The following is a 72,089-nucleotide window of genomic DNA, read 5'->3' on the forward strand; positions in this document are numbered from 1 at the left end:
GGGGGGAAATCTACCATATAGGTTTCTCAAAAATGGAGAAAGCACGATGGGACCTTCGGAATTTGGACGAACAAATCCGCGAGGGTTTTTTGCGAAAGGAGGAAATATAGAGTCCCTAAAGCTTCGAAAAGGGGAAGAAATGGTGCGTCTCATTGCTGAGACTGAAATAGCTTTTGAAGTAAATGATCTTTCGCAAATGGTTCAGGTTTGACCCTTATCCTTAGTGGGGAGAAATCTACCATATAGGTTTCTCAAAAATGGAGAAAGCATGATGGGACCTTCGGAATTTGGCCGAACAAATCCGAGAGGGGTTTTTTGCGAAAGGAGGAAATATAGAGTCCCTAAAGCTTCAAAAAGGGGAAGAAATGGTGCGTCTCATTGCTGAGACTGAAATAGCTTTTGAAGTAAATGATCTTTCGCAAATGGTTCAGGTTTGACCCTTATCCTGAGTGGGTCATCCATACGGAATTCGTTAATGAGAAAAACCGTGATGGGACAGGAAAAGATACTTCTTTCAGAGGCAACTCTTTTTGGGAAATACAAACAACGCTAGGTTGCATCAAAATGAATATTGAATATTTATTTAATTCTTGGAATAGCTAGAAAATTTTGCCAATAAGATAAAATCATAGTAGATTCAAACGCTTCTAAATGTGAACGTATGTGCAAAGATATTCACTCTTTTACCTAGAGTATTTCCCCCAAATGAGGTTAACTCCTCAGTTATAAGAGTCAAATTCAAAATTTTAGCACTGATGATTTTCTTCAAGGAAGCTATCAATTTCCCTGATATGAGAACAAAAGAAATATTCTTAATTTCATAAAAGCAGGAAATGAAGAGATATTGATAAAAGAATTTTGCATGAGAAAAGATGACTTCTGGCAACTTCGGCAGTTTGATATCTGGGTGTTTTCCCACGATGATCTTTTTGCACTCTTTTGAGTCATTGGGCTTTCTCGGTTTTTCACATCATCCTTCATTTGGATGTCCTGACTTTTCTCTCTTTTTCAGAGAAGGGTACATCACAAACTCCTTCATCTTGGAGATGTTCTGATTCTTCTTTTATCTCAGGGATTCTATATGATATTGGCTCAAAAAGGTCTTTAGATGTAGCTGAAATCAAATATCTTTTAGGGTTTTTCGGTAGGTTTATCACATCTGCCTTCATCTCGACAGTGATCCGAACTTTCCCTGGAAGGATCCGTCACAAACTCCGTCATCTTGGAGATGTTTCAAATCTTCTTTGGCCCCGGGGATCTACTCGCTTAATTCGCCTTCATCTTGACGACAATTGAGAGATCTCTTTTGCGGATATTTGACTGAAGCTTTAAATGAATAAATGAGGAGATATGGATTGAGTGTATTCTTTTTATGGCTCAAGATATTTCCACTGCCTGATTGCCAGAAAGTCATTTAAAACATGTGTCATAGCTAAGATCAATATCAATTCGCTTCTGGCTTTTCAACATCATTGAAGATTTCTTTCATTGATCATATCGAGGACATTTCTTACATCCTTTTGGTTGATCAACAGGAAAAGATTTGAATTTTACCTCTTTTTCACAAAAAGTTTTATCTTTTGGAAAGAAATAGTAGAGATAATCTGAGGAAATTCTTTTTGTGTAGTCAGACTTTTAGAATCAACTAATGCTTTTAGCAAATTGGCAAAGTTTTCACGAATTTCTTGTGAAATAATCACTCAATATAGATTTTGATGAGACATTTAGCTGTAATTTAAAGAAATGGTGCAAGAAATCAGACTTTAGAAAACTTGACTGATGAAATATATTAGGTTTTGGAAATCCGGACCAGTTTATGAGAAACTGGATTTTTGATAATCCCGACCAGTGAAAACGTTGGATTTCAAATCCCGACCAGTGAAAAATACTGGATTTCAAATCCCGACCAGTTATGAAAACTGGATTTCAAATCCCGACCAGTTATGAAAACTGGATTTCAAATCCCGACTAGTTATGACAACTGGATTTCAAATCCCAACCAGTTATAAAAATTGGATTTCAAATCCCGACCAGTGAAAAATATTGGATTTCAAATCTCGACCAGTTAAGAAAACTGGATTTCAAATCCCGACCAGTGAAAACGTTGGATTTCAAATCCCGACCAGTGAAAAATACTGAATTTCAAATCACGACCAGTTATGAAAACTGGATTTCAAATCCCGACCAGTTATGACAACTGGATTTCAAATCCCGACCAGTTATAAAAACTGGATTTCAAATCCCAACCAGTGAAAAATACTGGATTTCAAATCCCGACCAGTTAAGAAAACTGGATTTCAAATCCCGACCAGTGAAAAATACTGGATTTCAAATCCCGACCAGTTATGAAAACTGGATTTCAAATCCCGACCAGTTATGACAACTGGATTTCAAATCCCGACCAGTTATAAAAACTGGATTTCAAATCCTGACCAGTGAAAAATACTGGATTTCAAATCCCGACCAGTTATGAAAACTGGATTTCAAAACCCGACCAGTTATGACAACTGGATTTCAAATCCCGACCAGTTATAAAAACTGGATTTCAAATCCCGACCAGTGAAAAATACTGGATTTCAAATCCCGACCAGTTAAGAAAACTGGATTTCAAATCCCGACCAGTGAAAAATACTGGATTTCAAAAAATGAAGTATTTAATCTGATGATTTGAAAGTGATTGAATTTGGGAGATTATAACCCGAGGGTTGAGAAAATGATAAGATTTTGAAGATATTACAACCAGAGGTTGGGAAATTGAAGAACTTGAAGGTTTTGGAAATGATAGAATTGAGGAATCACGCCCTAAGGGTTTGATCACACGACCAGTGGGAACTGGATCTTTTGGAATACAGGACCAACGAGATACTGGATCCTTTGGAAATACATGACCAGCGAGATGCTGGATCTTTTGGAAATACATGACCAACGAGTGTTGGATCTTTAGGAAATACATGAAATTTTGGGAGATTTAAGTCAGAACTTGAATTTAGAAGGAGAAAGGTCTTTGGTCAGAAGACTGATTTTAGAAGATTACCGGTGTGAGGACCAGATTTTCCAAATGAGCTCAATATATGATTGAAAAGTTCGAGAAATAACCAGTGCGAGAACTGGGTTTTGAAGATGAGCTAGATTTTCAAAATGAGTTTTTAGAAGATAATTCAGGATTTATCCTCTTTATCCTAAAAAGAATACCTTATTGAAAGGAAGCATCAGGTTTATCCCTTAACCTGAAAGGGTATTTTGAAGATAAAAATAGAGGAAATTTTAATAAGATTGGAAAATTTGTTAAAACTTGACATAAACGAGCATTGGCTTGATGTAAATCTGATCAAAGCAAAATGAATCACATGAAAATAAAGATCACAAGATCAATTAAGAATTAACAGAATTTTGAGGAAAAGAACTTTCGTCTAATCCTGCCTGCATATGATTAGAAAGATTCTTATGAATTAAAAATGCCCCAGTATCATGGAGAAGAATGTAAGAATTGAGAGAAGATCATTGTTTTTATTGAAATGGCTCTTTGAATAGTACAAAAGGTTTTTGAATGAAAATTCTAAGTATAAAATTTCTTCAAATGCAGAGCATTGACGGGATCTGGCATCTCCACTCCATCTGCGTTGATTAGACGATACGAATTGCGAGGCAAAGCTTCCTTAACCACATAAGGGCCTTCCCAATTGGGTGACCACTTGCCTCGTGATCGATGCTTGAGATGAGCTGTCGATCTGAGCACCAAATCGTTAACTCGAATTTTTCTCTCAATGACGGACTTGGCATAGTGTCGAGCTATCCTCTGTCGATAAGCTTGAGCATGCTCTGCTGCCTTGAGCCTTTTTTCATCTAGCAGATCTAGCTGCACCAATCTCTGCTGCTGATATTAATCAAGTGGCAATTCTATAAGTGAAGCAAATTTGAGAGCGGGCTTTTGGACATGGAGAGGCAATACTACTTCAGTTCCGTAAACCAGTTCTGAAGGAGTGGCATTAGTCGGAGTCCGAATGGTGGTCTGATATGCCCAAAGTGCGTCATGGATTTTCTCATGCCAATCTCGACCTGTTTTCACAGTCCTTTACAAAATACGAATCAAGATCTTATTGGTAGCCTCTGTTTGGCCGTTCCCTTGAGGATAATAGAGAGCTAAGAAATGATGGGAAATTCTGAATTTAGAACAGAAGGTTTTCATCCTCTCATTTTTGAAATGGGTTCCATTGTCTGAGACAATATCATGTGGTATGCCGAAGCGGCAAAGGATGTTCTTATGAATGAAAGAAACCACATGGCGGCCTTCTACTGTGCGTAGAGTAACAACTTCAACCCATTTCGTGAAGTACTCTGTTGCAGCCAGAAAGTATTTGTGGCCGTTGGAAGCAGAAGGGGTAATCGGGTCGACGACGTCAAAAGCCCACATAGAAAATGGCCAAGGAGAAACAACTGATTGTAGATATGCGGCCGGAGCATGAATATAAGGTGCGTGCAATTGGCACTTGACGCACTTCTTCACAAATCTATGACAGTCCTGCTGCATGGTATTCCAATAGTACCCTGCTCGAACGATCTGTTTGACGAGAGTTTGATAGCCGACATGGCCACCACAAATCCCTTCATGTGCTTCTTGGATAACTTCCATAGCTTCTTCTTTGTCTAAGCATCTGGCATATTCAGAACTGAACCCACGGTGGTAGAGGACATTGGCCAGAATGAAATAACGGGTAGACATACGTTGAATCGCGCGTTGCTCCCTTTTTGGCATTTCTGGTGGAATTTCACCAGTTTCAATGAATTTTTTGATATTTTGATACCAAGGCTTCTCCTTCTGATTAACCTGGTTTATTTGCATGATTGAAGCGAAAGCAGGTTGCTCAAGTCTGCCCACTTCGAAAGAGCGACATGATTCACCACCTTTGAAGGATAGAATGGACCCCAGACTGGCTAAACCGTCAGCTATCTGATTATGCTCTCTTCTGATGTGATTGAGCTGAAATTCTTCGAAGCTTTCCACAAGGGCTAAGACGATCTTCTGGTACAGAATCAATTTGGAATCTTTCACTTGCCATTCAGTGTTAACTTGACTGACAACAAGTAGGGAATCACCAAAGGCATGCACTCTCTTGACATTGAAACTTTGCAAGATTTTGAGGCCTTGTATTAAAGCTTCATACTCGGCCATATTATGGGTGCATTGGAAACCAAGCTTGAGAGAATAAGGGATCATTTCTTTTTCTAGGGTAATTAACAAGACTCCAATCCCGATGAAAAACATGTTTTTAGAGCCATCGAAGAACATGTTCCAAACTGGGGGCTGTTGGATATTACAGATATGCTCGTCAGGAAAATCATCTATGTTTTAATTTCTTCAGTCAGAGGGAAATCTGCCAATTGATCTGCGATCGCTTTGCCCTTAATCGACTTTTGAGAGACATACTCTAAGTCATATTGCATCAGCAGGACTTGCCATTTTGCAATTCGTCCAGTGAGAAATGGTTGTTCAAGAATGTATCTGAGCGGATTAAGCTTTGAAAGAAACTTAATTTCAGAAGCCGACAAGTAATGTCTCAATTTTTGGAACATCCAGACCAGAGCTAGACAAGTTTTCTCCATCTGAGAATACTTCTTTTCATAATCAATGAATGTTTTGCTCACATAGTAGATGGCATGCTCTATCAGGCTGCCTTCTTCATACTGAGCGAGGAATCCACCACAGACATTCTGATTGACTGAAATATATAGTAGAAGACGCTTTCCCAGCTTTGGCGGCTTCAAGACTGGCGGATTAAGGAGATATTGCTTGATGCGCTCAAACGAGAGTTGGCATTCTGATCCCCATTCGAATTTAACTCCTTTTCTCAACAAGTGGTTAAAAGGCTCGCATCTCATAGCCAAATTAGAGATGAATCTGCGAATAGACTGAATACGCCCTTGCAGGCTTCGCAGTTCTCTGAGATTAGTTGGAGGCGGCATGTCAATAATGGCTTTTGCCTTGGCCGGATCCACTTCGATCCCTTTTTTGCTGATGATGAAGCCGAGCAGTTTGCCGGACTCTACTCCAAAAACACATTTCTGAGGGTTAAGTCTTAACTTGTAAAGAATGAGTCTTTCAAAAACTTGACTAAGAGCATCGAGGTGATCCTCTTCTTCTTTAGACTTAACCAAAATGTCATCCACATATGCATCCATATTCTTGTGCATTTGATCGTGGAAGATAACGACCATTGCCCTTTGATAAGTTGCCCCGACATTTTTGAGCCCAAATGGCATGACTGTATAGCAGAAGGTTCCCCATGGGGTAGTAAATGAGGTCTTCGATTGATCACGAACGACCAACTTGATCTGGTTATAACCTGAATATCCATCCATGAAAGAAAACATGGCATGACCTGCTGTGCTATCGATCAACAGGTCAATATTAGGAAGTGGATAATCATCTTTCGGGGTGGCCTTATTGAGATCTCTGAAATCAATGCAGATCCGAACTTTTCCGTTCTTTTTAGGGACTGCTACGATATTTGCCAACCAATCTGGATAATCAATGGCCCGGATGAAGCCTGCTTTCAATAGATCTTCAAGTCCTTCCTTGACTTGCTGCTTAATTCGAGGGTCTAACTTCCTCAGTTTCTGCTTGATTGGTCTGGCTTCTGGTTTCAACTTGAGTCGATGCTCAACCAGCTTGATATCCAATCCTGGCATATCTTCGTAGGTCCAGGCAAATACTTCCTGATGCTTTTTGAGGAATTGGATGAGTCTAGTTTTTTCAATTTCGCTTAGACTCGACCCGATTTTGAGAATCTTCGGATCATCTTCCGACCCAATGTTAATATCCTCAGTTGGATCTTGAACCAAAGATGATGGTTCATCCTGCTTCTGAATGTGAGCAAATTCTGGCAAATCCTGAATAGTGGAATCAAATTCAGCTGGCTCTTCAGCCTGTTCCGCTGTCTGACTGACCTCTGCTCTGTCTTTCATCTCAGAAAACCTTGCCAGTTTTAGATACTTGGGATTGATAACAAATCTTGTCATTGATTCAAGAGTTAAGGGTCCTGTAAATGCCAAAAAGAGGTTGTTTTTGAGAGAAAGTACGAGCCAAATCAAATTTTTGTATAAGTAAAGAACAATGTCATAGACAAAATATAAGAAGAAATGATAGATGCTCAAAATGTGAAGAGAAAGTTGATCTTTCATTGATTGGAAATGAAGTATTTACAAGACATTGACAAAGGACGGGATCGTGCTGTCCCTACAAGATTTAATCAAAGAAACAAGAGCAGAAAAAAAAAGCAGGAAAACTAAGGCATCATCTCTTCATTGGCTTCCTTTGACGAAAACTGTCTTTTTGCTGGAATCCTGGCCGATGAACCCCAACCCTGAACTGTCTGCATGCCGAACTGGAATGATGGGCTCTATCATGCCGTCTTCATCTTTTCCCATGCCTCAGAATGGCTGGTATCCATGTTTTATCAACAGATTGAATCCCTTTCTTGCTTTAGAAAACTGAGGAAATAAGGGATGATCTTTGAAGGAGGTGTAATTGATGCGTCCTCCTAGCTTGAAGAAACAAGGTCCCTGCCATTGGACCGTGGCTGCAACGTTTTCCTCTTCCATGACATCTTTTAATTTTAGCATCTCCAGGCTATCACTGAGATTAATTTCATCCGCTTCTCGGATGCTTGGAATATCAGCTGTAAATGTTGGACGGGGAATCATAGGCTGTGGCAGCCTTTCTTCAGGGTCTTCGCCCAAAACAGTAGTAATCATTCCGCCCTTAGACCACTTTATGCATTGATGGAGAGTTGATGGAACTGCATTGGCGTTGTGGATCCATGTTCGTCCTAACAACAAATTGTAAGTTGGCGGCACGTTGACGACATGGAATAACACCGTATGCACTGAGTAGTTAATAAAAATTTCCAGGAAGATCTTGCCCTTGGCAGTCTGCCCGTGATTGTCAAAGCCGTAGATGGTGATGGGATCAGGCACGTATTCTTCTTCCTTCAACCCCAAGGCTTTCGCTGTCATTTCTGGGCAAATATTCAAGTTGCTGCCCCCATCAACAAGAACATGTGGGACAGTCATGCCCCTGGTCCTGACCACAATGTACAGCGCATTGTTATGAAATGAATGAGGTTTAGGCAAATCCTCACCAGAGAAGGTGATAGGCGCATTAGTTATTGCTTGATTTACTATTTGCGCCATATCCTCGGGCGTGGTGCCCGGTTTCACCTTGATCTTTCTTAATAGATCATCCAACTTTTCCTGATGCTTGGGAGAATCATGAGTTAATTCAAAGATGGAAATGTTGGAGAGTGCCGTAATGGGCTTCTGGAAATCATCAGCCTGTTCCTCAGCTGCTTTAGAGGTTTCTGCCTTTTCTGCGCAGGCTTCTTTCTTAAGAAAGCTCTTGAGGAAGATTTGAATTCTTTTATTCTTGACTGGCACACTAGCTTGGTCAAGAAGTGAGAGGATATCTATTTTCTGATACACAGGCTGATCCTGATGTAGAACCATTACCTGATGCTGGAGTTTTAGCTCTTCACTAGAGCATGGGTGGATATGACTCTCTGGAAGGAAAGGGTGTTCGGAGATGGTCGATGCTGAATGCTTCGGGAATGGAGCAGATAAAATCTCCATCTTGCCCTCCTCTTCATCTTCTACGAGGATACTTTTGTCGATACAGTCTTGGACCAAATGCTTCAAGACGAAGCAGTGTTCTGTATCATGTCCCATGGCTCTATGGAACTTGCAGTATTGCTCTCTGTACTTACCCATGAACACTAGAGGATCCGCAATTTTGGGCAACTTTACCATCCCATGGGATAGCAGGTATTTCAGCACTTTCTCCAGAGGCTGGTCTAAAGGAGTGAATTTTCTGTCTTTACTCCAATTGATGTGTTTTGGTTTTTCTTGAAAGTCCCCTTTTTGTTGAGGACCGGTTGGGAGAGATTTGTCATTGCTTTTGAAGAATTTACCCTTTCTTCCCCTGTTCTGCTCAGGTTTCGACCCGCTGCCACTGTCATTCCTGCTGCTGCTGCCCGGACGGTCTTCGGGAATATCAGCCGAGTAGGTAAAATGGGCCTTCTTCTTTGGGTCCGAGATGTTCTTTGCCGAAGAGACACCTTCGTACATCCCATTTTCTACCCCCATTTTGAGCCATTCGGCTCGCTCCGTTAGCTCGATGAAGGACTTGGAGGGATATGGGAAGAGGAGGCTTTTCAGGGGTTGACATAAATTGTTGAGGATGACCTGGAGGGCATGCTCCTCAGAAATGGGATTCCTCATCTTATTGCAAATACTTCTCCACTTATGGATAAAATCCCTGGCCTTTTCATTGGGCTCTTGCTTCAAGTTGCATAGGTGGTTCAGGGTAGGCAGAGCCTCTGTGTTGAACAGGAAACGTTCAACAAACATATTAACAACTTTATCAAAATCCCTCAATTCGATGGGATTGACATGTTCAGCGTACCACTTGGCCGCTATCCTGTCTAAGCTACGGGGAAAACAGAGAAAAAGGGCGCGGTTATCCTCACTGAACCGGGCGCATTCTGCGAAGAACATTGCCAAATGGGCTTTCGGGTCGTCGGTTCCATCAAACTTAATGAACTTCCGGGGGAGGTTCTCCAGATCCTTGTCCCCTTCTAAACCGAGATAGAAGTCTTGTCTGGTGTACGACCTCTTTCCTTTGTCACGGATTTGCAGGTCCTTGACTATCTTGGTTAAAGCTTGAATTGAGTCCTCTGCGGGGGCCCCATACTTGGGCTTGTTTACTGATACTGGCTCTTCCACTGGCCTCTTGGACTGCCGCTGGTGCTTTGGAATGTAGATCAACTGTTCTTCTTCTTCAGAGACTTCTCCAGCTGACCCAGAATCCTCAGAAGTACTGTCACGCTGCTTTTTCTGCTTGCTGATCTTGACTGGCTTCTTCATGGGCTTTTTCTTCGCTTTGATCTTAGAAGCTGCCTTCTTGGGAGCAGCTTTGGCCTGCTCAACCATCATCTTAGTCATCATTTTTTGAAAGATCCGATACATGGCCGGATCAACGTCGCTTTCATCTCCGGAGTTATTTTTCTTAGACAATCTAGGAGAATTCATCTCCTCTGACTCGCTGTCACTGTGCTGTTGAGCAGCCCTCTTATCAGCCCTTGTCTGAACCATTTTCAGATGCCTAAGCTTTCCTGCAGAATATGGGAATGGTTAGAGTATGGAGAAGCCTTTTCTGAAAACCACAATTTCTTTGAGAGAAAGCAAGAAATGAGGGGATTGGGTAGACAATTTCAAGAGATTATCCCATTACCCGGGATTGGGTCATCACATGATTTGTGATAATTGTGTTATCATTTTGATGATAACAGAGAAATATGCCTTGTTACCTAGGCGAGGTCGTCAACCATGATAAAATATATTAAAGAAATGCAGAAGGAATATCCCTTTTACCCAGGATTTAGATCATCACCCAAAATTTGTGACTTTTATTTGTGCTATAAACAAAAATACAGAAAACAACATTTTTGGCCAAAAAATAAATTTTTATTGATATTCTTAACATTCAAAGACAAAGAGAGGGTGGACAGACAGTTTGCCACCACTCTTGATATTCAGATGATACATTTGGTCCAGGAAATATAGACAGAGAAATAAAGGAGTTCTAGGTATATTTTGCGACATGATATGCCCCAGAGCACTGATCCGATTGCAGGTTGAATTCTGACACGTTGCCTGTCGGGAAACGGGTGTTGGCACGGACCTGCTGCTGTGAAAACTGCCTCAGACATCGTTCCGGCTGATAATCAACACAAAAGAAAGGGCCCATCAACTTGTAGCGCTTGTCACAAGCATAAGTGTATCGAGGAATAGTCTCTCTTCTGTCAAAGAAATCCCAGGTGATCTCCTCCTGATGCAGCTTCTCGATCAGAGCTCGGCATTGGATGACTGTCTTCGGCTGCTTACTGTTGAACCTGAAAGAACTGGCCTTCGAAGGAACGTGTCGTAGGAACCACGACTGCAAGGCGTAAGTGCATCCTTCTACCAGAATGGTCTCCCCAAGAGCAAATCGAGCCAAGCCTCTATAAAGGAAGGCTAATGCGGCCATGGAAACTGAAAGCTGACGGGTCTGCTTATTTCCCCATCTTCGAAAGAGCTGAGCAACTCTGATATCTATAAAATTCTGACCATCTTGGAAGAAGGCTAATCCAACTGTGCACAGGATCATGGCATGCTGAATCCTGTCTTTCGCTGCTCCAGATAGAGTGTCAACCTCTTTGTAGGCTCCGTACTTTTGATATAGTTCAAATAGGTCGATGAACTGATTTCCACCGGTCTCAGTGAGGGGCCAAGATCTGCTCCCTGTTGCTCTTGCCAAGGCTTCTCGAACATCCACCCCCTTGATGTTGATCAAAAATTGCTGCTCAACAGGATCATCTGGCTGACCAGCTGGTTCGGGCAATCCCATGATATCGTTGAACTCATCCATCAGTAGAGTCATCTCTCCCCAAGGAAACCAGAATGTGCAGGTACGTGGATTCCACCGTTCTGCCATAGCCTGAATCAGGGCTCCGTTGATGGTTCGCTTGCCTGCTGCTGATGCCATCTCCAACCCACAGTCATCCAAGTGGTCTGGGAACATACGTGAGAAGGTGGCGAACCAATAATAATACCACCGAGGGAAGAAAGGACGAGACTGGATGACCCGCAGATCCGGAGGTCCATCCTGAATCTGATAGAAGACATGATCTTGGGGAAAGACAACCTCGAGGAAATTTGATGCCATTGAGAGGATACTGGGGTAAAAGAAGAAATGAGGAGAATCAGATAGAATGCAGGACTTATGGATAGACCTTTTTAAAGGATCAAACCTGGAAATTTTGAAAGATTTGAGGAGATTTTAAAAGAATTTATAGGGTTTTGAAGAAAATTTGATCTAAGAGAAAAAAGAAAATGTAGGTAGAGAGAAATATACACCTGGGGTTTTTGGAAATAAGGGTAAGTTTTGAATAATACCCCCAGGGTTTTTGAAAAGGGGTTTGATACATATATGAGAAAATAAGAGAATTATCATACAACTAAAGCTGCACAAACAAGGATGCGCACACAACACTCCCTAAAGGCTGACTCTAAATGCAATATTTGAAATGGCTTGTAGGACCTTAATCCTAACTCTAGGGTTCAGATCATCTGATTCCAATCAAGATATGCCGATATACCCAAGTCGAAGCTTGAAGTACGTGGCATAGAAATATTTCTCCGGTTCTAAGGTAATGGCTTCCCAACATCCTTGAGCACCTACCGATATACCTCGGACTATGGCCCTTAGGTACGTGGTAGGGGGGCGCGAAACCAAATAAGTGGTCCAGTTGTGAGGCTCTCTCCCGAACTATGGTTCAGTGAGACAACCCAGCAATGTGAAGACCGGGACAACATAGGTACGGAGGTTTTCAAAATATGTGCAACATGCAAGAAAATCAGATGGCTCTAATGCAAGTCCTAAAGAGATAGATTAAAATGAAGAGAAGCATACACTTGCATACATTGTTTTGCATTCAATCCCTAAAATTGAGGAGAGTTGTATTTCAGACCTAAGTCTAATGTGTGCATGGAATAATTTCCTCAATATGGTCTTACCAAACCATACTTAAAATCCTATATGCAATGATGTCAGCTTTAGGACAGAGTCTAGGCTCCTAAGGTTTGCATGGAAATGTAGCTGACATTTATAGAATAAAGACTTAGATAATATCAAAGCAAAAGAAAAAGGCATAATTCGACCGGACGGAGACGAGTCCCATCACGGTCGCCAAACCTGTGATCATCGCAAAATTTTTCCTCTCGTAATATTCTCTCTCTTCCTTTTCTTTTCCTTTCCAACCTCTTATTTTCCTCCTTTTTGAAGGGAGAAAAGATAAAAGAACGGAAAGTAAGAGAGAAGAGAAAAGAAAAAAGAGAAGAGAAGAGGAACTCTTTTGCGGGTCTCACTTGACCTTAATTTTAAAAATATTTGAAAATAACTCGCCTCCGTTTTTGAAATATTTGCGGGAAAACTGGGAGACGGGATCCGCTCGTCGGTACGAGGTTCGACCGTTCCTGGCGCCTTTACCAGGGTAATCGAACCAAGGGTCAAATTAATGCATTTTGCTTTGCTAAGAAATTATCTAAGTATTCATCCTAAGTCTAAAAAAATGCACAATGAATCATGCTTGTGCAAATGCAAAGATGTATGCTCTTTTTTGAAAATATTTTGAAGAATTTCCAAATGAATAAGATAAAGTGAAGAAATGTTTCTAACTTAGAACTTAAGATTTGAAGTTCTAAGTTTTTAGAATAATCAGAGCTTAGGAAAATGAATTTTGGATCTTTGAGAGAAATGATCTTGAAACTGAAAGAAAGAAAATTTCAGAGTCATAAATGGATTTTGAATTTGGAAGTTTGAACTTGGATGAATATTTGAAATTGAATTGAATTCTAACTTTGAAGTTTTGAAGTTAGAAGGAAATGTGGGGGATCTAAAGGAATTGAGGAATGGGATTTGGAACAGTTGGAATTTCAAGATGAAATCCGAATCCAAATTCTGGATTCTGAATAGAGTTTTGAGTTGATTTTTGGATTTAGGATCTGAAATAGGAACTTTGGTTTGAATGAAAATGGGACTGGCTTTGAGAATTGGAATTTAAAGTGGAATTTGGACTTGGAATTTTGAATGGAATTGGATTCAAGATTTGGAATCTGAGATGGTTTTTGGATCTGAAATCTGAGATCCGAGACAGGGTTGGACTCTGGATCCTAAGATGAAATTGGATCTGAAGTTTGAGATCAAAAGTAGAGTTGGATTCTGGATCCTAAGAATTGGAATTTGGATCTGAATCTGAGATCCAATGGTAGAATGGGATTTGAATCCTAAATGGATTTTGGATCTGAAGTCTAAGATCCAAAGTAGCATTGGGTTCTAGATCCTAAAGGGAATTTGGATCTGTAATTCGAGATCCAGAGTGGAATTGGAATTTTGGACCCTAAGATGGATTTGGATCTGAAGTCTGAGATTCAAAGTAGAGTTGGATTCTGGACCCTAAGAGTTTGGAATTTGGATCTCAATGGAGTTGGATTCTGGATCCTAAGAATTGGAACTTGGATCTGAATCTGAGATCCAATGGTAGAATGGGATCTGGATTCCTAAATGGAATTTGGATCTGTGACTGGAGATCCAAAAAATGGAATAAGAATTTGGATCCTAAATGGAATTTGGATCTGTAATTGGAGATCCAAAGTGGAATGGAGTTTTATACTTGGAAATCTGGATCCAAGTTGAGACTAGGATTTGATTTTGGATTTGGGTTTTGAGAAGTCCAAATAAGACTTTTAAAGATGATCTGGGTTTTTAAAGATCCAGATTTGAACTTGAGAAGATTTGGGTTTTTCAAAGTTAATCTCAACTTTGATTTAAAACTTTGAAAAAAAACTGGATTTTGAATCAGAAGATGAATTTAGAAACTTCAAAGTTTAATTTGAACTTTGAAATTGAATTTTGAATTGAGTTTGGAAATTTGAAGTTTGAATATGAAATGATTTTGAAATTTCAAAGTCAAATTGGACTTTGAAATTGAGATAGGTTTGGAATTTGAAAAAGATGTTCAAAATCACTTGGGTTTTTGAAAGAATTTTGAAAAATATGATGCAATTCTACCCTATATGATGAATGAATTTGAATAAGTTTGAAATTGGACTTTGAAAAGCTATTTCATTCTTTAAATGAATTAAAATAAGATTGAAAATATAATACATCCTTGACTATGGTCATTGAATGTATTATATGATAATCTATATTTAAATTCAAAAGAAGAATAAAATACATTTTTAGTGCTTTTATAGAATTTAAAATGAAATTAACCCTCAATATACCCTGACTATGGCCATTGGTATATATTTTGAGTTAATTTTAAGTTAAATTCTGATAAAAGAAGAAAATATTTTAAGAAAATATGATGACTTTTGAAAATGGATCCAGTGTGGATCCAGTGTTATTTTGTAAAAGATAGACATACTAAGTTTTGTCCACACCCTGACTATGGCCATTGATGTGGATCATCAACTTAATATCTATTATCTTTTACGAAATGGTGCACGTGCCATTCATGTTTTGCCATTGTGAGAAATTTTGAGAAATAAAAAAAATGTATGAAAACAAATAATTCATGATATTCTACCATGCTCATTCATTCTACCTAAAACGGGAAATGTAAATTTTCATTCAAATCTAGCTATTACAATATGCAAAATCAAATTTACAATCCCAAATAATGATATCTTCTATATGTTCCTGCGAAACAACTTGGTTAGCATGAAAAGAGAAAGAAAATCACATGTATCATGTGGATATCTACAAAATGTTCATATGAGTGATGAAAAGACAGAAGGAATGATATATATGATTATACACATATATATATACATATATACATGTATATATTATATATATATAGGTATATATGTATGTATCCATATATATGAATATACATGACATGAGAAAGGAGGTGAGTTAATGGTTGGCAAATAGTGAAGTTGGGTGATAGTGGTAGTAAGCTACAGCCAATGAGGCAGTGGTTGTGGGAAAACAGCAATACAGGTGGACATGATATTATTCTAAGGGAGCCTATGATGACAGGATATAACAGGAGCAGCCATGCCAAACATTACTGCAAATAATGGCAGTTCTGTATAACAGAAGGTTTCAACAAAGCTAAACATTGCTCACTATGCAAAGATGGCAGCTACAGCAACGGTTGTCACTGCTATGGAGACCACAGCCAGCACTATCATGGCCTGTGGAGGTGTGGGGTAATGTTGGAGTAGGTAAATGTGAAGGCTGGTATGTTGTGCTAGAATATGCTGGAGAATAGGGATATAAGGAGTGTCGACCTGCTGTAATGAATGCCAAAGCTATGTAAGTGAGGGATGAGAGTAAATGTGTTGTATAGGACCTAGTATATAACAGTGGATTATAGGTATGTTGCTGCGCAGTGATGTCACTGTGGCAGCAGCAGTGTGAAAGGGTTTTGTGCTGATGAATATTGCGACACATATATATGTGTTGCAATTGCAGGGTTATGGATGTTGGGTGCAAAGGTGTTGTAGCAGTGTTCAATATTAACACAAATGGTCACTGAGAAGGCATCGTTGATAATAGCCAGCTGATGGAGGCGGTTATGCAAAACTGGCTGTGGAAAGTGTATAATGGCTGAAGGTACAGCAAATGGATATAGTGGGTGGAATGAATGCATTAGTGCAACAAAGGTATGAAGAAAGTAGAGGCTACAACTGCATGCATAAAGTGGATGCTATGGATATATACAGATAGAGCTGCTAAGTGTAGGCTGAAGGGAAAGTGTTACCGGGCTGTGTAGGGAATCACAGCAGGTGGAAGATGGTAGTATATATGAGGGAGTGAGAAGTGAAGAGGTGTGACGATGGTATGTAACAAGTGAAAAGGTATCAAGAAATCAGTATGCCTGGACTCTTACATACTTAAGTCATACGAATGAATCGACTTCAGCTATTTCACAGTTTGAATAATCACCATCAGACCCTCAAATTGCTGATTGCGAACAATGTGTGTATATGCCTTTCAAAGGTCTGGTACACAAATCATCGATGTTGGTCTCACTAACCACATTGGTTATGATAGGCTTGAACCCAGCAGCAACATCTCTTGCTCATAGGCTGGGAAAATCAATTTTGGGCACCAAAGAGGACAAACCCAGATTAAGCCTGAATTTCACATATGTTTAGATCAGAATTTCCAGTCTTGATATACAACTTTAAAGGCCCAACACGCAGGTTTGCCTATATGACCCAAATTATACCATAACTCTCAATTAAAATTGGATCTCCTGTATGGAGAAGGAAGGAACGATTAGAAAAACTCAGTTAGGTTATAAAATAGCAAACATCTCCCAAACAAAACATTGCTCCTACATAAGATCCAGATGAACATACAAATGATTATCATGTTGATGATACCAATGATGTAGATTATCATGTTGTTGCAATAGAGAAGAAAAGATTACCACTAATCTCCTATTTGCTGAATAAAAAAAAAAGAAACTCAGATTATTACAATATTATGATGCTATCTGAATATGATATATGGATATGCTCAGAGCATATAGATTCAAGATTTTATAACAGAGAACAATGGAAGCCATAAGGTGGGTTGGTGGTTGTATGCGAATGTACGTCCATAATTAATTTTGAAAAACCTGCACAGAAATAAAAACTGGTGCTGGAACTCACCTGGACCGACCCTAGAGCAGGTAACTTCTTATTTTGATTAATCACTGCACCATCCTCACATCGGCCATTATTATGGGGGACGATCTCCATGATCTTTTGGTAAAAGAAAATATTGTTTTCCTGCCTATCAGAATCCATGAAAACACTACCAAAATGTTATACCTGTGTCACATTCACTGAACTATCCCAGTTTGTCTGTACAGGGTTTTTCGATACAGGACATCTTCCTCCCATGCTGTAGCAAAGTTGATCAATGGGGTCAAACAAGATAAAGGAGGGTATACGCTAATTGAAAATACGCAGGGTCTTTTGTTTTAAAAAAAAATGTATATTATCCAGATTCGCCCATCAAGTTTGAGAGCAGTAGCTCAAGCAGATCCCAACGAACCTGTGACAAACCATAACTGCGACAGAACAAACAAGAGGAACGGATCCCGTTGGTTTTTGATCTCAACGATATTTAGTAATCGTCGAGATTGGCCATAATCCTCAGTGAATTCTCAGGATTTCCATAATTGCCTATGGATACGTCCTGTGTGTTTTAAACTTCCCCTTTTCAGATTTTTCCAACCTTCAAAAATTAAGAGCAAACAAGCTTGCAGGTGCTCTGAAACTTGGATTTCATCTTTAAGATTCTTGATCATTCTATTAATTTGGCAGATAAACCTTCAAACATTCAGTAAGAATTCGATGTAATTCATAAAATCTGGAGCCAATTTGGAGATCGGATTCAAACTTCTGATTAAATCCAGATCTCAGATTCTTTCACAAATATTACTTGGTCCGAGTTGATTATTCACTTGATGATGGAACAATATATGACTGATCATCGATAGATCAGTAGACAGGAATGCAATGCATATTAGAGTTAAAAAAAATGCAAAAATCTTAGTTGATGTTGGGATACTACGACCCTGTCAATCTTGCACGAGAGATGTTGATATTGCCATAAGCAAGCCAACGTACTCAATGGTGCGTTAATGGAAAAAAAAATCACATGGATAAACAAGGCAATGAAATAAAAGAGGAGTAGAAAACGCAATACTATAAAGAGATATTAGCGAAAAAGGTACTTACTGGCTTCTTGCAGAGGAGGTGCTTTGGAGAGAAATCGTTCTGCAGTATCTTACTGAAGAGAAAACTCAGAAAGGGGAAGGAGGAATGCTTTGAGGATTGTTGCATGAAGAGTTGTTATGGATTTTTGCAGGGAAACTCCACGAATGCTTGCAGATGATGGACCTCGGAGGAGAAAAATGGATTGGAATGGATTTTGCCCAGAAAACTCAGTGGCAAAGATGCTCAAGGAAAACAATGGATGATTGGGTGCCCTTGCAGGAAGATCAATCTCCAGGAAAAATAAGGGATGGATCTGAAGGAAGGAAGAGTCGACCTCCAGGAAGATAATGGATGATCAGAAGAGGCTTGGAGGCCTCTTCTTAAAGGTGAAATGGAATGCTCAAGAAGGGAAATCCGTTAAGGATTGATGGTGGAGAAGAGAGCATGCGGTTTGAAGATGGAGGGTGGAAAGAGGAGGGGAAAACGCGCGGGAGGATTCCGTTGTAGATTTCCTTATTTTCCAATAAGAGGACTCCCTTTAGTAATTTTTTGTAAAAAGGGTTTGGAAATGAGGCTTTCAGCAAAATGGTTTCACAAGGCTTAAAATCCTTCATTTTTCTTGTAATTTTTTTCATTTTTTTTGGTTTTTCATGTTATTTTTCTATTTTTTTGTATTTTTAGAATAAAACCCTAAAGCTTTACAAGAAATCAAAGATTGAAACTAATTTTTTTGATGTTTTTGTAAAATGTTTACAAAAGGAATTTTTCGGAGAATTTAAAAACCATTTTGAGAAAATTTCTTCAGAAATGGGTTTTGATTCAGATTTGGAGGAAATATGGATTTAAAGTGCTGGATTCGGATCCGGAGTTGATTTTGAATATATCAATATGAATTTTAATTCAGAGAATCTGAAGAACTGATTTGATTTTCTCAGAAAACGGGGTCAGGGGCAAAAGGGTCATTTTTATAAAACTTTAAAAAAATTTGGGGTGTTCACAACATCACATCCAAATTATGTTGTATCAGTAAGGTCGGCCAATATGGTAGTTCCCAAAATATAAATTTCATTGTCCAATTGTGATCCTTCCCGAATCCAAGGAAGGGTGTCACACTACGGGCATCTGTCAGTCTATATGAAAAGTATCACAATCGTCTTAAGATCTCTATGCCAGACAACTGTGTATGTAGACCTTCTATTTCAGTTGTGCTTGCTCAGAATACATTCCTTTGTCGTCAAAACATATAGTCGATGAGTAAAAATCGATGGTGATAATCAAACCAACACAACTTTCTTTCATGCGTCAATCTAAAAGATTTTGTATCCTCCATGCAGTACGAACATGCCAACCTCATACGTGTGCTCCAACCAGATAACATACCATATGTAGAGAAGTCACTAATTGTCCATAGAACAACAACCTTCATATTAAAGTTTTGTTTTTTGTGAGCATCATACGTGAGAACACTGTCATCCCACAATATTTTCAGTTCATCAATCAATGGTCTTAAATATACATCAAGATTTTGGCCTGGAGACGTCGGACCAAGGATCAATAGAGACAAGAAAAGATTTTGATGCTTCATACACAAGCTTGAAAGAAGGTTGTATGGGGTGACAAATATCGACCAACACGAGTATGGGGTTGACGTACCCCTAAATGGATTAAATCCATCTCTACATAAACCAAACCTAACATTTTTCACTTCCATTGCGAAGGTCTGATGAGTATGATCAAAGTGCTTCCAAGCTTTCGCGTCAACATAATGCGTGATCTTGTCTTCATCACATTGAACTTTATTTGTATGCCATCTCATATGTTTAGCTGTCCTCGAAGACATATACAATCGTTGCAATCTAGGAGTGAGAGAGAAGTAGCAGAGTGACTTGTATGTCACTTCTTTTGAACTCGTGCTAGCATTGCCCCTTGTGTTTGGCTTGAACTGAGGATGCCCATATGACGGACATGATCTGCTATTTTCTTGATATTTGAAATACAACATGCAGTGATTTGGACAAGCATCTATCTTTTGATACCCCATACCTAGAGTATTGACCATAACCTTCACACGATAGAAATTTTGTGGCAATTTTTCACCTTTGAGCAATATACTCTTCATAATAGAGCACAGACAGTCAAAACATGATTAACTCAAATTATACTCTGACTTAAAATTCAGTAGTTGAAGAACCGTATATAAGATAGTTTGACTCTCGCAACCATTCCACAATGGCTCATCAGCATTTCTAAGTAAGTCATAAAATCTACTAGTTGCATCGTTTGTTGCTTCTTCCTCTACCTCAGTTGGTACATCACTAGGACATATAGTAGAACCCAGTTCTGGTCCTACAATATCAAATATCAAATTCATATATGGATTATCGTGCACCACATCCACCCGTGCATCAAAATTATTCTAAAATTCTTCACCATGAAGCATCCAATTCTGATAACTAATGCCATGAGGTTCTACAAATTGATTGTTCTTATACATCGTGCAGGGGCACCTGATCCGACCGGTGTGATCCACTGTACTGACACTTGTCGTTGTAAATTCAATAAAACTGTCAACACCATCTATATATTCAAGCGACACCTCATTATCAACTATCCTACTATACATCCATTCACAGTTTGTAGCTATTTTATCCTATAATGTTACAGATATTATCTTCACCAGTTAAAAGAGAATCATAATAATGCTATGATGAAGAAAATATCTAATTTATCTAATAATTCTTGTTTGGTGATTGTTGGTGAGCAATTTTTTTGTTTTAGTTAATATATAAATTTTCTTCCACTCTCTACCACAAACATGCTTAACATAAAATACAATTTCATAAACTATTATGCATGCATTGATAATTCAATATTTTCTTGTGTAACACCATCACATCATATTTACACACATCACAAGGATATTTAGAAAGATGAAATCACATTCACAAACATGATACATTCAATTTAAGCATGTTTTCATGATATAATTTTACATAGAATGCATAATCCAATAAAAAATAACTTCATGCAAGCATGGATAGTCATGACAAACATTGCAATACATTCAATTATTCATATCACAACAATGTCAAACATGTACATGTAGTAAACACACTCCAATATCCCGCTAATTACTATCATGACTAGCATGAAATCCGAACTATAAAAATAAGAGCACTTCTATTCTCATACATTCAAATCATGCTCAGCATAATCTCCAAACTTCAGCAAAACAATCCTAAATATCCACAACTAAGTGAGTGTGTGAGCAAAAAAGTGTTGCATCCAAGAAAGTAAATAACATGTGATGCACTTGCATCACTTACTCACCATGGGTATTTACCCGATTTGCATGCTTTTGCAATTTTATTGTTTCTTTTTTACATGGCATTTTAAGCCGCATGCGATGCTTAGCATTAATCATCGTGCATTTTGCTCTGCTACGCACCTACAATGCATATTTATATAGGCAATACATTGTAATGAAGAGAGAAAAAGCAAGGGGGTTGGCTTGCCTGAGCCTGACCAAGAGCAAGCGACGGGGCCCAGAGCTGGGGTGGGCTTGACAACTTGGCCGAGCCCAACCTTGCCAAACAGGGGGGGTGGGGGTGGGGTGAAAAAAGAGAGGCGGTGCCAAAAGAGAGGAAAAACAGGGAGGGGGTCGAGCCCCTCCCCTATCAAGCGATGTCAAGATGCATGCCAATCCCTACCTCCTCACTAGGGTCCTCAAACAAGAGTACTTACACCATGTTTTATTGTGGTTCAAAACACCGAAAGGGTACTCTCTCTCTCTCTTTCTCTCTTTAATATTATGTGTTTTTGATGAAAAATGATATTTACAGTCTCAAAATTTATAAAGATTTTGGACCATTAATTTTTCTAAACTTATAAAAAACCATACATGTATCAGAATTGAACCTTTCAAAAGTTGATCCACATCTGTATGCTTAGAATTTAAAAATAAAATGAAAAAAAAACTAAAAAATCGATTTAGTTTTTCACGGATCCACATCTGTATGCCTAGCAGCCATCAACGTCAGGATCGACATGGTGATGGTTCCCTACGATTACCAGCAGTTCATCAGAGACCTCATGGACCTGGTGATCGAGAATCAGATCCTGATAGCCCAGATCGATGACACGGTCAGTCAGATACTCAAGGTCAAGTTTTTGGCCGGGCTGTTCGAGCAACCCCTGGCGAATCGAACATAGAAGGGGTCGACAAACTAGACGAGAAGAAGAAGTAGAAGAAGAAGAAGACAAAAGAAAGAGAAAGGGGGTGAGACATTATCTAAAAAGGGGTCGGCGAGAGGGAGAGCATCGACGCACGAATTAGCAACAGAAGAAGAGGAGGGAGGAGATCTCCAGCATGCAAACGATGGTGGTCACGGTGGCACCACGGCTCCATCCGATCGGCAAACGGAGAAGGAAGGAGGAAGCTTCGATCGATTGACAAAAGCGAAGAGGGAGGAGGTGGCACCACAGACGGGGCTCTCGGCGGTGGCACATGATGGTGAGAGATGAAAAAGGGGTCGACAAGAGGGAGAGCACTGACACATGGATTAGTGACAAGAGAAGGGGAGGGAGGAGATCTCCGATGTGCAGACGATGGTGGTCATGGCGGTGCCACGACTCCCACCGATCAGCAAACAGATAAGGAAGGAGGATGCTCCGACCGATCAACAAAAACAAAGAGGGAGGAGGTGGCACCGCAGATGGGGCTCTCGGCGGCGGCACACGACGGCGAGAGAAATGGAGTCAGAGAAGAAGGAGGAGGTGAAAGAGAGTACTCGGGCGACGGGCGAGGAGCGACAACTATGTGCGAGGACTTAAACAGAAAGGGAAAGAAAGGGACTCATATTAGGGTTTTATGGGAGAAATTAGTGACAGAAACATTCCATCTCAAAACCCATCGCAAATTAGCGACGACGTAACGATGAAAAAATTCTATTGCTCATCCATCGTGAAGTTGCGACATAATGTTTCTGTCGCTAATCCATCGCTAATTAGCGATGAATTTTGAGACAGAATTTTTTCATTGCTAATTCCACAACTAATTCTAAATTTAGGGACGACTATTTTTCTCTAGCTAATCCGTCACAATTTGGCGATGGATTATTTTCGTCGCTAATTAACATTTTTCTTGTAGTGAGAGATAAACAATATAATTAATGTTTCTCTTCCTGGATGTCTCTTCCACAGTGTGAAAATCCTAGATGACAGTTTTGAAAAAATTGTGAGGATACTAAAACTTCGTGTGAGATTGTGCCCCTGAACCCGATATGGTGGTTCGCCTCTTGGCTATGGTTTTAGAGAGTTTCTGACCACTTTTCTTGGGGGAGGTATTATAGACAAAGTTGCTGTTATTGGTATACCAAGAAAGTGACATCAGTGGATGTTGGTTTCTCTGGTGTCTCGACATTAGATGTTGATTTTTAATGTTTCGATAGATGGTGTTGATTCCTGATATCGGTTGAGGAACAAGTATGAAACCCAGTAATAAAATCTAAATTGTGTGTTAAACTATAATTGAAAACCTATCTTAAACTTCAAGAATTTGTTGTGCCTGTTTTGAGTATCCGCGGGTTTTAATAAAAAGTAGAGCTAAACTTGTGTGCATTTAAGATGAACATGCATGCAAAAGAGAACTCTGATAATAACTTAATAATTTATTCATGCATGTGTATTGAAATCATGCATATTTACTGTTCTGCATTAGTTCATGCATTCTTATTTATTTTATTCTATAGAGGATATTGTTATTGCATGATAATTTCTTTTAAATACTTAAATGATAATTGATTTATGAGATTGTTGTAGTTATGTTCCTCTGAAAACTTACATGAATTTGATTTATGCTTTTTCTTGCTTATTTGGATTTTTAGAGTAATTCATACAATTTTTTTTTTATTCTTACCCAGTACTTCTTATGCTTTTCACAGGATCGAAAGTTCAGTGATGTGGACGACTTCCATAGAGAGCCTACGAGACAATGTGACTTACCTTCTATTATTCTTGGACAGTGTGGATCTATGATTTTAAATTTTAATTTACTTTTGTTCTCAGACTTTGTTTTTTTTATTAATAAAGTTAGTTTTTTTGTTTGGATGGTTCAATGTAGAGATCCCTTGTGGTTTAGAAGTTGTTAAGTCTTTGAGGCTCCCGATCCTTGGGTTTTGGTTTTCGCAATTGTTTAAAAAAAAATCTATTTTTCAAGAGAGATGAGTTGGGGTCAGTACAAGATGTCACATGAGGCCTAGTCCGGGTGCCATGTCTTCACACTTCAGCATCACATCTTCACCCTACTGATGATGCCTTTTTCCCTTTAATGCAATGAATGCTAAATTGGAACCCTACTAAGCAAATGGACATCAGAGTGACTGAGGAATCTCCACTTAGCTTACAGCACATTCTTTGTTAAAGGTATTTTATCCACTAAGAAGAACCATTACATAAAATATGCAAATGGCATATATCTCTTGGAGTTAAAGGGATGTTAAAGATGCTCATTTATGCTGTTGTGAAGGCTCCTTTCTACTGTTTGGCAATAGCGATCTTTCTCTTTTCTTCTTTTTCTTATTGCATTGCACATGCATCCATCCAAGGAATCTTAGAGCCTAGCCGCTGCCTGGCTGTATATAAACTAGTTGCAACTCAATGTAATAGGACCAACAGTGAAGAATTTGGCGATGGCCCTCCACTTAGTCCTTGGCACCCTCACGCTTATTCTATTGATGCATTTTCCAGTACAACTGAGTGCAAGGACCCTTGCAGCATCAGGGCAACCAGACCCTAAGGTATTCTCCTTCCACCTTTTTTGTTTCTTTCCTTTTCTTCTAATAACCCCTAAGCAAAGCCTGAGCTGTCATCATTACCATCCAAATGAGAAAAAATTGAAAACAGTTATTGTTATGATATGGAAGCTAGAAAACACTAAACCATGATACATTTGCTGTTAATTTGCTTAGATTTTTCTGTCATTTCAACTTTTGGGAGAGTCTGCTGAGAATAACAAAAAAAGAAAACAAAAATTGTAAAAGCTTCTAGTACAAAGGATTCTGTACCTTGATTGACATTGCTAATTCTAGATCTTCTGGTTTGCCTGTGTTGCAGGCTAACTGTTCCTACTTTATTGAAATTGAGACTACTTGCGCAACATCAGCCGAGACGACGGACATCGTTGGCGTGAGATTTGGAGATTTTGATGGGAACAGTGTTCTTGTGAGGCACCTAAGGAATCCAAAGGTCATCTATGATCCAAAAGGTGTTGCCAGGGAACAGGGTAACCTGTACACGGGATTCGGTAAGTGTGTTATAGACGTGTTTGATGCAAATGGCCCGTGCATGAATACAAAGGTGTGCTCCATCTACCTAAAACGGATCGGCTCAGATGATTGGAGGCCTGGCTGGGCAAAAGTGTTGCATCCTCGGGATGATGGCAGCAAAACTCCTGTTTCAGGCACCTTCTACTTCAGGACGTTTCTGCCTGCAAATGTTTGGTATGGGTTTGACTACTGCAACCACAACCGATCATATATTCCCAAGCATGCCCCTGTTGGTGGACTCTAGTCTGAGAGTCTAACACAAAGATTTTAGTTCTAAATAGCCTGTTATTGAATAGCTGCAGTTTCAATGGGACTGTAGAATTCCTCTGCTTACCATGTAAAGGCATGTCTTAGTTACAAGGCGTTTCGATTTAGTCTCAACAAGAATTTGTATTTTGTACACATTAATTATGGAGCATAGTGATGTAGGATGCAGTGAAACTCTCTCTCTCTCTAGATTGCTCGCTCGCTTGCTTGTGTTGAAAATTGGGTTATCTCTAATGTACAGGGCTCGTCCTATTTCCATTTCCCATTTCAATTGGTGCCCGCTCCATAATTTCCCATTTCAATTGGTGCAGCAGTCCCGCAGGATCGCTGTGGCAGCCCTTGAAGATGCACTGATTCCGTTCATGCCACAGCAGTCTCCACGCTGTGAGTATCCAAATCCTCCAAATGAATTTCAATTGTGGCCCTTTCAAGGCCATATGATCTGCAACCAGCATACCCCTGGGAAATTGTATATCGTCCTAGGACAAGGACAGGTCCCCCTACACATAATTGAAAAGTGCACGTACAAAGGTGCACTCCCAAAACAAGTGGGCCAGCGACTCTTGATCAGAGAGGCACAAGCAGTACCTGCTGGCCATTTGAATGTAAGTCTCAGCTCCGTGTTCACCCTCTCATGTAGTATTAGCCAACCCATGAGAGATCCCTCTTGGTGGGAGCCGACCCCCCACAATGCACTCTTTGGCAGCCAGAAAGGTGTCCGGTTGGGAAGCAGGTTATATGTCCCCCCCCCCCCCGAAGACTGTTGTTAGCTACATCGCGTGTTCGAGGGTCCCAATAAGCACCACGTATGTAAGCATGTGCAGCTCGTATCCTCATGTTTGTTAGCATCAGTTAACGTCGGAATCCGGTGCAATTGCAAAGACTTAAGTACCTTTTCCTCCATTGGTGCCATAAAAATGACGATTCTAGAAAAGGAGCGGTTGCAAAGACTTAAGTACCCCAAAGATGGTTATTTAAGACCCAGTCCCTGCACTACAGAATTATCCGAGAAAGGAATCCCCCCTGAAGAAGGCCATGAACATCAACCCTCTCTCACTCTCTCCCTTCTCTTTCTGCCTCTGTGCACATCCAGCAGACGATCCTACACTACTCCATCAAGCACTGACTGACCTGCACACTGCCTCCGTGCACATCCAGCAGACGATCTTATACTATAGCATGGTTCAACTTGATGAGTTGTGAAGCCTGATTAAGAGTTTTTGCCCTTACAGAAGGGGGGTTCGAGGGCTCCCCCTGACGTGGGTCCCTCTTGTAATTGTCGAAAAAGAGCAATAAAGTGTTTTGTTTAATCGTGGGGCTCATATGTTTTCTTCGGTTGTTTCTTGCTCGAGGTTTTCGTAACATCATTTCCTGTGATTTTCTATTTTTTTTTTCGCTACATGATTTTTGTAAATCGCTGCTCGATTTAGCAATTTTTCATTTTTTTTTGCTACGTGATTTTCGTAAATCGCTACTTGATTTAACGATTTTTTGTATTTTTTGCTACGCGATTTTCGTAAATCACTACTCGATTTAGTGATTTACAAAAACCGCATAGCGATTTGCCATTTATTTTTGCTACGCGATTTTCGTAAATCGCTACTCGATATAGCGATTTATGAAAATCACATAGCGATTTGCCATTGATTTGGCGGGGAGGTGGGTCCTGTCGGAGTGCACGGTGTCAGAGGTCAAGATGAGAACCTCGCGGTGCCAGAACCCGATGAATGCCCGCCAAGACTTGAGGGTGCAAATGCCTGTGTTGAGCATCGTCAGGGTGGCCTGGAAGCAGTGGCGGAGCCAGGGGTGGGCATGGGTGGGCGGTCGCCCACCCCAGAATTAGAAACTGAGTCAAAATATGATATGACTCGGGTCTTCTTCTTCATTCCCCACGATTTGGAGGTTGCATTCTTTCCTTGCGAATGCTTGTCGAAGAAGATCATAGCAGGGTCGTGCAGGAGTGGAGATCACGCCTCCCTGCGATACAGAGTTGCTCTGCCTCGATGCTGTGGCGAGGACCGTCCCCTCCGAGAGAGAGCTGAGGAGGCACCTCAGTTGGAAGACCTTCGGCTTGCTGCTGGATCACCACCGAGAAGGAGGTGGCTCAACTACCGAAACAGGCTTTCGATCTCGATGTATGATCTTCACCACCATGGAAGCTTCGTGCCACTGCGCCACCGACAGAGGTCGATGATCACCACCCGAAGTCTGCCCACCCAACAAAAAACTTCTGGCTCCGCCACTGCCTGGAAGGCATAGACCTGATCGAAAGTATTACCGACGTAGGGGTAGACAAATTATACTTTGAAAGACTCCGTTGTAGGTGTACTGGAGAAAGATTATGTTGTAGGTGTCCCTCGAAGGCGGCGGAGGGGCCGCTGCAGTCGGTTGCCTACTGGACGAGGGTAGCATTCCGGCCACTGCTAGCAGAAAGAGGATGACGATCACCGTCGGATCGTCGACTCTTTGCCTCCATTAATACAGTGTTTCACGGAGAAGGAAGAAGAAGAAGATAACGACAGAAAGTTCATACAGAAAAGAAAGAGTGTTTCAGGTTTGTTTCGCTGTTTAGACTTTGAAGAGTTAACATCATCCTTGAATTTCTGGATGGAGGATATTTTTGTCCTTTTTTCGAACCATTGTTTTTCTTTTTTTGACTGGAGGACATTTTCGTTATTTTCTCAAACTGTCGTTTCATGGCAAGAATAGCAAGAAAGGGTACTTAAGTCTTTGCAACCGCACCGGACTCTGACGCTAACTGATGTTGACAAACATGGGGATATGAGCCCCATGTGCTTACATACGTGGAGCTCATTGAGATCCTCCGAACACACGATGTAGCTAACGACCGTCTTTGGGGGAGAACACACACCACCTTCTCGTCCAGTTGGCCAGTGCCCTCTAAAGTGAGGACACTACAAATTCCATAATTGTACATGGGCCACCTTACAATGATTGGGTCTTGTCCTAGAGTAAGTCCTTCGCCCGACTCCAATGAAGCTCCAGTGAGACCCCCAAAAGTATGGGAGGCCTAGGTATGTGAATGCTAGGGGGGCCTTCTCGCAATCCCTAAAGATTTGGGACACCCTCCATTGGGTCTCTCCTGTGAGATCATTAAAGGCCATGATTTTGCTCTTGGCCCCATTCATGTGAAGGCCAGAGATCTCCGCAAAGCACCTCAACATGATTCATAGCACTCACACATTCTTATTAGTAGCCTCACCGAACACCAACAATTCATCGACAAATATGAGGTAAGAGATGATAACACTATTGGAGACTTTACAACCCCAAAATTTGCCTTGAACCATTATCGAGGAGAGCATTACAATAATGCTTCCATTGCCAAGATTAAGAGGGATGGTAATAGTGGTCCCCTTGGCAAAGTCCCCTTCGAGGTTTAAGAAACTCCCCTTTATCTCTATTTATGGCTAGGGCAATAGACTCAGCAGAGAGCAAACTCTCTATCCAAGCATGCCATTTTCCTCCAAACCCCAAATTCTGCATTCAGTTCAATATAAATCGCCAATCAATAGAGTCAAAAGCTTTTTGAAGATCAATTTTCAAAATAAAGAATTTTGTACCTAAAAGGTTGATGGAGTGAATTGCTTCATGTGCCACGATGCATGATTCCTGAAGTGGTATTCTTGGGATGAATGCACTTTATGAGTTTTAAGAGATCCAATCGTAGTCGAAATGCACTGTGCAAGGATCTTTGAGGTGATCTTGAATATTGTTTCCACCAAGGAGATGAGTCTGAATCGGCATGTGTGTCCTTGGGTATGAGGATGAGTAGTGAACTCGCAAAATCATGTGGCACTTTCGCATTTGAGTGGAACTCTTTCATCAACTACATCAAGTCATGCTTTACTGAGTCCCAAGACTCTTTGAAAAATTCAATTGGGAATTAGTTCAAGCTTGAAGTTTTCTCATTTGGTAAGGACCAAACCACTTGTTTGATTTCTTTCCAAGTAAAGCTTCACACGCAATTTGTTCGTTCATCTTCGTTGAGATACTTGAAGTCCATTACCGACATATCATACTCGGTCCTGACATAGGTCATGAATCTTTCCTTGAAGTAGTCCGTAGCCTTGGCCAAGATACTTGCACCACCGACCTGCAATCATCAATGACCATATGATGTTGATTTGCCTTCATGAGGAAGCACACATGTGGAAGAAGCGAGTATTCAATTCTTCAGATTTGAGCCAATAAGCTTTGACCCATTGTTTCCATCGAATGCATTCTCGTAATCTCCACTTGTTGATTTTTTTACTAGTTGTTGGCATTCATTTCTCAAATTGGTGGCTGCCCCCTTATCGGTCATGTTTTCCTCACATTCGCATAGCACTCTTAATTGACATTTCCAATCTTGTAGGAATCTGAATTTTGTTGTGCATTTGGTTCTATTCTATTCAATGAGCATCCCACGTACAAACTTGAGTTTTGAATTTATTTTTTGTGCAGCCCAACACCATGAACATGGTGTTGAGTTTCACCATTCTCAAACGAGGTTGAGGACATCCTGAAAGACCCACAATTTTTTTGAGAAAATTTAATACATGATGAAATTTTAGAAATGCTTATATATATATATATATATATATATATATATATATATATATATATATATATATATATATATATATATATATATATATAAGATGCAAAATATATGCATGATTACTTAGCCAACCCTGCATAGACATACTTATTTGAGTGGTAACACTAGAATCTATCTACCAAGTGTGTTTGGGTATAGAAGTTAAATTAACCTCAGAATAAACCAAAGTAAGGAAGGTACCTTTCTTTTCATACCAAGCATGATATTTGGTACAATCATTCTTCATATGACTCTCGTCTTTGCAAAAGAAACAACTAGACTTTGTATTCTGATGTCTTTTTTGTTTCTTCTGCGATTGAGGGTCCACTGTAGCTTTCTTATTCTTTTTCTTTTTTTTTTTAATTTACCTTTAGAGGTAACCGCCAAGTGAGCACTTTCTGTTTTTTCTTGCTTCATCCTTTTCTCTTCTTGCACACAATGTGAAATGAGCTCATTAAAAGTTCATTTATCTTTTTAGCAATTACAACTGACCTTAAATTGATTGTATTGTGTGTGAAGAGATATCAGAACTAAATGTACGAGTAAGTCCTTAGATAACTCTAACTTTAGTGCCTTTAGTTTTGAAGCATGATGAGACATTTTCATAATATACTCTCTTATATTTCCTTTGCCTTTATACCTTGAAACAAGACTCGAAAGGCGAGTGCTTATCTCAGCCTTTTCGTTCTTAGCAAAACATTTTTTAATTTTCTCAAGAAACTTCTTGGCATTAACCTCTTCAGACATAGTATCTCTGAAGGTTTTCAGAATTGTATGTTTCCTGATCATAAGACTCATGCGATTAGATTGATCCCACTGCTCATAGTTCCTTTTATCCTAAGCGAAACTTCAATCTGTAAGAGCAGGTGATTGATCCTCTCGAAGTGTAAGGTCCAAATTCATACACCCAAGAACAATCATAACATTCTCTTTCTAGTTTTTGAAGTTAGAGCCATTCAAAACAGGGACCAATTGATATTTGCAGATATCATAAAAGCAGAAGTATTAATTGGATCAAGAACAAAACAAACCACAATAAGCTCACAATTAACATACAAATTTGCATGCATTAACATAAACTAACATTTAAACTGTGGTGAACCCCATCACAAGATACTCAGCACAATATTTACATTTAGTCTTTGAACAAAAATGTCAACTTGTAAGTAGTACTCTTTATCACAGTAATCAAATATGGACAATTAATCCTATCAAACAACAAACCTTTCTTTGGATTGACTCATTGTTCACATGAAAAACCTGATAATCATCTCATATTTATTACTATTCACATGAAACCTAAAAATATATATATATATATATATATATATATATATTTGGGCTCAACCAAATAGTAATCTTTCTTTGGGCCGATCACTATTCACATGAAACCTAAATATATAAACATCTCAATATCCAAATAAGTTAATTTACACAAGAGATGTTACTTCGATAACATGTTTCAATCAATTCATTTTAGAATATCAAACCCTTATTCTAAAAAGAATATTATGGTTCAAATATGTGAATACATTCATATGAACAAAAGAAAACATAGCCATAATCCATATAGGGTTGAAAAATAACTAAAGTCAATCCTCTAGAAGAACTCAAAATGCATACTTAATGGCCCTGAATCCAATAATAAAATAAAATAAATTATCCTTAATTTTTTTTTATTAAGAGTTTCAAGACACACATGCGAGGGTTCGACCCACGGGGTAGGGCCAGACCCAACTGGCGGGTCAAAATAGATTTGACCCGGCACGGGTCAGACCTCAACTTAGATTGGACGACACAAGTTTGCCCCACAACCGAGTTGATTCAGTCCCCTCAACCTGATGGGGACTGAACCAGGTCAGCCCCCCGACCCTTGTGGGGAGTCGAAGTTGGCCCGGCCCACGGAAGGAGGGCGATCCCGATCAGGCATCCAGGAGGTCGAACACGGTCTGACACCACTCGGGAGGTGAAACTCCGCGTAGCACCCGAGTAGAGGCCGCACTAGATCTTGACTATCGTAGGCCCCGAACCACCTGGCGACGGTGGCTGAGGTGAACCAGATGCCCTGTGCACCGTCGCTCGACACTGCCAGCCCCAGATGGTCATCGACGGTGGCTGGGGTGAATTGAATGCCCTAGATCATCATCAATTTTTGACTGGTCGATAGTGATTCCCCCGTCCAATGAACTGAATGAGCGACCCCCCCCCCCGTTCGACAATCTGAATAGTCGACCCACCCTGTTCGATGAACTGAATGGGCGACCACTTTCATCCAACGATCTAAATGGGAAACCGCCCCTGTACGACGATCAGACATAAAAGTGGGAGGGTTTGAAACCCTCTTATCCGACAGACATAAAAGTGGGAGGGCAGATCGACCTTCTCATTCGATCCTATCCGACGATCCAAATGAGGTGAGAGGGCTGATCGACCCTCCCGTCTATCCTGCAACCCAAAGAGGAGGGTCAAACAACCCTCCTTCCCATCCTGTCTAGTGACCCAAAAAGGGAATGGCCGAACAACCCTCCCTCCCGCTCGGGCATATCTGAATGGTGCAGGAGGGTTGATCGACTATCCTCTGCCCATGTCCTGCCACCGATAAGAATAAAAAACCTAAGGAAAGGAGATCTGGTCTCTCTCTTTTCCTTGAGAATCGTGTAGGCACCCGATGGTGTCTGCACCAAAAACTGTTCGCAATGGATCACTGATTGCAATGAGAAAAATAATAGCAAAACTAAATATTTCAACAATTAAAAAAGAACAAGGTGCTCAAACACCAATTGTTGGATTTAGAATTCGAGAAAACCCTTTATTTGATCGTTAAACTTGTTCGTGCTAAATCATTGAAAAAAACAAAAACAAAACTTGATGCAGAAGAGTACCTGAATCCATTGATGCTCTAGTACATCTTTTATGAGTTTGATCTTTCAGAACCTTTATATGGCCTTTTCTTCTTCTCTAAACCTTATAAGAGAGAGATAATTTTCTTTCTTAATGGGGAGGCAAAAGAGAACATTCACTATATATGGTTTTGGGGACCATAACCTAATTGTAGCCACCTTATAGTCTATTTCTAATTTAGCCCATCATAAAATAAAAAATTAACAAATGAAGGCACATGAAGTCTCTACACATAATATAACCATACTCTATGAGATGTTATATGGCCCAACCGTATAAGATCACTTTGTATGGGCCTTAACCTTAGACAATTTATAATGTGTGATTAACATATATAGGCCCACACAATTTATCTAACAATACCCTGTCGCCCTAGCCCTTTCCTCAAGAGGTTGATGTTGTTTTCTTGAGCATCAATTGTTCCCTCCTTCATGCACCCTTAGATCTGTAGGGTGTCTATCAATTTTGGTCAACCCCATCAAGCGACTCCTTTCACGTGGCTAGGGATGGCAGTGGACCGGTGGATGGAGGATATGAAATAGTGATGGGGGCGGGAATGAAAGTTAAAATAAGAACTCGTGTGAGATGAAGGTGGGAATGGACTTACCTAGTCCCGCACTGCCCTGCCCCGCCCCGCCCAATCCCCAATCCTTATTTAGAGATGACAATGGACATAAGGGAAACAGAGCTTGCCCAACCTCGCCTCATTTGGACCAGGAATGGAAGACATGAAATGGGGATGGAGGTTAAAATCCAAGCATGAATTTTGAGATGGGACAGGGGTGGAGACCTTGTCCGCCTGGTCCACTGCCATCCTTAGGCATGGCCTCAAAAAGATGGGGGTGGTGGTGGTCTCCTTCAAATTTGCATCACAAACATGTATAAGAGGCCATTCAATTTAAGGTCGCTTAGCTCAGACACCACCAGCCTTGCTGTGTCGGGTGTAGTGTGTTGGATCACTTCATCATCTTGACTTCTGCCTCTTCGTGTTGTTTTTGTTTCATGGCTGTCATGGTTTGGTATTGAATGTACATGTGACCCATGGTGTGTAAGACATTTTGGACGTCCAACTATAGGAGAGATCCCGCTTGGATGCATCTCACCAACATTGGCATCCATGATTTCATAAAATATTTTGGGTTCATTATGTGTAGATTAGCCTTGAGATCCTTAACAACTATTAGGTTGACGTCCCTGGATTGGCATCAGTGCAGACCTTTAGCCTTTTGTTCAATATCCTATGACGATTCACCATTGAAGAGCCAAAACTGTAAATGGCAGCCACCTGATCCCTTCTACTAGATCCTTTTGGCCTTTGTGCCTTGAATGATTATAGATCCATAGTTGTTCGCATTCTCATGTGCTGGTGATTCGTTCTTAGTCTGAACAACAAGTATAAGTGAGCTCTACTCACAAAACGGGCCCAACGCCCAATACAACTCGCCATGGAGTTTCAACATGCACCCAGATTTGCAAACATGTGTCATAACCCTACTGTGATGTTCATGTCTCCATGTCATTCAGGATGAATCAAGTGTCAAATGTACAAATACATCCATGTGATGTGAACCATACAAGAGTTCATTCGAGACATTTATATAAGCAGTAACATTGCACATTCATAGCTCAACTATAGGCACAAGGCACTTGACTATAAGCATGATTCAATCAATTCATTCGAGTTCAGTGACATGATGTGCAAGTGGCAAGTTTTCATTCGTGCTATAGCATTGATGTTTAATGTCATATCATACTCATTTGTATACTTGCAACCGTGTCAAAATGTGCGACAAGAGCACATGACCTAAGTTATTTCATCACGCATAATGTGCAAAACTACAATACTTGAATGCCATGCTTACAAATGGAAAATTCACAGCCGTGCTTAGAAGTGAGCGTGATACATCACATTCATGTGGCAATAACCATCATTTGGGTTCGAATTATTCTATTTACATAAAGACGTGAACGCGGCCAAAATGATGTCATCGGTGCAGTGAATTGGTAGCAACTATATGCTAACCAAGGTATGATTTAACCGCCGCAACATCGACAGCCAAGGTGTTGTGAAACTATAAACATCATCAAGCATTCAGTTGCATATTTCCATGATTTGAAATATGCACATTACATCATTTCAAGCAAGACATGGTTTTGCACATGCTTCTATAGATAATTTGCATCATGATCGATGCAATTACCATTCGTCGCACATCATGAAATATCAATCTTCATGCTCACAATTCATTTCAAGCAGTACATTACATGTTATGGAATATCCAACATTTGTTTCGATAAAGTGAGCCTCATTCATATGATTCACCCAAGTGACAACATATGCGATAGCGCACATCATTTCAATAACATGTATGTGCAAGCACTGTAGGTATATTTTTCTGAAGTTGTCAAGCATACAATATTTCTAGCTTGTTTTACACAAGCTGCCATAAATATTGAACATACAAGGAATAAAGCATCACCGTGAGTGGGAGAGATGCTGTGCATGAAGCGCTGCAACCAAGTGCATGCCATGCAGAAAGTTGCAGCGGCCAAGGGGTGGCCAGACCTGTGCACATGTTGCGGCTAACTGCCGCAACAATGGTGCTACCCAAGAGCACACTCGTCGAAGTAAAATACAACAAAGACAATGCTGCTTCAGAATGCCCGAAGGACAGGGTATTCGCAGCGATGAAGGTGCTGTCACGAAACGCCAAACTGCAGGGAAATGCAATACCCAAACTGCTGCCACTTAGGCGCCAAAACTGTGAGAGATTGCAGCTAAAAACCTGCTGCCAAGATGCGTCATTACTGCAGAATTTTGCAGCTACAACAACCTGATAGCTGCCCAAGAGTGCCAACCTTCAGGGAGCTCATAGCCATAAGGGCACTGCCACATGGCACCAACGTTGTGGAAAGGTTTGCAGCAAGGAGTATGCTGTCGTACTTGCCTAAGCAAGCTGTAAAAAAATCACAGCAAGAAGCACTGCAAAGCAAGTGCCAAAACTGCTTGAAATCATGGCAAGTAGAGCGTTGCCATGCCTGTGCCAAGTGCGCAGAAAAATGTAGCATTCTAAGTGCTGCCATAAGTGTCAAAACATACGTAAAAGGAAAGCTTGGAAATGTCATGGTCCGACCTAACACGCAGGCCTAGACCTGCAGGCTGGGGCCATAGGGGAAACACCCAAACAAAAAAAATAAGAAGGCCAGGGAAACGGCTCGGGTTTGGTGCAACCATCAGACCCAGACTTGGTAAGGTTCTGCAACAGCTTATAGCCACGTCCATTCGGCTGCAGCACATTAAGGTTCAACAAAGGGTGGTGCCAACTAGGTGCAGCAAGGGTTGCTTGAGCCGCCTTGCCTGCACGCCAAGGCTTGCCACATGCCAAAGAAGAATGGAGAGGAGGAACGTGGGGCGGTCAGCTACAACAGATCGACCCACCAACATGGAGGATGTTGCAGCATGGCATGGCCTGATCGGGGGTTACAGGGGAATCCGAACCAGAGGTTTCTGCCCCCACCCGAAAAATACAAGGAAATCACAAACCAAAACAAAGTAACAAAAAAAAAGATATGAAAAGGAAAGAAAATCTGGCAACTCAGGAGTGATGGGGACAACGTCCCTTGCGCCCAACTGTTGCAAGGAAGAGGCCTTGAAAACCCATCCAAAACCCGAGTTTGCTGGTATTCTAAGTATGAGAATACTTAAGCCTAAAATGCTAGAGTTGCTTAAGAATGAAGACCGCATGATAAAAAAAAAATGTGCGTCCGTGAGCAACGTGAACAAAGTACCCACAAACATAAAACCCATTGAAATCCATATTTTCAAACGAATGGAAGTGTAGAGAAAACTCACCATGCAATTTTTTAGATTCGGAGAAGGGGGAATCCCTTTGGCTCAATGTGTAGAGGGGAGTCCCTTTTCGGTACCCAACCCTACATAATAACACAAAGAGGCTTCAAAGGGGGTTGTACAGTCGGCTAGAGAGAGAGAGAGAGAGAGAGACCGCCACAAAAAAACTTTTTTCTCTCTCCTTTCCTTTACATGAAGTATTTATATTTTAGGGTTTTCAAGTGGACAACTACGATTAAGTCCTTAGATCGGATGGTTAGGGTGTGTTTCACACCCATCTAGGTAGTGGCATACTAGTGATTTTTCAATCCAACCTCCCACACAGCCAATAGGCCTATAACATTTGAATTCTTTTTAACATACTTTAAAAATGTCATACCCTAAAGCTCTACACGCCCTTGTGTGTTGGGATATTTTTCACAAATGCTACAGGGTTGCCGCCCTTTGTGGCCAATGAACATCTAGCACCCGAAAAGGCTTGCGAAAATGCCAATGGGACACCGCCCAGCTAGCCCAAACATGCCCAGCTAGGTGTTGGCGTTGACTTGATCTGAATTTTTCCAAGTCAAGCCCAAGCATAACCAAAATTCCAAATTTATTTTATTTTAAAAATTCCTATAACACTTATACATTTCTAAAACCTCATTTGATGTAAAAATGTCTATAATGAAACGAGTTTAAGCATTTAAAATTTTTGATGTGCAATTCAAGTGATTTTATGTATCAAATTTTTTCTCAGAAAATTTGTGGGTCTTAGATCCCTCTTCTTCTCCTTCCTTCTTCTTCCCTAGTTGTCGCCCCCTCCATTTTCTCTTTTCTTTTCGTTTTCCTTTCTTTTCTGGCTGCATCGAAGGAGCTTCAAGTATAACTCTTTCTCCTCCCTTTTATTTCTTTTCATTACCTTCATTATTTTCTTGTTGTGTTTTTATGTTTCATAGCCACCATGAAAAGGAGATTCAACCTCTCTTTCAATCGACTACATCAAATCGATCTCATGCACTCGTTGTTTTTATTATTTCTTCTTCTTTTCTTATTATTTTATGCATCTTAGATTAGATTTATATTATTGTTTTCATCCATACAAAATAAAAAATAGTGCATCTGTGTTTTATTTTTCATTTTATGCATATTTAGATCATGTTCTTTCATCTTCTTTATAGTCCTACATAAATCTTGATTCTGGCTACACCACTATTATTTTATGTGGTTATTTTCATCATTTTGATCTGAATTTTTTATGAGGGTTATATCCATATGTTTGCATGAATTTGTTTTCTGTTCACGATGTTTGGGCATCTGATGACCCATTTTTAAAATTAAGAACCAAAATTTGTTTTCAGCATCGTCAAAACACTATGTAGAATCAGGAGCAACTTGCCGGAGTCATATCTCTCTAACCGCAGATCATTTTTTAGATCCGTAAAAAGTGGATTCTTTGTCTGCATATCTAGTTTCTCTTATGTAATTTGGTGATTTTTTATGGCTATTTACTATTTTATCCTCACCTAAAACCAGAGCCTGCTTTTCTTGAATCGTCAGGCATGGTTCAGATTCAGGATGATCTTGCCAAAGTGATATCTCCCTAATCAAAGATGATCTCTCTGATCCGTAAAAAGTAACTTACTTGTATACATGTCTAGTTTCTGTGATATAATTTTGGTGATTTTTGCAGATCGTTTGTTTTTTTATTTTGACCTAGAACCAGAATATGCTTTTCTTGCATTGTCAGGCATTATCCAGAATCAAGATCATCTTGCCAGAATCATATCTCCCTAATCGAAGATGATCTTTCCGATCCGCAAAATAGGTTTTCCTTGTTGACATGTCTAGTTTATCTCTGTCAAATTTCATAAATTTTTATCTCTGTTTAATATTTTATTTTGATCTAAAACTGTGACAGGTACAGAATAGCCTATTCTGCAGCCTATTTTCACTTTTTAATTCAATATTTGTTTTCAGCATATTCTTTAAAAATATTTTTTGATTGTATGCTGTTTTTAGGGTTCTTATAATTGTTCATGTCAATTTTCAAGATTTTTAAAGATCATTTGATATTTTATCTTGTTGTTTTCCAAGAACCGGTTTCTTGTAGAGTCCTATTCTGCAAAAATACGGGAAAAATTGATCTTTTTCTTGTTTATTTCATCTTTTCATAAATAGTTTTCATATTTTTATATTTTGATTATTTTCTTAATCATGTCAAGGTGCTCTCCACCCGATTTGACATCGTTTAAAATTTGTTTGGTCTTCAGATTAGGCATATTTCAAAATTGCTTTCTGAAAACCCTAATTTTAACACTAGTTTTGCAATTAATATTAACTTTTAGGGGTATTTTGGTCATTTTGCCTTCAATTTTGAATTTCTAATTTTATAATCAGTTTAGTTTTATAGTTTATTAGATCATGAATCATCCTTTATTTTATTTAGAATTTTTATGAATGCATAGGGAAAAGGCATATTTCAGATAAATATCTCTTAATTTTCAGATATTGTTGGATAAATCCTGAAAAGCCTACATTTTTCTACTAATATGTTTGCTGATTTTGCAGAAAAGCTCAAGATTTTATTTTCTTTATTTTATTCTTCCTTTTTTTATTTCATTATTCAATTCTCAACGTAAATTGTAATAAAAATAAAAAATAGTAAAAATTTACTTTTCTGCATAGATAGATTGCACAAGCATATAATTTATTTTCTTAATATTAAATGCTATGGTTTTTCTTGAATGGCACGTGCACCTTCTTCTAAGAAGTTGATAAACTTAGTGAAATTTGTATTTGTGTCCATAGTCAGAATACGAATGAAATTCAGATTTATTAATTTCTTTTAAGTTACAAATAACCTACACTCTTAGGCAATTTTTCAAAATTATTGCATATTTTCAAAGGCTTTTCAAATATTTTCTAAAACTCTCCTACTAGGATTTAATGAGATATATTCAAAACATATTTGTGGCCATAGTTATAGATATGTGGCAAATTTATCTTATTAAAATTCTATAAGGCACAAAAACCCCTTTTCATCAGAAGAATTTTCTAAAAATAGAAGGGATTTATAAAAGATTTCTTTTCTCAAACCTTTCAAAAAGAATTTTGGTAAACTGCATTCATGTATCATTTAGACTTAGGTTGCATCATAGGGCCACACGCCCAATCATCTGGTTCTTGCTTTCAGAAATTTGATTTCTTAAAATATCTTCTTTTCAAAATAATTTCAGGCATGCATCATGTTTTTCAATAAATTTTTCCAAATCTTGTCACATATATGATTTCATTTTGCATTCTAGGACTTAGAATAATTTCATAGACATTTGAATAAAGCAAGGCATATTGTTAAATCCTTGGTTTGATTACTCCTGGTTAAGGTGTCAGGAATGGTTGAACCTCGTACCGACAGACGGATATTATTTTTTCAACTTTTCCCATATTTTTCAAAACGGAGATGAGTTTTCTAGAAAACTTTTCAAAAGGTCAATTTGAAAGCAAAAGTAAAATTTTGCATGATAACAGAGTCCCAAAGAGACTTATAAGGTAGCCAAGCATCATGACAAGAAGCAAAAGAGACTCGAAGTCATGAGAAGGCTAAATCAGTCAATCGATACTCATGATCGTTCCTTGGGTAGCCAAACCAAGTCAGGTTTATCCAAGGGGTGATGTCAGCCCCTAAGGTAGAACCCATCTTACGTGTATAGTGTGAGGAGAATATAAAAAATGCTTGTGCTTTAACTACAACAAAAAGTGGTTTAAGGGTCACACATGCAACCACTACCACATCTTTCAAGTGATAGAAATTGATTCTAAAGAAAAAGAGAGATACAAAGTTCACGGGTGGACAGCTATGGTAATCCACGGGTTGTCTCAATGTAGTGTATCATAAGCCAACATTTCAGTCAGCGATATGATAAAAAAGGCATTGAAGACCAATCCTTTGCTCCTTTATCTATTATGAACTCAGAGTGGGGAGAGGGGGAGCAATGCATAGCATGATGCCGAGGCAAATGGCCTCAGACACAAGTTACATTCAAAGACTCTAAAGTTCTATTCTGACTTGCAAAAGTCGTAATTTCTAATTTGGACCTTAAACAAACTCAAATTCTAGTCTCGAAAAGATGATTGTTGTAGAAAATTTTCTATAATCCAAAAACTAACAAGTTGTTCGCTGCCATTTCACATCAAATAGAGACAAATTCTGACAAATGACTCAAAAGAACATAGAAATCTAACTCTCTAATCTTTCCAATGACACTAGGCTAATCAATAGATGGCAAACATGGACATAGATATGCCCCAGTTTACTCGCCTAAAACTAGAAAATACAAGGAACCTAATAGTTGTCTACAATAGAAAAGATAGAAAAATGCCTATCTAAATGCAGAATAAAAAAGAATAACAAAAAATGATAAACTCTCTATCTTAGCTTTCCAACGAGACAAAAATCTCCAAATTTCGTATAGGAATCGTTGGGGTAGAGGGTCAGAAAGACAAAATGTCTTGTCATAACAAAAACAGGAGGCATATTTCTTATCTGTCTTCAGGTGTATAAACAAAGGTAAAATGACAATTTTTTTAGAAACATCCAAAAAAACAAAGTGCCAAATCTCATATTTTCAACGAGGTATAAAAATGCAAGTAGATGATAAATAGAGGCTAAGATACGAGCCAAATAACATCAACTATCAAGGAAAACAACACATATTTTGTGTGCTTTTAAGTTTTTTTTGCCATTTTGGGCACCTTAGAGTAGGAATATGACTTTTCATGAAAAAGAATAGAGAAAGTACAATGAATAATCTTTTCGAAGATACCAAGAATTTGAAAAATAGATTCCTAGGCACAGAGACATAGCAGTGCCAAGTGTGCATAGTCAAGACAAAATAAAACCAAATTTTGGATCCTAGGTGGATCTGAATCCAAGGATGAGAAAATCAAGAAAAATATAACCCAACCGACCTTTGCACACTAAATCCAGGATCTCAAGGTGCCTCAGTTGAGGAAACGGGGTCTCATCATGGTTTCCATTTTGTGAACATGTGGATTTGATGGGATTTTGACAAAGATTTGGTTTTAAAATTGGATCCAAATTAGTTGAAGAAGATATCCTCTCTTTGCAAGTCAAGTGTCTTTCCTTTTCTAGTGAGAAGGGATCAACCTCGATAGGAATGTCAACTCCCCTCAACTTTGGCTTTAGCGTGCAACACCACAAAACTTGTATCTAAATCTTGAAAAGAAAAGGTGAGCTTGATGGTATAGAGATACCACCAAGACTCAAAAAAGATCCAAAACAAACAATATGATACCTATTAGACAAATTCACACTTTGATTACATAAAATAACAAAGAAAACATAATAAATGCATGGGTACGAGTCTCACCTTGGGCTTAGGTACCCTTTCTATGATGATGATGAGTGCGACGATGAACAAGTAGAGCTTCGGTTAGGCAGAGGCTTTCGAGAGGCTGGGTGAGACAAGGATCTAGATCTAGGTGTAGGGTCCATGCTCTATGTAAGGTTGCATTAGGTTGAGTTCAATCTGGCAGAGTCTGGGTATGAAGGCCTAAAGATCATAGATTGAGTATAGAGGGAACATAGATCATAAATGCTAGATTAAGTGGGTTGGGCCTTTATTTATAGGTGTAGGACTAGGTCTAGACCTAGGTTTAGATGAATTTGGGCTAAAAGATCCAGACCAAATGCTATAGAGGATCTTAAATTTGATTGGCCAGAAGAATGATGTGGCAAACTTTCATTGGCTAGTGGTTTATCTTATGAGCTAAAATATCGGATTTGGTAAGTCTTAGAGGCTAAGTTCTGGGATTTAGGAAGGTTTGGGAGCAATTTCCAAGGTTTTTGACAAGTATTTTGGACCAAAATACCTTCCAAGTGCGAGCTAGACCCCAAATAGTCAGTCTGGTCTGTGCACCACCTAGTATGCTTAGGCTACAACCTAGGTTGCCAACTAAGTACAGGCTAAACCTAGGTTGTCTCCCGAATGAAATGGATTCAGATCCTGATTGGATCCATTTCCTTTAACCTAGCTTGCACATGGACCAACTCAGACTGGATCTGATCTAGATCCATACTGCTCAAATGACAACTTTGCTCGGGCGACAACCTTGTTTGGATCCAAAATGCAAGAGCACCAACTAAACTTGATCCAATCAAGATCCAATAAGTTCAAACGATAATTTGGGTTTAGATCCATATTATGAATGACAACTAGGATCCAAATCCAAATGGTAAGGGTCACAATTGGGCTAAGACGATAATGAATAGGCAACAATCTAAAATAAATTTGGATCTAAAACTAGATCCAAACAGGTTAAAATTTTTATTTTGGCCATAACTTTTGATTCCGATGTTTGAGGTGATTTTTTATGCATTGAAAAGCTTATGATGTCCTCTTTATCTTTTCTTTTGAATGAAAATCTTGAAAGCATTATTTTACAAGCCAAAAATGTATTTGAAGAAGATCCAATAGCTTTGGATAAAAGACATCCATGTCTTGAGAAACAAACTTTTGAACAAAATCTATGAAATAATAATCGGTCAAAATTGAGGTGTCCACTCCTTTGAACAAGCCTAAGTATAATAACTGGGCGAGGCTCTTGACCAAAGGCTTGGTTGGTAACATTAACCCCACAGCTCCCCTCCTCCCTTCCCTTGCCAGGCCGGGTAGCCCTCGGTGGGAATTGGACCTGAGACCCTTTGCTAAAATTGTATTTCTCTATTAACCCACAACAAAATTTTAAAGGACTTACATTTTTAAACAAAAAAATCCATGAAATACTGGACTGTCAATTGAAATTTATCATGTAATACCCTATAAATTTCTAGGACCAGAAACGAATCTGGATATTCATTAAGAGAACCTTCATACTGCTGCATGCACGATTTTGTCTGCCAGACATTTGCACACATTCTGTTCCATAGTGACTTGAATAAAAAAGTTTGACTAAATGTGGTTCCTAAAATATATGGAAGAGGAGTACGGCCAGATGCAACTAGGGATGGCAGTGGACCGGGGTAGAGGCAGAGGACTAGGTCTCCATCCCTGCCCTATCTCAAAATTCTGTCCCCCATCCCTGCCTTCATCCCCGCACAAGTTTTGATTTTAACCTATATCCCTGCTTCCATCCCCGAGACATTTCTCTCCTGTTCACTATCATCCTTAAAGGTATTTTAGTTATTTTACTAACGGGGATCAGGGACGGGGCAGGGCGAGGTAAAGCGTAAGTCCATCCCTGCCTCTATCCAGGTACGGGTTTTGATTTTAACCTTCATCCCTGCCTCCATCCTCGGTCCAAGGGTTGTGGTAGGGGGGTCCCCGGTTCACTGACATCCCTAGATGCAACATCAGATCCAAGATAAGGGTATGGCACACAAAGTCCTGTGTAGTATGCCTACAAAATCAATAAACAAAAAGTTGCTTGGTAAAGAACTTTGAAAAATGCCCAAGCCTATGTGAAGCATGCACAGAGAGAGCCTAAAGAGGATGAAGAGGATCAACATTAATACTCATGAAGATCAACAAAATGTTGAACCCCAACAAAATAGAAAACAAAACTAAAATATAGAAAAAACAAAAGCTAAAGAAAAAGAAACTACAGACAGCTAGCAACAAACAACAAAGCAAACGACACAGGACATGTGCCATTCTCTGCACACACACACACACACAGAGAGAGAGAGAGAGAGAGAGAGAGAAACTTGCAATTGCCATACCTTAACCCTGTTTTGCAGGGCATGTGCCATTCTCTTCTATCCATCATTTAAAGACAAACCCAACTCTTACTTCCCCAAGAATGCTATCAAGCCTGAAGTTGCCAGTAGCATATTTGAACTCTTGAAAAGTGAATTGAAGCAAACGACTTAAAGCTCTTTTCTCCTGCGGTGCAACAATGCCATCAATAGCAAGAGCTTCTGAAGGTAGTGAGAGCTCTATGTTGTTGGCACTGAAGTATCTGGTTTGAGGCATTTGCATATATATATATATATATATATATATATATATATATATATATATATATATATATATATATATATATATATGAAAAAAGGTAGGTGGCTGATTCTTTTTGTACCTACAACGTGCCTACCGAGTTTGGATAGGGGTTTCAGGTTGGTTTTTTAAAATCTGACCCTACAGATATGCTCTGCATGACTAATTTACTAGGAAATCACACTTGGATCATGTTTTTTAGAAAAAAAACTTTTTAAGCATTGATTATTTTTGTAAAATTAAAGGCCTTTGATGTTTTAATCTTATAAAAATCTAACTTGGTGTTGAAATTGGATGATCCAAAAATCAATTCCCACAAAATCAAACATGTAGATCGCAGCTGTATGGTCAAACTTTAGAAAAAATAGAAACAATATTTTTAAAGCTTGATAGGCACAAAAAAGCGCAAGGCACCTACTATTTACTTTATATATATATATATAAAGAGAAAGAGGGAAATAACTGAACATATTAGGCCCTTTTTTTCTCATTCTACCCCATTAGGCCCCATAGTTTGAAGTATTTTATGATAGATTTGAACAGTTAGATGTATTTATCATGCTGGATTTAGTGGAAATAGACTCTTGGATCATGTTTTTTTGACAAAAAAATGTATTTTTATGAGCTAGAAAATTTTGATGCCTTCATAGCCATTGATTTTGTATCACCAGAAAAAACGATCAGATTCTAGTGCTCCAAAGGTGGGTCCCACTAAACAAAACATATAAATCACATCTATAGTGTTAGATGTGAGAAAAAATATCAAAAACTATAATTTTTTAAGGGGCTTAATAGAGCATAACGAGAAAACAGGACAGAACGAGCACATTACTCATATATATATATATATATATATATATATATATATATATATATATATATATATATATATATATATATATATATATATATATATATATAGAGAGAGAGAGAGAGAGAGAGAGAGAGATTGGTAACTGCTCACACGTTTGGTGCTAAATGAGTCGTGCTAAATAGGTTTTTCAGTCTTTTTCCTTTTTATTTATAGATTCTGACTGTACAAATGTGATCTATGTACTTGATTTTATAGGGACCAGCTCTTGAAGCGTTTGATTCCGGCACATGGGTGAGTTTTTATAAGGTTCAAAAAATCAATGGTTCAAAATCTTTGTAAATTTTTGAGGCTCCAAATATCATTTTTTCATGGGAAACACATGATCCAACTAAGTAAGCTGTTAGGGACCTCTCTTTGATTTTTCAGATGGTTTTGGCATTTCAAGAAGATGGTGTTCCCAAACAGATGAAGCTTTTGGAGCAAAAGAACGGTCATAACCCTTAGGGCTTAGGAGTAGAAGTAAATGTTACAATTTTTATATGTAAAACGCTTGATTTTGTCTTTTTATTGGATCCATTATTCCCATGTATATTTCATACCCGTATTCAACTCTCCATCATTGGATCTTATTCTAATCCAGACTTAGATTTGGATCTTCTACACACAATCCAGAGTTGGATTTGGATCTGGCATGATCCAGCTTATATCCAATCAACTTGCACTCATATAATATAATCAACTCTATTGAAGAATTCACGGTCCAGTTCCACGTCCAACTTAAGACCCAACCTGACTATACCCTGTGAGCTTGGACCCCAGCTGAGAAAGTGAAACGAATTCCAAAACAGAATAAAAAAGAAGTTTGGTGTGTGTAAGAGAGAGAGAGAGAGAGAGAGAACTATAACCTACCGGGTAACCAAACACGGCCCAAGACATGCCAAGGAGCCCAAAAAAGGAAAAAAGAAAAGTAGCGATGCAAGGAGAAAAGGAAGAAATAAACAAGAAAACAAATACAGTTAGGCCACGAGCATCACCCTGGATCATGAATGGTCCCACACTCATTGGCGCGCGAGAGAGAGAGAGAGTTTAAGGTAATCGATTGGTCAGAGTTGGTCTGGACTCAAATATAACATATGAAAACTGAAACTGGAATCCGATTCCACACTCATAATTGTATACAAACAAATGAAATGGAATCCAGTTCCAATTTCATAAAGTAATTGAAACAAAAGAATTCTACTCTTCTGAACTCTATGTGGCCAGCAGGGTGGTTGTGACTTGTGAGGATGCTGAGACTAAGGCACTGGATCAAATCTCACTGGTGCGTGGGTGTGTCTGAACCTTTCAGAGGTAGGCCACGTAAGGCAAGGTGGTCGTGGGAGCCTCACCCAGGGGTTTCCTTGCTTCGATGAGGGTACCTCATCATAAAAAAAAAAAACCTTTCTGGATTCTATTCCAGGAATTCATTTCCTGAATTGAATTCCCCACAATTCCGCTCATCCAAACAGTTTGAAATCATGTTGGATTGGGATCGAATATTTGATTGTGCCCAACCTGTTTGCACACAAGGTCGGGCTTCCTCACTCGTTTCTCAGTGGTGAATATGGGTGTCAACCGGTCTGGTTTACTTAGACCCAACCCGGACCAAACCCTATAGGGTTCGGGTATGGTGACAAATAAGAAGACCCGGGTCCAGACTCGAAGGTCTGATTAATATATACATGGATCTGGGTATAGTTTGTAAACTTTTATACCAGACCTCGGCCCTTACCAGTCCAGATTAAGACCCGTAATTTTTTAATGTAAAAATGATAAAAAAATATTATTTTACCAGGTATGGTTCATGTAGTTTTATCAGGTCTGGGTATGGTTTTTCTTATGGTAGACCTGACTCTGAACCGGATAAAAATATGATCAAAGTCTAGTTTCACCTGGGTCCGAACCAAATCTGACCCGTTGCCACCCGTAGTGGTGAACGTACAAGATAATCGTTCTAATGACTCCGGAGTCAATGGCAATAGTATACACATGGCAATACCAAGATAAGAGCTTGAGTTTTCTGTGTTTTATTGTCTTTTTGTCTTCATGTTTTTTCGCAGCGCACACGTTCTCGTCTTGTACTTTTGCACACGTGGCATCCAAATGAGCAAATGGCTTTATCTTTCTGAGAAATAATGACAATTTCTTACTTTCCAGATTTCCGAGAAACAAGGGATTAGGTTGCAATTGTTGACTGTTAAACACGTGGAAACGTGTCGAATCTTCCTCCGCACGCCTTTGACTTTACTCTTTTGTCACTCTGACCTTCTCCCTTTCCGCCCTTTTTCTGTTTTCCCGTTCAATTAACAAAAAAAAGGGAAAAAAACCTCGAGAAGTCCGCGTATAAAAATTTCAGCCATGCCATGTTCTCATACTCCATTTTGCTTCCTTCCTTCCTTTGCTCGTCTTCTGAAGCCGTAAGTTTTCGATCCACGTGGCCATTCCGATCCCTCACGGTACTCTCTCTCTCTCTCTCTGTCTCTCAAAGATTGATCCAATTAGGGCTGAAAGATTGTAAATTTCGGTGGCTGGATTTGATTGATAATTGTTGGGTCTGAATCGGAGTATATGTGATTATTTCTCTCCAATATGTTGTATTTTTTAGGTTTTTCATTGCGTTTTGATTTCAGGTATTTGGTTTGATTGGATCGAGAATAGTCGATTTTCCTTCAACTTTTGGTAATATTTGGTCGAAATTGATGTCAAAACTGTGCTTTTCGTTTGTTAATCGCCGTTCTTGGTGACGAATTTGTCGATCAATTTTCTGTATGATTCAATTTTCCGTTAAAACTTTGGGGTTTATGCTTTTTTATTTTCCCTTTTGATTCCCAGTATTTTGTTTCGCAAGGTTTCTTCGTTATATTTTATGATCAGAGAGCAAATCTTGGTTATTTTTGCTAGTTTTTTGCATTGAATGGGGTTTTTTTTATATGTAAGTTCATTTTTTCGAACTTTTCTGGGAATTGGTTGGAATTTAAATTGTGAGTTTTGAAAACTGTTTGCAATAGCTTCGTGATTTTATTGTTTTCTTCAACAAATTGCTTGCAGGTTTTGTTTTTCTACTCTTGGTTCAACAGTATGGGCTCTCTTGCGGCTGGAGTTTCCAATTTGAAGCTACATGTTCCTACAAGCAGTTTCAGTTCGGAAAGGTAGTTTTTAGGGAAATTGATTCAGAATGTTGCTTGTCTTTTTTCCGAGTAGTTTTTGCAATTGAGCAGTGATGTTTAATCTAGCTAGTGCACCACACATTTCTACGCTAATTGGTTGAGCACTTGTCTGAGTAACAATCCAATTTTGGTGGATCTGTATCTAATCAATACTCATTGTTCCAAACTGATTCAACTAATGCTTGCAACTGGCTAACAGAGTCAGTTGATTCAGGTGGTCAAGTACATGTCTGTCATAGAAACTGTGGCATTGACTGAGGGTTGATTGCAGGGGACCGATATGGAAATTATGCTTATATATATATATATATAAGCATAAAAGCACATCAAAACCACCCAATTATGCTACATCTCACGCTATCCTCTATGTATGAAGTTATAGACTGTCAATCATGAACTAATAATCTAAAAATGTAAAAACTTATGGGATTAACAGTCAATGATCAACAGATATAGAGTTAACGTTCACTTTTGATTTTGTGTGTTGACCAGATCATAAAATGGATTGATTCAGCTCCAAAAATAAGTTGACCCTTATCGAGAAACACTCAATACCTGTACCAATGTGGATACAGTAGATGCGGGTATGGGAGCCTAGTAGAGGTACCCATGTTACACAGTTCCACGTGCTATGGTGAAGCACTTGAAGACTTAAGTCAATACTGCCTGCCAACACACTGTCTGGTGTCAATAATTTTGATCTGATCTGTTTAGTAGCTTGATCCAGCTAGATTGCTATTTTGTTTTTTTTGGAACATAAAATTGTTTCTGTGATCATATTTATTCAGGCAACCTTTTTATTGTACATGAAAGAGGACCAAAAGGCTAAAACTGCACAGTGTAGTGTGAATATGATTTTGGTGCTAGGTGTAAGAGTGTGATGTATCAATAATATGAGCGTGCATAAATTGGTTATGTTCTAAAACTGGCAATAGTTCTCAAACTAGGTTTTGATATGTGGTAGAATTAGAACTGAGCTAGGGATCGTGATCAGAATTGCGTGGACCTTGGGTATTACCGGGTGTGCAATACTGGGTCTTCTCTGAATGTGATTGCATGTAGGAGAGAGGGGGGGCGGGGGTGGTTTAAGACATAGAGTGGGAGATAGATACCTTCTGAAGAGCTTCTAGTTTCCACGTCTTAATCGTTTTTCCATCCATGCATAGTATTTTCTTTTTGCAGTTTCTTTTTGGTTAAACAAAATGTTTCTGATATTTTAACTCTTCCTAGATCTTCATCTTTTGTTCTCCTATATGCATTTAATTGAAGTATTTGATGGGTAAAATGCAGGATTTATCCTCATACCTCATGCTTCTCAGGCAGAAGTTCTGCAATGAGTGGTTCATTTGGGGTTACAAGTAGCACTAAGAGATTAGAATGCAGACTGTCATTTGATTCAAGCAATCAAAGTGGGTTTTTAGGAGGTTCAGATTCCTTCAGGCCTGTTCAAAAGGGAAAGCTAGTTGGCCAAACATTTTGCTCTGCAGGGGTATGCCCTGTGGATGGAACTGCTTCAGAGGTTTATTCACGTACTGCTCAGGAGAAGATTGGAGTCTTGCTATTGAATCTTGGGGGACCAGAAACACTTAATGATGTTCAACCATTTCTATTCAATCTGTTTGCTGACCCAGTATGTATTTTTTTTTTTATTAATTTAACCTCTGTTTGAAATAAACTCTATGCTTCAATATTGTGCTTTTCACAGTTCCAAAGTGGTGTTGTCTTTGGATTTTCTTTTGTCACTTCAGTGCATGGAGATTGTCTGTTATTGTCATATAACTCCATGTTGATTATATTCTTTTGTGATAGTTAGGGATCTTAAACAGACAACTGGTATGTGTAGTTAAATATGAATGTGTCTTATTCTATTGCATGTAAGTTAACTAATATGGTCTTCTGGTATCCTTCTTTCATATAGCATGTTTGTTATAGTTGTTAGTTCTTAGGTTTCTTCTCAAGTGTCTGTGGTTGTCTTAATATTCCAATCTTCATGAAAATCTTTGATTGGTTAACACCTTGGTGTTTAATGACAGGATATAATCAGACTCCCCCGGCTTTTTCAGTTTCTTCAAAGACCTTTGGCTCAGATAATATCATTACTTCGGGCAGGAAAGAGTAAAGAGGGTTATGCCGCCATAGGTGGTGGATCACCATTGCGGCAGTTAACCAATGAGCAGGTCAGTTCATTGCGTATATTGTATTTGGTAATGAATATTGAGAGATGCCTCTTATCATGCTTAATCTTTTATTAAATAGCTAAAATGCTAAAAACATGTAGAGCTGCCTATATTCAAGAATTGCTTAAGCACCATGCTTTTCTTATTACTCCAGATCCAGTTTTCAGTTTTTTGTGTTGATGACAGTTTGTGTTTGAACACTTTTGGTGTACAACTGAAGAATAATCAGTTGAGGATCTTTTTGTCAGGCACATGATCTCAAAAAGGCTCTAGAGGCAAAAAGCATTCATGCAAAGGTGTATGTTGGAATGCGCTACTGGCATCCATTCACTGAAGATGCAATTCACCAGGTGTCTGGATTTTTCTTTTGCCTTTCTTTCCTTTTTTTGTGTTTATGGTCTCTTGCTTCGGTATGTATGCATATGCATGAAGGTGTAGATTTAGCATTAGGATTTCAGTTGACCACTTTTGTAGTTGAGACACATAATCTAGGTGGATGCACAATTGCACAGCATGGTAACATTCTACAGCGGTGAGCTGACGCTTGGTGGTTACCCATCCATCATTGTGTCATGTCCTAGTAGTTATGCCAATTAAATCACTAAGGTCAGTCTAGTGGCTTCCGGCTCGTTTGTTGATTTTGGATGTGCAGATGCAACCTGGTTGGATGACATAAAAGCCACTTCTCAACCATTTGACTGTGCTGCCAGCTCTTGTTTATACTTCAGCTAAATATGATTAGATAATTCTAATGCCTAACATGTTTTTTCTCTTTTGGGTCAAAAACATGTTTCTGTAAAATTATGACCAAGTTGGCTTGGTCACCAATTAGGTGATGATTACAATCTCAGTGCCTAAACTGGGATAGTAACAATCTTTGGTAAGCATTTCTTTAAGAAATGAATCAGCGTCATGGGTGGATTGCATAAGGTTTTACTTGATGTTGTTCAGTTGCCAAAAAAATAGTTTTAACTAGATACTTGATTTTTCTCGAATTCTTATTTATATGTGGGACTACGTGCTTTGTTTCAATATGGCAGATTAAGAAGGACAGAATTACAAAGCTTGTTGTTTTACCCCTTTATCCTCAGTTTTCAATCTCTACAACTGGTTCAAGCATTCGTGTAATTCAAAATATTTTCAGGTGAAAGAATTAGTTATGAGTGTGCTCTTAAATTTTCTTGTTTTCAGGATATGTTTTGTCTTACAATTTATGTTGGCATTCCTTTGCAACATGCATTTGTTAGCATAACATGGATCTTTTTGTCAAATTCATTGAACTCCGAGTGATGTTACAGGGAAGATGAATATCTAGCCAGCTTACCTGTTACCATTATAGAATCATTGTATCAACGTGAAGGCTATGTTAATTCAATGGCAAGCTTGATAGAGAAGGAGCTTCAAGCCTTTACCAACCCTGAAGAGGTATGCAAGTTTACTGCATACATACTTTTATTGAGAAAAGATGGTGATATCCTTTAGGATTGCTGCAGTGGTAACTGAATTGATTATTATTCTATTGTTGGATGAAATTCATTTTCCTGTTAAGTGCATAAGAACCCTCTTTGTTAGGTAGATAACTGTAGTTTCATTCTTGGAGCGCATCTAAATATCTAATGGCCATGTAGACCAAGGACTCTTGTTCTTGTACCTTTTGTTGCATAGGAACAAAGATATCCATGACTTTTCATACAATAGTATGGTTTGCTTTTTATTTTTTACTATAACCAAAGTATAACAGACTAGACTTGTGATCTCTAGTCTGGTTTGGGACTTTGGGAGGAAAAAAAAGTGCAAGTTCTTTATTGTTCATGAAAAAGATCAGGCGCTTCTAATGCAAACTGACTTATTTTGGTTACTGTTGAAATGTAGGTCATGATATTTTTCAGTGCCCATGGAGTTCCTGTTAGCTATGTTGAAGAAGCTGGAGATCCTTACAAAGAACAGATGGAGGAGTGTGTTGATTTGATCATGAATGAGCTTAGATCTAGAGGGATTAAGAGTGGTCATACTCTTGCCTATCAGGTAGTTATTGCATTTAGGTCATTCTACTTGTCAAATTGCAAGTCATTCTTGTTTAGATCTGATATATTGGCCATCAAAACATTGTGGTGTTAAATTTTTTTCTTCTCATGTTTTTATCAGCAAACATCTCAACCAAAATACATAAATTAAGAAAACATAGAAATACATGGATAAAAACAAAAACATTAAATAATATACAAAAAATAAAATAGCCAATATTATAACACAAATATCATGATATTTTGGCCATTTAAAAGGGGTAATGTTTTGCTACGTCGTGGGTAAGGAACCCCTAGTGAAAAAATGTAATACTTTTCTTTTTTTTAAGTTTTTTTGCACATCTGAACCTTCAGATGTGACCTACATATTAAGTTTAGTAGAAACTGACCTTTGGATCATGTTTTTCTGACGTATATGTCAGATTTTACGAGGGTTAAAATTCAACGGCCTACAATGTACCAAATTTTCAAACATCAAAAAGACAGTTTTACGTCGAGAAACTATGATCAAAGGGTCGATTCTTACTATTTTGACCAAGCTGAACACATCCATGTGGTCAGATTTGGTCAAAACAACCTCCCCCTATGAGTTCCAACTAAGGGGTTAAAGGATGGGAAGGGGGACTGTGCAACCAAAGGAAGGTGTAACCATGATGATCGGACATCTCTCCCCTGGTGTTTGACCGTTTCATCTATCGGACCTTATATATTTGTTCTTTATAATGTATTTAATAATAAATATATAAGGATGTGCAGGGGGATCGTGCAACCAAAGGTGTAACCATGATGATCAGACAACTCTCCTCTGGTGTTTGAGTGTTTCATTGATCTGACCTTACATATTTATTCTTTATAATGTATTTAATGAGAAATATGCTTTACATAAAGATTTTACATCTAGACATGTTTTTCGAAACATGAAAAATGGACGGCTCACATTTTTACAATACAATGTAGCCGTTGATTTTTAGCGCTTTAAAAAATGAATCTAAATATCAAAAAATCATAAACTAAAATATGTTGCTTATTAAATAAATGACAAAAATGCAATATGTAGAGCCCAATCGATAAAAAAGTCTATCATTAGAGAAAGAATGCTGCCCGATCATCATTGATTATAGATATTGCACCTTCCTTTGGTTGCATGGTCCCCCTTATATATATATATATATATATATATATATATATATATATATATAGTGTATGTGTGTGTGTGTGTTTCTGGCTCACCTCATTGTTGTAATATTTCCAGAGTCGAGTTGGACCTGTGGAGTGGTTGAAACCATATACAGATAAAGTGATTGTTGAACTTGGTCAGAAAGGGGTGAAGAGTCTCTTAGCTGTTCCAGTGAGGTATTTCCATTAAGATCCGACCTGCTTTCCAATTATTTGTTCTTCCAATAATCATGATTTGACTGTGGTCTCAAGGATCTTGCTAGATGACGTTTTTCATATTATTTCTGTAGTTCTAAAGAATAATAGCCTATGCTATCTTTTGGGCTTACCTGCTTCCACAATATACCATGGAAGTGAGTTTCTCCATGAAGAGATTTTAACATTGGCTATCCCATTCTATCTTTCTTCTTTCCCAGAGATGATACGATGTTCGCAAATCTGCATTCCTGTTTGTGTCCTTGAGTTCACGTAATATTAAATCCTTTGGATTTTCAAAGTAAATTGATTGTGTTTAGTTGGTGATTACTGAAAGTGTCCGCTCTCTCTCTCTCTCTCTCTCTCTCTCTCTCTCTCTCTCTCTCTCTCTCTCTTGTGTGTGCGCACACTATTAACAGGGTTGGTGGTTATTGGTGGCTTTCACTGCTTGCCCGCATGTATTCTGTTGTATATGTAGTTTTTAAATTTTTTATTGGTTCTTTGAACTTTTGTCCCTTTTTTTTTACCTGCAAGGGTCAATGTGAGAAAATTTGAAAGAGAGAATCAGTTATTCTTCTAGATATATTGATTATATGTTTTACTGCCTTCAATGCTATTAACACGTACACTCCTGATTGTCAGCTTTGTAAGTGAGCACATTGAAACTCTTGAAGAGATCGATATGGAGTACAAGGAGTTAGCTCTGGAGTCTGGCATAGAGAATTGGGGTAGAGTGCCGGCTCTAGGGTGCAAGCCTGAGTTCATATCAGATTTAGCAGATGCTGTCATAGAGGCGCTTCCTTCAGCGAAAGCCATGTACTGCCCCAAACTTATGGTTCAACAAAGCGAACCGGATGCATTGAGATCTGCACTCAACATTTTGTTTGGTACCTTTATGGCATTTTTTCTGCTTCTAGGCCCAAAATTCATCTCAACTTTCAGAGGATTCCTCCAGTGAGATCATGGCTCAACAGACCAAAAATCCATTAACATTTTGTCTGAGAATGGCTGTTTCAGCATCAATATTCTTCGAATTTTACAAGAAATATAGCAAAGGTCGAACAGAATGGACTTCACAGAAGATGGAATACGAATTATTTTTCTTTATGTAAGGTTAATAAATGTAGAAACGGAAAGCCTTTCATCTTCTCTCTGAGTTATAATAATTCTGCGAGCGCCTCACGTGTGCCTCTAATAATAACCATATACCAAACCATCAACAAAGCAAAAGCTTTGCTCTGAGAAGGTTAAGAGAATAAAAGAACAGGACGGGATAACTGCATTAGAGGACATGGTTCAGCAGTAATCTTATTGTGAATTGCCAAGCCAGTGCATTTGCATGCTTTAGAAACCCTCAAAAACACATGCAATCCCGTACATTTCTGCATGCCCCCCTGTGGCAATACCAACACACACCTTCCTCTTTCCATGCAAAAAGATGACCTCGATAGGGTTGGATTTGTGTTCCACAGAAGAGAGCTCTGCAGCCGGCAGTGTGGCAGAGCTGTCTTTCATGACCTACAAACGCACCTTTAGGGTGCTGTGCGTTTGCCTGCTGCAGACGCTGCGGAAAGCAAATCGCCATACTTGCCTCTTTGGGTGAGTGCATCCACACCAAGGTGGGAACCTCGGTGGGTCTGACTCTGGCATCCCCCCCCCCCCCAAAAAAAAAGGAGAAAACAGCCCCAGTAGGGTTTGTTTTGTTCCCACCCCTTGCGTATCAAACGCGGGACGCAATCATCTTGCTGATGATGAAAAAAAATGATTTGGGAGCTATTAGGGCTTCGGTTTCAAGTAGAGGAGTGCGAACTTACGTTTGGATTCGTCACCATCTTCCTAGGGCTGCTTGAACCCTCTATCTACGATGTGTGTCTAGACTTCTCACCTTTGATAGAATTCAAAGAATCGGGCTTCCAGTGGCTAATTGTTGTTTTCTGTGTAAAGGTAAATTGAAAAGTCATGTTCACCTTTTTGTTGAGTGCCCTGTGGTTAAGGATTTTTTTTTTTTGAAAGGCAAGCTGGGGTTAGGCAGACCCCTGCCAGTTGTACAACTATACCATTGGGTTTTGAACCTGCAACGTCCTAACACAAGGTGACGTGCACTAGCTGCTCCTACCAGACTAGTGGAGCCCCCTCCTCACCCCCATGGTGTGGTTAAGGACATTTGCTGCCAGTTCACTTTGACAAGGCCTATAGTTCGAATCAAAATTTAATTTCAGAATTGCAGAGATGGTTCAGAATAAGGTTTAAACAACAATGGCTCCTCAAATGCTGACAGTAGTCTTTTCATATAGTTCTTTGGAAAGATTGGGCTGAATTGGAGAAATAGGATTGCTCATGATAATGATGATCTGGCTGTTTCTAAAATCAAGTATGAAATCTGGAGGGTTTGTAAAGATAAATTTTTCATGCTAGAGTGGTGATCTGGCTGTTTCTAAAATCAAGTATGAAATCTGGAGGGTTTGTAAAGATAAATTTTTCAAGCTAGAGTGGTGATCTGGCTGTTTCTAAAATCAAGTATGAAATCTGGAGGGTTTGTAAAGATAAATTTTTCAAGCTAGAGTGGGGGGAAGATGATAGAAGGCCAATAAATTGTTAGTGTAAGCTCGGTATTATTACCTTGCCATGGAAGAGTACTGATGAAGCTCACCATGACATTCAGTTAGTTTCTGTTATTCGCCAGAATGATTGGCTGATAGGGTATGCTTTCAGAGATAACAGTGGTTTTTTCCTCAGAGCTGGAGGAATTAGGAAACAATCAGACTTTTTTTTTTTATATAACCTGAAGAAACCCCATCCAGCACGAAGACCTGGTCGCGCTGCCTCAGCCTTTCATACCTATGATCGTTGTGCCAGAAGCGCAAAACTCCGAGTCTAGGACCCCTGTCCCTGGAGCCTATGCTACATGTTGTTAGCTTGCCCATGGGAATCAAACCTTGACTGCCTGTCTAGCAACCAAAACTCCCCCACCCCACTACGCCAAACCGAAACAATCAGACTTGCTTTTCCCGGAACCAGAGGTGTTAAATGAGATCCTGGAAATTCAGGATTTGATGTCCCAGAGTGTTAAGGTGTGTTCCCCTAATAAAGAATGGATAGGCTTGATGAAAAAGGTTGCTGGTGGAAGATGGAGGTTAAGTCCATCATTATCCATGGTCAAGCTGTAACTTCCTAGGTATCCTTTGTATGTTAGATCTCCAGATATCTGTATGTGTTTTTATTGACTGTATCCCTTTCAGTATGGAGCATGTCCAATGGAAAGACAGAGCCTCTTAACTGGTCTTTGTATAATAGGCCTTCAGTACCATTTTATTCAGGTCTAAGGATTGGAGCCTTTTTCCCCTTAGTCTGATAATAAACTTGATAATTGGGTAGTCTTTGAGTATTAATTAGGAAAGGAAATTGCCGAGGGGTTGCCCACACAGTCTCGAGGTCAGTGATAGGGAGATATCCTTCTTGCCCATGTTTGAGCCCCAATGTGGGCATCCCGTTCCAGTAAAGGCTAAGCATGGCAGTTCCCTTGGGGGACAATGACCGGAGGTATGGCAGGCAAAGTCCAGTGCAACCTGGCCTCTGATTCCAAAGGTTAGTTTTATTAGATTTGGCACAAAACTTTTCTTAAGTTTTCCATGTTTTTTTTTTTTAAGTTTATGGTTTTCTTTGTCATTCCAACAAGTTCATTCTCATATTGAAAGTTGTAAGAACTTTCCTTCTCCATGTATGCCCCCCTTAAAGATAAAGGTCCTCAAGAGCAAGACCCTTAAGAGCATTAGATCTTGGGCTTGTGTATCTCTTGGACCTTTGACCTTGACCATTATTGCTAGCCATTTAGACCTATTCAAAGCCCTTTATGGTGGGCTGGGAGCATATATAAACCCCAACCCTCTCTCAAGCACTCTTCTCTCTCTCTCTCTCTCTCTCTCTCTCTCTCTCTCTCTCTCTCTCTCTCTCTCTCTCTCTCTCTCTCTCTCTCTCTCCCATGAGCTCTACTCTGTTCTCTCCTCGTTCAGAGCTCTTTTGAGATCCATATCTAGTTTTAGTTTGAATCCACACATTAGATCTAAATCCGGTTACAGTTTGGATCCATACCTAACATATATACTCGCTTACAGTCTAGATCCATATCCACATGTATGCAGGAACCATACTCAAATCTGAACCTTGGATCCATATCTAATTTGAGTCTGCATCATCCTATCTTAGTCAAGAGGCCGTTCAAGGTGGTTCATGTTGAGGTTATCGGTCTCACCTACTGCAGGGCCTATATAAATCTCAACCCTCTCTCAAACACACACACACACACACACTCTTCCTCTCCCACAAGCTCTACATTGCTCTCGCCTCGTTTAGAGTTCTTTTGAGATCCAAACCTTGTTCTAGTTCGGATCCACACCTTAGATCTAAATCCAGTTGCAATTCAGATCTATACTTAAATCCAAATTCAGTTGCATTTCAAATTTATACTTAAGATCCAAATTTAATTACAGTTCGGATCCATACCTAACATATATACCCAGTTACAATATGAATCTATATACAAGATCCATACTCAAATCTAAACTCAAGATCCATATCCAATTCGAGCATGCATCATCCTATCCTAGTCAAGAGGTCGTTTAAGGTGGTTTATATCGAAGTTATCAGTCTCACCCAGTGCAGGGCATAGACAATTTTTTTGTGATTACGAGAAAGCCCAGTTGTATCATGTGAGCATAGTTGCACAAGTATCTATTGCACCTAAGTGGGGTAACTATCACTTGAAAGATAGCACGTGTATACACGTACCTTCGAGCGTACCTGGTTCAAGCTCAGTTGCCTGACCCACTAAGTTAAAGCAAAATTTTCAAAAATTTCAAGCGATAGTACTGCAAAATGGCGATTGTGAAGGTTAAAAACCAGGAGTTGCCCAAGTTGTCCTAGTTTGACGGCACATTTTTTAAAAGGTAACAACACTAGTGTTGTTTTTTCTTACTATTGCAAATGTAGTGTACGTGTTCACGGAAGATTGTCTTGAAGAACAAGAGGATGAAACCATTACTGAAAATCAAAAGAGGCGAAAGTGAAAGCAGGATGACTTTGTATGTCACAGACATATATTGAATGCTCTTTCAGACACCCTGTTCGACCTCTACTCAAGAGTCAGCATTAAAAAGAAGTTGTGAGAAGCCCTTGAAAGCAAGTACAAAATAAAGAATGCAGAAAATCATAAGTTCTTGGTTAATAAGTATACATATTTTTAATTCTTTGATGATAAGTCACTGCTATCTCAAGTCCACAAGAAGCAGATTTTGGCTAATCAGATCAAGTCTAAGGATATGAACCTTGATGAATCATTCTAGGTGACTGCAATCATTGGTAGATTGTCTTCATTTTAGAAAGATTATTGAAATGAATTAAAACATAAGAATAAAGAGTTTACCTTAGAACAACTTCTTCAATATCTTAAAATCGAGGAGGAAGCTTGATCTTGAGATAAGAAAGATGATATGAAAGAAGTTCATGCTAAGGTGATCATGGTTAAGTGCAAACCAAGGTTCAATCCTAAACTTAGGAATAAGAACAAAAAATCCAAATTCATTGCTAAAAAGAGAAACTTTGTTTTTTGTTATACTTGTGGTAAACCGAGTCACTATACGAGAGAATGCTAATACAAGAAGAAATTCCAAGGCAATAAAGCTAGTAAACCCGATAATGATCAGATGGTTGTAGTTAGTGAGATATTCATGATTAATTCAGATAAAGGGTGGTACGTAGATTCTGGATCAATGATCCATTTATGTAATGATAAAAGTATGTTCAAAACATACAAAATCGTGGAAGAAGATCATAAGATCTATATGAGAGACAAACATAAAGCTAAGGATCATGAAAAAAAGAGTGTGAAACTTTACCTTCAAAAAATGTTTAACCCTCTGAAATGTGTATCACGTACCTACCGTTATGAAAAAATCTTGTATCTGCCTATCTGCTTACAACTCATAGTTTCAAAGTTGTAATGAATTCGACAATATTATACTGTCGAATAACCATACGTTTGTGGGCAAAGACTACTCCACCAATAGGTTGTTTAAGCTTAATCTGATCAATAAAGTTGATTATGCTTTTGTTTGTAAGCTTAATTTATATGATTATGGCATGCTGAATTAAGATATATTAATTATAAGTTGTTGAGAAGCATGAGTAACTTAAGACTTATTCTTAAATGCAAAACTGAACATGTTAAAAAATGTGATGTTTGTATTTAAGCAAAGGTTGCAAAAAGCCATTTCAAAGTGATGAAAAAACTTTCAAACTATTAAATTTAATATACAATGATGTATGTGATTTGAAAAATACTCCAACTGGTGGGGGTAACAATTATTTTATAACTTTTATTGATGATTTCTTAAAATATGGTTATGTCTATCTCATGAAAACAAAAAATGAATCATTTGAAAATTTTAAAAATTTCAAAGCAAAGGTTGAAAATTTTTATAATTGTAAAATAAAATCTTTTAGATTTGATAAAGGTGGTAAATATATATTAAATGAGTTAATTAAATTTTATAGAATTCATGGGATACATAAACAAAATATTGGTCCATATACTCCTCAACATAATGGTGTAGTTGAACGCAAGAATATGACTCTTATAGATATGGTTAATTCAATGCTTATAAGCTCTAGAATAGATTATAATCTATAGGGTGACATATTGATTAGTTCATGTCATATCTTAAATAAAATTTCATATTCTAAGTCTAACACTACACCTTATAAACCTTGAAAAGGTAAAAAACTAAATTGAAATTATTTAAAAGTTTGGGGTTGCATTGTTTATGTAAAGCTTACTAAAACAAAATTAACTAAACTTGGTCCCAAAACTAAAACATATGTATTCATTGGATACTCTCAAAATAGTAAGATATATAGATTTATGGTTATTAAAACCAAAGTAATTTTAGAATCTATCTAAACTGAATTCAAAGAAGATTTAACTTTAAAATCACTTGAATCTCCAAAAGTCATTGAAAATAATCCAAGAAAAAAATTTATGAGCCTGAAAATCTTGAAATTTGAAAAAGTAAAAGATCAAGAAAATTACAAGATTTTGGTCCTGATTTTCATCTCTACATAATAGATAGAGACCCTGTCCTAATGCTCCTTGTTGGAAAGAAGCTATAAAGAGTGAATTAGATTCTATTATCGAAAATAAAATCTAGATTTTGATTGATTTACCTTTGATTTTAAACTCCTGAGATGCAAATGAATTTTCAAGAGAAAACTCTAAACTGATGGCTCTATTAAAAAATTCAAAGGTAGACTTATAGCTAAAGGTTTCAAAAAAAGAAAACTTTGACTTGATTATTTTGACACCTATACTCTTGAGTAGGTAGAATTGCATCTATTAAAAATATGGTTGTCTTGACATTAATTTATAATCTTAAAATTCATCAAATAGATGTTAAAACTTTTTTTTTGAATGATGTTTTTATAAGAAGAGATCTATATGAAACAACCTAAAGGATATATAACACATGGTCAAAAAAAGAAAGTTTGCAAATTATTAAGGTCTTTATATGGTTTGAAATAGTCACTTAAAAAATGATATGAAACATTTGATAAAGTAATCATTTCATGTGGATTTAGAATTTATGACTTTGATAAATCCATATATAGTAAAGTAAAAAGTAGTCATGTTATAATTATTTGTCTTTATGTGTATGACATGTTAATCATGAACAATAATATAAAATGCATAAATAATACCAAAAGTTTTCTTTCATTTAAATTTGACATGAAAGCTATGGACTTAGTAGATGTTATACTTGGTATTAAATTGATTAAACATGAGAACAAATATGTACTAACTTAGTCCCATTATATTGATAAATTTTTTTAAAAAATATAATCATTATGATTGCAAGCTTCTCACTACTCAGTTTGATTCTAGTGTTAAGTTATCTATTAACACTATAAGAAGTATATTCCAATTAGAATATGCAAGTATTATTGACAACTTCATGTATGTTATGAATGAAACTAGACCTGACATAACTTTTAGCATGAGAAAGTTGAGCCAATATACTAATAATCCAAGACAAGAGCATTAAGATGTTATATATTGAGTCTTGAAGTATTTAAGAGAAACTCTATATTATAAGATATTCTGTGAGAAATAACTCCCTATACTTAAATGGTACAATGTGAAATTCCACTAGAGGGGGGGTGAATAGTGAAATATGATTATGATCGATAAAATAAAATAACTAAGCAATAAGGCACAACACATAAAACACAGAAGTTATACTGGTTCGGTCAAAATCCAGACCTACATCCAGTCCCCAAGCAAACCACTTGAGATTTCCACTATAACATCCGAGTCACCGGATAAATAGTACAACACCCTCTTCCCAAGAGGTCTTCTTCTCTCAACAGAGAAGGGGCACACCCTCTTCCCAAGAGGTCTTCTTCTCTCAACAGAGAAGGGGCACACCCTCTTCCCAAGAGGTCTTCTTCTCTCAACAGAGAAGGGCAACACCCTCTTTCACAGAGGTCTACTTCTTTAAACAAAGAAGGAATACAGTGAATAAACAGAGTTACAATACTTCCTATAGAACCTTCAGAATGATATGAATACACGAATGAAGGATTCTAAGAATGTTTTGTTTGTCACTCAGAGGATACTCTTTGTCAAAGAGCTGGACTTGACTTTTTCTCTTTTTCTTTCTTTTTCTTTTTCTCTTTCTTTTTCAAGGCTCGCTTTTCAAATCACGAATAGAAAATTTTTCTCTTTGTAGGCTCACACGTCTATTTCATTCCTCTTGTCTGAATAGTTTATGTGTGTGTGTTTATATAGCTTATAAAAAGTAGTCGTTACATTTTGGAATTGTAACTTTTTGAAATGTGAAATGTTAGGTCATTTCAAAAACATCTTTTAGAGAAGTTCGAGAATGCCTTTTTCCATAAAGGTGAAATAGAGGGTACACTAGTCGTTGTAATATTTTCAGGTAATACATATTTTATGTAAAAAGTCTATTTCTTACAATAGTACATTTGAACGTTGGGTTGTAGTTTTGTCTTTATTCTAATTAATGATTTGAGGTACATTAGTACTTCTTTACTTTAAATGAGTGTAAGTACTATGAGTGCTTTGAGATATTTATTTGTACATAGTCATGTCAAGTGTATTCTTTATGTAGTGTATTTCAAAGTCTCCAGAGAGAATGAGGACTAAAAAGAAGGTCAACATTCTTTGGGAAGGATATTTAGAAAGGATTTGTTACAGAAGGCATTTAATGCTTTGTAGAGAGAATGATGACTTCAAGTAAGTCGACATTCTATGGTTATGAAAAAAGGTAACTAGAGTCTTTTTAAAACCATATTTTATTTGTTTTTCTTTATGTGTAGCCGATTTATGTTTTTGTCTTCTTCTTGTATTTAAGAAACATTTCATTAGAGAAGATAACTAAAGTCTTTTCAAAAACATATTTTATTTGTTTTTCTTATGTAGTCGATTTTATGTTTTTGTCTTCTTCTTATATTAAAAAACATTTCATTAGAGAAGATAACTAAAGTCTTTTCAAAAACATATTTTATTTGTTTTTCTTATGTAGTCGATTTTATGTTTTTGTCTTCTTCTTATATTAAAAAACATTTCATTAAAGAAGATAACTAAAGTCTTTTCAAAAACATATTTTATTTGTTTTTCTTATGTAGCCGATTTTATGTTTTTGTCTTTTTCCTACATTCCTTTTTTCATGTTGTCTTGTATATAGTGTAAGGTACAATAATAAAATGTCTTTTTCATAAAAGGTTGTAAGAAGGTACAATTATTATATGACAAAATGTCTTTTTCATAAAAGGTTGTAAGAAGGTACACTTATTGGTTTTCAAAAAAGAAGCTTTTTGAAACTATCGTATACTTTTATGATATAGTATGTATGAATGAGTATGTAATATGCAAAATGCAAGTTCCTGAAGGTTCTGTTACATATGACTCTAAAGAAGAAAAAAATCTTCATCTTGAGGTAGCCGATTTCTTCATTTGAGCTTTAGGAAAGCATGGCTCATCAAGCTTTTTCTTCAAGGAGTATGATTGCACCATAGTTGTACTTGAACAGGAAGTCTCCATCCTTATTAGGTGAGATATCCTTGCATCAAATACTCGTTAGATTTAAGGCAAAACATATTCAGTCATAATATAACATTATTTCAAGAGAACATATTATCATATCATATAAAATCAAATAAGACAGTGTATCATATTATGTGACATCAAAACCGAGTTTCTCAACATTCTCCCCCTTTTTGATGATGACAAAATATGCTCCCCCTGTCAAAAAGACATTATACATAGAAATAATAATATGATAAAAAAGTGAAATAATGTTTAAAGAGAGAATATTTCTCTAATAATGGAGACAGGTTTTCTCCCCCTTTGTCATGGACAAAAAGGAGGGATCAGAGTAAGAAAGTTATTACAGACCAAAAAGTAATTTAAAAGTTATTACAGATAAAAAAAATGAGTCTTAGTCAGAGTCAGTGGTATTGAGCTTGCGGCGGCGGCGACGTGAATCTTGGCCCATTGTCAAGGAGTCAAAGGCCTGTTGCAGAGAGGCTTGATTTTTGAGAAGTAGAGCCTGGGTATTTTGGATGTCGACGAGGATAGAGAAGATGTCGGGGTCAGAGCTTGCGGGGGGATCAGCTTCACTGGTGCTTTCATCGTCAGAGTGATCTCGAGGGGACCCTTCCTCAGGGAGGTATGAGTCATCGAAAGCATGATCAGACCGGTGAATGATGTCTTGGTGGAGAGGCACCTGGAAGTGCTGAAGGATATGGGTGATGAAGTACCCGAAAGGAAGAGAGTGGAAGGCCCGAAAATTGATCATGTTATTGAAAATGATACTGGACCAGTTGATGGGAAAGTTGCAGAAGATTGCATATAGGAGAAGGGAGATTTCGTTTGCCACGAAACCCTTGGAAGGAAGCTTTGGAAAGACATTGGATGAGAGGATGTGTGAGAGTATTAGAGCATGAGGTTTGAGATTGCTCGTATGCCATGGGAAATGGGTGCAGTGAGTGGAAAGAAGGACTTTCTTAAACACAGTTCGATCTATCGGAACTATGTTAGGAAGCTCAATGCCATAGGAGGAAAGGTTTAGAATGCAGCCTAGTTGAGAGATATTGAAGGAGATGAGTTTTCCATGTACCATGGATGTAATGGTGGTGTGGTCACGGTCTACAGAGAGGTTGGTATAGAAAATTTTGATGAGATGAGGATAGTAGGTCATGGAGTTAGTCGTTCCTAAGATGGGAACAAAATCTTGAAGAGAGGTATGGAGGTCAAAGGATGTGAAGGCATCGAAGTTTACTAGTTTGCCAGTTTGAATTGGCAAGGTGCTAATGTACTGAAAGTGGTGAATAAGGTCAGGGTATCTTAGATCTGCGGAGGTGATCACATTGGTAGATGAGGAAGCCATTTTCGAGTGTCTTGAAAATAAATCACTAGGAGAGAAAGGAGCTAGAACCGAGAGAAAGTTTGTATAAGGATAGAAAAGTTCGAATGGAATGGTAAGAGATGAACCAATTGATTAAATAGAAGGAAGAAAATAATTGTTGATATGAAATGAATGAGAGTGATTTTTAGATTTTAGCTAAATAAGGAAATCCGTGAGGAGTAAGTTAAGAGACTTGTGAATGACAAATCAAATCAATGTTGGAGGATAGTGTATTATATTAGATTGAGGAGGACATAGTTATTGAAATACATAGATTTTACTATGAATGAGTTTATCGACTAGTGAGGGAAACCATTAATAGAGTATGGGGTGTCATGTTGAATAAAAAAATGATTGATCTTGAAAATAATGGCCTAATAAAACAAACAACTTGTTACTCTATGTGGAGGGATTCTAAATTCGTGAATGGAGATAAAAAGATGATGTGGATATCTAGAGATGAGAGAAAGATGATAAAGGACAATATTTACTTGATTTAGATATGACATAAAGTAAAGTTAGAATAAAGGTTTGCTTGGAGACAAGACTTTAAAGGTTCTCGATTTTAGAGGGATATACAATAAAAGAGAAGCAAGGTCACGGATGGAAAGAAAGGTCATAGGGTGATCATGTGATGTGTACTTTGAAAGATATGACATTTTAAAGAAAAGAGTGCCGTTTTTTTTTTTTTAAAAAAAATCATGATTAATATTTGTAATTTTTATGAGTATACGTGGATATGAGAAGGACACATTTTGATTTTAACTAGTGGTAAGAGAAATGATGAGACAAGAAGGAGAAAGAGTTAAAAATATATAAGAATTGAAATAAGAATAGACATGTAGGAGTCGGATTCAAAAATGTATAATAAAAAAAAACGTATTCGAGAGATGAAATGAGGAGACAAAGAAATATTTATGAATGAAGAGTAATAAATGTGAGTTGTCATAAAGAGAAGTGAGATGACATATATGGATTTTTGTGAAGGATAAAGAAGTAATAAAAAAGATTGATGAAAGACATGAAGTTATGATTGATATGAATTATTATTTATATTCTTAAAGAAACTCGACAAGGTTAAGTTTTAAACAAGAGTTGACAAGAATGGAGGCTTAATTTGTATACGAAAGAGATGATAATAGATAGTTTGTAGGGCTATGATATAACAGATGATATAGTAAAAAAAAACAATTTACGTGAGAATATAGCAACTAGATCTTTTAAAGGAACTAAATAGTCATTCGATTTTAACTAATGAAGAGTATGAGTTCTCATAAACTAAGTAGGACCATTTATCGTAAGAAAAGTTTTTATAAAAGGACAAAAATAATAAAGGAGTTGAGTGATGTGAACATTGTTATGATGGCTTTTAATATAATTAGTTCTTATGGATATGAGAGAAAGGAGATAGGACAAGGAGTTATAATGGATGTGTACTTGAAAGATGACAAGTTAAATGACATAAAGAATGAGTCTTATAAGAATACGTGAATATGGAAACTTAGTTTGACTAACTAAAATCGATAAGAAGGAAAGCAATTTAAACAAGACTTATAAGAAGTATTATAATAAGTGTGATTAATTTATAAGTCACTTAGTTTGCATATTCCTAGTTCTCTTCTTATTCGTGTGAAGTCTTCATGTTTTAATGGTTTAGTGAATATGTCTGCTAATTGTTGATTAGTGGGTATGAATTCTAATTTAATTATGTTGTTTAAGACTTGTTCTCTTAAGAAGTGGTGTCTTATTTGAATGTGCTTAGTTCGTGAGTGTAAAATAGGATTCTTAGATAGGTTTATCGCACTCGTATTATCACAGAAAATAGTTGTATTTTCAAAATTTAAACCAAAATCTTTTAAAGTTTATTTCATTCAGATGACTTGAGTACAAGCTAGGCTAGCAGCAATGTATTCGGCTTCAGTAGTTGATAATGATACACAGTTTTGTTTCTTACTGAACCATGATACTAGTGAGTGCCCTAGCATGTGACATGTTCCACTTGTGCTTTTTCTGTCAGATTTACTTCCAGCAAAGTCAGCATCGCTGTATGAGATTAGATCAAATGTAGAGGATTTTGAATAGAATAATCCAAAATCAACTGTCTTTTAAATATCTCATTATTCTTTTTACAGCTTTAAGATGTGATTCTTTTGGATTTGACTGAAATCTAGCACACAAGCAAACACTAAACATTATATCTGGACGGCTAGCAGTTAAATAAAGAAGTGATCCTATCATACCTCGGTATACTTTTGTATCAACAGTCTTACCATCTTCATCTTTGTCCAACACAGTAGTAGTGCTCATAGGAGTGGATTTTGAAGCAGTTGAGTTCATGTTGAACCTCTTCAGAAGTTCATGAGCATACTTAGATTGATTGATGAAAACTCCATCCTTGGTTTGCTTAATATGCAGTCCAAGAAAGTAGGTGAGTTCTCCCATCATACTCATTTTGAATTCCTTCTGCATGGACTTAGAAAAATCTTCACAGAGAGTGCTGTTAGAAGATCCAAAGATGATGTCGTCGACATAAATTTGAACAATTAGGGTATGATTATTCACTACTTTGACAAATAGTGTAGAATCTGCTTTGCCAACAGAAAAACCAGTTTTTAATAAAAAGGTTTTAAGTCTTTCGTACCAAGCACGAGGTGCTTGTTTTAAACCATATAAAGCACGTTTGAGTTTAAAAACATGATCTGGGTATTGTTCATTTTCAAATTCTCCTCCATGGTCACTACGGATTTTAACAATAGAACATGATTTTTCGTTTTGTAATTTTTTACATAAGATTTCAAACTGACAAAACGTGTCACTTTTGTTTTTCAAAAATATTACCCAAGTAAATCTTGAGTAATCATCTACAATGACAAAAGCATATCTATTATGATTAAGGCTAGCTACCCTAGAAGGACCAAAAAGGTCCAGGTGGAGAAGCTCTAAAGGTCTTTTACTTGAAATGACATTCTTTGATTTGAAAGAAGATTTTTTTGACAATTTTCCTAATTGACATGCATCACAAAAATAATCATTTTTAAAAGATATGTTGGGTAACCCACGTACTAACTTATCTTTAGCTAGTTTAGACATGTATTTAGAATTGACATGGCCCATTCTCATGTGCCATAGATGTTGAGTGTCATTATTAGCTATGAGGCAATGTTCTGTGATGTTTTCTAGGTATAGTTCATATATATTATTCTTTCTTATACCTTTTAAGATGATGTTTTCATTTGTGTCAGCTATGAGGCATGCATCATGATTAAAGCTAACATTATAACCTGTGTCACACATTTGACTGATACTTAGTAGGTTATGTTTTAAGCCTTTAACAAGGAGAACGTCTTTGATAAGAGGTTTGTCTATGTTACCAATATTTCCAATACCAATTATCAAACCTTTGTTGTTATCTCCAAAGGTGACGGTTTCTCCTTCTTTATGATGAAGAACAGCAAAAAGGTCTGGATGTCCTGTCATGTGCTTTGAACATCCACTATCTAATATCCATCTGCTCTTCTTCTTTGGAGCCTGCAAAACATTAAGTAAATCTCCTTTTTTGTACCCAATCGGGTCCTTTTTTGTTAGACTTTGGAACCCATATCCATTTGGATTTGGGTTTGTCTATCTCTTTAGAGGAGTTAAAAAGATTAACATTGTAATACTCCTTATTTAGTTCAGATGAACTTTTCACAAACGTGGTCTTTTGATTTATACAAGAAGGTTTTTTGAAATGAGAGTAGCCAATACCATTCTTGTAAAAAGAGACCTTCTGAGAGGATAAGAGTTTATCCAAGTTCTCTTTACCTTTAGTAAACTTGAAAACCGTTTTCATGAGGTTCTCAGTTTTACTTTTTAGCTCTGAAATCTCTACTTGCATATTTTTAGTTTTGGAGCTAGTAGAAGAAATTTCAGACATAAGCAAAAGATTTTTCTTTTTCAACTCAGAATTTTCACTGCTGAGTTTTTCATTCTCTTGAGAAAGCTTTAAATTTTCAGATTTTAAAACTTTATTTTTGAAACTCAATTTTCTAGATTCTTCAAATAGATCTTGAAAAGCATCTAGAAGTTCTTCAAAGGAAAAATCAGAGATTTCACTTACCGAACTTTCGTTTGCCATGAAGCACATATTTGCAGTTTCGGCTTCATCATCACTTGACTCTTCACTAGTAGATGGTTCTGAATCATCCCATTGAGCATGCAGAGCCTTTTTCTTGAAGAACATCTTCTTTGGTTCCTCAGTTTTGGACTTTCTTTTGAAAAGTGGACAATCACGTTTTAAGTTGCCTGGCTTATTACACTGAAAGCACATGGGATCTTCTTTAAGATCTTTTCTTTCCTTGTGCCTGTTTGGAAGCCGGTTCCTTCTCATGAAGCGCTGGAATTTTCTGGTAAGTAGCGCAATTTCTGATTCTTTATCTGAGTCTTCATTCTCAGATAGGGCTGGGAAAGCTAGAGTTTTCTTTACTAGTTGCTTTTCTTCCCTTCTTTTTTTCATGTGGACTTCATAGGCCATAAGATTGCCTATTAAGTCGTCCAATGTAAGTTTAGATAGATCTTGAGCTTCTTCAATAGCAGTAGTCTTTTTCTCCCAATCAGTTGTGAGAGATCTCAAGATTTTCTTCACCTTTTCAGTCTGGGAATATGTTACACCCAGAGATTTCAGATCATTGGTGATGTTGGTGAATCTGGTAAACATCTCTGTGATGGGTTCATCTTTGTTCATTTTGAACAACTCATATTTTCTAACAAGAGATGATATTTTGGCTTCTTTTACTTTGTTGGTTCCTTCATGAATAACCTCCAAAGAATGCCAAATGTCATATGCAGATTCACATATAGATATTCTGTTGAATTCATTCTGATCAATGGCACAATATAAGGCATTCATAGCCTTTGCATTTAGGTTTGCCATTTTCTTTTCTTCATCAGACCATAAGTTATAGTCTGCGGATGGAGATGTGTATGGATGCTCAACAATTTTCCATACAGCAAAGTCTATGGATTTGAGAAAGATAGTCATTCTGCACTTCCAATATTCATAGTTGGAGCCATTGAAGAAGGGAGGACGAGATACGTGTTGACCTTCAATATCACGAGCATAAGAGGTAGATGTCATTTGTGCTGGAAGACTTGTTACGTCGAAACCAGCAAACCTGCTCTGATACCAAATGAAATTCCACTAGAAGGGGGGTGAATAGTGAAATATGATTATGATCGATAAAATAAAATAACTAAGCAATAAGGCACAACACATAAAACACAGAAGTTATACTGGTTCAGTCAAAATCCAGACCTACATCCAGTCCCCAAGCAAACCACTTGAGATTTCCACTATAACATCCGAGTCACCGGATAAATAGTACAACACCCTCTTCCCAAGAGGTCTTCTTCTCTCAACAGAGAAGAGGCACACCATCTTCCTAAGAGGTTTTCTTCTCTCAACAGAGAAGGGCAACACCCTCTTTCACAGAGGTCTACTTCTTTAAACAAAGAAGGAATACAGTGAATAAACAGAGTTACAATACTTCCTATAGAACCTTCAAAATGATATGAATGCACGAATGAAGAATTCTAAGAATGTTCTGTTTGTCACTCAGAGGATACTCTTTGTCAAAAAGCTGGACTTGACTTTTTCTCTTTTTCTTTCTTTTTCTTTTTCTCTTTCTTTTTCAAGGCTCTCTTTTCAAATCACGAATAGAAAATTTTTCTCTTTGTAGGCTCACACGTCTATTTCATTCCTCTTGTCT

General features: G+C 38.0%; 2 protein-coding genes across 2 annotated transcripts; both read left to right on the plus strand.

The window, feature by feature from the left end:
* Positions 1-25,007: 25,007 nt before the first annotated feature.
* On the plus strand, positions 25,008-25,991 carry LOC149823459 (embryo-specific protein ATS3A-like). The gene is made up of 2 exons (XM_090018647.1): positions 25,008-25,121; positions 25,438-25,991. Exons 1-2 carry the CDS (start codon positions 25,014-25,016, stop codon positions 25,891-25,893), a joined length of 564 nt encoding a protein of 187 aa, XP_089874773.1. The 5' UTR covers positions 25,008-25,013; the 3' UTR covers positions 25,894-25,991.
* Positions 25,992-48,436: 22,445 nt separating this feature from the next.
* LOC149823460 (ferrochelatase-1, chloroplastic/mitochondrial-like) lies at positions 48,437-56,028 on the plus strand. Its single transcript, XM_090018849.1, has 10 exons — positions 48,437-48,579; positions 49,172-49,272; positions 50,581-50,920; positions 51,324-51,467; positions 51,716-51,817; positions 52,508-52,611; positions 52,766-52,892; positions 53,340-53,492; positions 54,744-54,844; positions 55,505-56,028. The coding sequence occupies exons 1-10, from the start codon at positions 48,487-48,489 to the stop codon at positions 55,818-55,820; spliced, it is 1,581 nt and encodes a 526-aa protein (XP_089874975.1). The 5' UTR covers positions 48,437-48,486; the 3' UTR covers positions 55,821-56,028.
* Positions 56,029-72,089: the final 16,061 nt, after the last annotated feature.

Source organism: Nuphar pumila, chromosome 10 (genome assembly GCF_984573655.1).
Source record: "Nuphar pumila chromosome 10, dmNupPumi1.hap1.1, whole genome shotgun sequence".
NCBI lineage: Eukaryota > Viridiplantae > Streptophyta > Magnoliopsida > Nymphaeales > Nymphaeaceae > Nuphar > Nuphar pumila.

Coding starts and splice junctions, on each gene's coding strand:
- LOC149823459 (XM_090018647.1), top strand. CDS start 25,014: ATGGCCCTCCACTTAGTCCTTGGCACCCTCACGCTTATTCTATTGATG. Junction 25,122..25,437: donor CAGGGCAACCAGACCCTAAG/GTATTCTCCTTC, acceptor CCTGTGTTGCAG/GCTAACTGTTCCTACTTTAT.
- LOC149823460 (XM_090018849.1), top strand. CDS start 48,487: ATGTTCTCATACTCCATTTTGCTTCCTTCCTTCCTTTGCTCGTCTTCT. Junction 51,468..51,715: donor GGCAGTTAACCAATGAGCAG/GTCAGTTCATTG, acceptor TCTTTTTGTCAG/GCACATGATCTCAAAAAGGC. Junction 53,493..54,743: donor GTCATACTCTTGCCTATCAG/GTAGTTATTGCA, acceptor TAATATTTCCAG/AGTCGAGTTGGACCTGTGGA.